General features: G+C 40.4%; 3 protein-coding genes across 5 annotated transcripts; all 3 read right to left on the bottom strand.

Moving 5' to 3' along the window:
* Nucleotides 1-30,496: 30,496 nt before the first annotated feature.
* On the bottom strand, nt 30,497-37,141 carry LOC124286301 (E3 ubiquitin-protein ligase TRIM56-like). Its single transcript, XM_046722659.1, has 4 exons — nt 36,889-37,141; nt 35,408-35,558; nt 33,771-34,139; nt 30,497-31,682 (listed from the first exon to the last, which is right to left on the bottom strand). Exons 2-4 carry the CDS (start codon nt 35,541-35,543, stop codon nt 31,126-31,128), a joined length of 1,062 nt encoding a protein of 353 aa, XP_046578615.1. The 5' UTR covers nt 35,544-35,558; nt 36,889-37,141; the 3' UTR covers nt 30,497-31,125.
* Nucleotides 37,142-40,735: 3,594 nt separating this feature from the next.
* On the bottom strand, nt 40,736-46,320 carry LOC124286302. Of its 3 annotated transcripts, none has more exons than XR_006901005.1 (4): nt 46,236-46,320; nt 45,174-45,312; nt 43,069-43,491; nt 40,736-41,629 (listed from the first exon to the last, which is right to left on the bottom strand). XR_006901005.1 is itself a non-coding variant. In XM_046722660.1 (4 exons), the coding sequence occupies exons 3-4, from the start codon at nt 43,292-43,294 to the stop codon at nt 41,073-41,075; spliced, it is 735 nt and encodes a 244-aa protein (XP_046578616.1). In that variant the 5' UTR covers nt 43,295-43,491; nt 45,174-45,312; nt 46,236-46,320; the 3' UTR covers nt 40,736-41,072. The 3 variants fall into 3 exon arrangements, 2 of the variants coding, with proteins under 2 accessions (XP_046578616.1, XP_046578617.1); XM_046722660.1 differs by having other exon boundaries at nt 43,117-43,491; XM_046722661.1 differs by lacking the exon at nt 45,174-45,312 and having other exon boundaries at nt 43,117-43,491.
* A 3,728-nt stretch (nt 46,321-50,048) lies between these two features.
* Nucleotides 50,049-58,391, bottom strand: LOC124286293 (E3 ubiquitin-protein ligase TRIM56-like). The gene is made up of 4 exons (XM_046722646.1): nt 58,337-58,391; nt 55,895-56,045; nt 52,689-53,063; nt 50,049-50,879 (listed from the first exon to the last, which is right to left on the bottom strand). Exons 2-4 carry the CDS (start codon nt 56,028-56,030, stop codon nt 50,323-50,325), a joined length of 1,068 nt encoding a protein of 355 aa, XP_046578602.1. The 5' UTR covers nt 56,031-56,045; nt 58,337-58,391; the 3' UTR covers nt 50,049-50,322.
* Between the last annotated feature and the right edge of the window lie 13,698 nt (nt 58,392-72,089).

Consider the following 72,089-nt stretch of genomic DNA (forward strand, 5'->3'; position numbering starts at 1 on the left):
ATATACTCGTTTCTGTGCCACTTAGGTTACGGGCCTCGAAATGGGTCTGTGACGATACTTAGATTTTGCTTCAATAACCGAACTATGTTAAGTGTTTTTGTTTCGTTTGGTTGTTAACAGATAGGTAGAAATTTGTTCAGACATGTATTTTTCTCCTGACAATGATATGTTTAAGTAGTGAAAAACGGAGAACTAAGGATGCTAATTAGCCCTTGTTAGGCTTGAGGTTAAAGACAGTCAGCTTAGTGGTTTTTTTCATCGTACACGACCGATAATTGTTTTTAAGGAATAACACACAAAACATTTGGGATTATTGTTTAGAAAATATGATATGATTTGTTTCGATCAGAAACGATTTACAAGCTAACGTCGAAGTGACAACACAGTGTGTCATATATGCCTTGGAAATACTACAGAATAATTGAGCAACCCATGTGGTGACTAAAGGCATGTGTTGATGCATGTCATCGTTTCCAACTTGCGTAAATCGATTGTATTCTTACCACGATCGTGAATTAATAGAAACTGTTTGTATACCATTGACGTAGAGAGATAAATTAACAGCTCTATAGATAACAGGTGACAAGCGGAAAATAACGCCGGGAGATACTGAGTCATTACCGGCAATTCAGTATCGATAAACACCGGAGATAAATATACCTATGTAGACCTGACACACACTGGTATCTGTGCATGAATAGACTATTGAAGTTTAGTGTCAGATACCTGCTGCAGTCACGGCCCAGTATGGATGATTATCTCCAGCTAAGCATGCAAAGTATAGGTTAACGAATATCATAAGAAAGCATCTAAGGGATCCCTATGCAACGTAACACATAGTGCATCAGTATAGGGCTTATGGGTGATCCATTGGTTAAAAACGTAGTATCTCCCTATAAAGAGTTACCTCCCTTAACGTGATCAGGATCCGTTCAAAGGTCACGATTCACTAGTGTAATTATCCTTTCTTCTCTTGGTATTCACCAACACGACTGACGGCATGTTACGTTAGTTGTAACTTTCCTATCAAGATACATTAAGGCTGCGTATTAACCCAACCTGGTGCTCATCATACCAGTGGGAACCACAATCTGACCACACTCTGATAATGAGATTAACTGGGGAACAATGTTCTGCGTACATATATCATAGTGTAGACTACAAGAGGACGCTTCGTGTATGGTATCCTCAAAGGGAAGAGAACCCAGAACTGCGATGTACTTGGCTACATCACAACCCTCCTGAGACTGACTGAGTGAGTATTGTTTTACGCCGCTTTCAGCAATATTCCAGCAATATCACGGCGGGGGACACCAGAAATGTGTTTCACACATTGTACCCATGTGGGGAATCGAACCTGGGTCTTCAGCGTGACGAGCGAACGCTTTAACGACTAGGCTACTCCACCGCCCCTCCTGAGACTGAGAGTCTGACAAGGTGCACATTGTCCACTTGGTCACCTGAAGAGTCAGCTTGAATGAACTACATCAAGCGCTGCTTTTAACAATTTAGCATCAGTACGACAAGGCAGTCTGTTGTGAAAAACCGAGGTGATGCAGGTCTCTGATAAACCTCGTAAAAAGTCACGGCGAAATCGGATTCAACCAAGCTATTACATATTTCTGGTGCGCGCAAGGGAGGCAACTCCGCACAGTGAATGTCTGACACGAGTGACTCTAGGAGAGTTAATCTGTAGATAATTGCAAGTAGTGTACATTGAACACTGTAGCCTACTTCATCAGCCATTGCTGCGACCTCAATCCATACATCCGTCGGCTTGACCCACAATCTCAAGTATCATGCAGAGGTGAAGTGAAATGTGTTAGCGTAACCTTTTAGGAAGCTATACTGCGATGTGTGTGTGTGCGTGCGTGCGTGCGTGCGTGCGTGTGTGTGTGTGTGTGTGTGTGTATGTATTTGTGTTTGTGTTTGCTGGAACTTGTTCGGGCTGATGTCTGTTTTTTTGTGCTAACCTACTGGGATACTAGGCTGCAGTCTTCTTGCGAAAAATGCTTGGAAGAACCGTGCCATCGAATCCCCTAAATCTCTCAATTCACTCTCTGTCTCTTGGTTTGATACGGCCGGGGATCGAACCACAGACCTTCCGCTGTCCAATGGAAACACTTTATCCTCAAGACCACGAAGAAGGCCAATCAGAAAGAGGGTCAGTAAATGAGTCCCATAACACAAAAACAAATATTTTGATAGGTTGTTTTAATATGGGCCTTGGTTCACTAAAAACGACAAAACTGAACAGAACAGAACCTTTATTACGCTCAAGCCGGGATACTTGGTTTACATGGAAGATTTTACAGTTCGCAGAATGAAATAAAACTTGTTTGTTTATATTATTTTAACACGTTGGGTTTTTAACACCAGCGTTTGTTTTCTGATAAAATTTTATGAAGAATGAGCACAGAAAAATGTAACAAAATTCACAGCCAACATCGCACATGTCGGAGAGTTTACACAGTCTTTCGTTTGGGGGAATGTCCTGCCATCTACCTAATTCAGTAGGTAAACGATGACAAGAGGTTTTAATCAAGATTAATTAAACAGCCAAAGGGAAAGAGATACAAAGTTAAATCCAAACCAGTGAAGTCCACTTCAAAGTCAGAATGCGTGGATGTCAACATCTTTATTATGAGGATTATGAAGTTTCGGAGTATGTTCCTACTGCTTCTCCAGGTGAGTGAAAACCTGGGAAGCAGATATAGAATAACAGCGCTGATTGGAGCTAGTGAAGTTTCGGAGTATGTTCTTACTGCTTCTCCAGGTGAGTGAAAACCTGGGAAACAGATATAGAATAACAACGCTGATTGGAGCTAGTGAAGTTTCGCAATATGTTCCTACTGCTTCTCCAGGTGAGTGAAAACCTATATAGAATAACAGCGCTGATTGGAGCTAGTGAAGTTTCGCAATATGTTCCTACTGCTTCTCAAGGTGAGTGAAAACCTATATAGAATAATAGCGCTGATTGGAGCTAGTGAAGTGTCGGAGTATGTTCTTACTGCTTCTCCAGGTGAGTGAAAAACTGGGAAGCAGATATAGAATAACAGCGCTGATTGGAGCTAGTGAAGTTTCGGAGTATGTTCTTACTGCTTCTCCAGGTGAGTGAAAGAAAACAGCTGGGAAGTGAAGTTTCAGATATAGGTGAAAAAACTAACAGATATAGAATAACAGCGCTGATTGGAGCTAGTGAAGTTTCGCAATATGTTCCTACTGCTTCTCCAGGTGAGTGAAAACCTATATAGAATAACAGCGCTGATTGGAGCTAGTGAAGTTTCGCAATATGTTCCTACTGCTTCTCAAGGTGAGTGAAAACCTATATAGAATAATAGCGCTGATTGGAGCTAGTGAAGTTTCGGAGTATGTTCTTACTGCTTCTCCAGGTGAGTGAAAAACTGGGAAGCAGATATAGAATAACAGCGCTGATTGGAGCTAGTGAAGTTTCGGAAGTTTCGGAGTATGTTCTTACTGCTTCTCAGGTATGTTCTTACTGCTTCTCAAGGTGAGTGAAAACCTATATAGAATAACTGATTGGAGCTAGTGAAGTTTCGCCAGGCTTCTCAAGGTGAGAAAACCTATATAGAATAACAGCGCTGATTGGAGCTAGTGAAGTTTCGCAATATGTTCTTACTGCTTCTCCAGGTGAGTGAAGCAGATATGTTCTTACTGAAGTGAAAAACTGCAGATGAATTGATTGGAGCTAGTGAAGACAAGGAAACCAACACAGATAATTAAATAGATTAAAGTCCCAAGCGCTTGGCAGGTATGTTCCCTGGTCGCGGATGGATGCTGGTTGGGGTCTCCTGATATCTATGGCTCCTAGTGGACAGGACTTTACATAGGCGGATGTTGGCGTCCCCCACCCCTCCACCCCACACCTTTTGTGATGAAAGTTTGTTAAATGACCATTGAAACTCGGGTGAAAATGAAGTGTGCACCCCTTCTTTTCTCAATAGTGTGCATCCCCCCTTTCTCAAAAAGCTGTGTCCGTGGTTATGGCCTTGGTTCTTGTTGTGTTTAGAAATGGCGGATTTCAGGTCGATTTTGTTGACAGATGTCTGGTGTTGTTTGAGTCTGGTGATGAGGGGTCTGATGGTCTCGTCGATGTATGTGTCGCCACAGGTGCAGGGGATCTGGTATACACATCCTCTGGATGGGGCCTTAAGCTGATTGTGCCTCTGCCATGGGTGTGCAGGATGGTCTTGCTGCTGGAAAAGGTGACTTTGTTCTTCAATGTTGGCTCTGTTTATTCACGAGGAAGGAATCTTGTGTCTGACAAGGCCTTGGTAGGGAATATTGATTCTTATGCGAGATGGTGCAGGTTTGGATCTTGGTTTGGAAGGCGGGATGATCTTGTTGGTGGCTTTTAGGACTAGGTGGGGAGGGCAACCGTTGAGTGTAGTGTCCTTCAGATGGTTCAGTTCGCTGCTGAGGACATCAAATCGTCTTGGCACGTCGGGTGTGGCGATGATGGATTCTTTTATCTATGGATGTGGCAAGAGTTGTTGCAGATTACTGGTCTCTGTGTGTAGGCTTGGGGTAAACAGATGTTCTTAGACTATTTTCTGTGGATTGGAGGGGCATGTTATGTGTAGCACTTCTAAATGTCATTTAAATAAGTTCAGTTTTGAATAAGCGATAGGTGATACCTCAGAAGAATTTCAATATCTGCAATATCTTATGATATTAAGGAAATAATACATGCAAAAACAAGTCTTTCTTCATGTTACAGACCCGTCAATTCGGCAAGGCTTTAATTCCTCAGGCCAGAGGATCCACATTCCAGACATGACTGCAATGTATTTGCATGAGATGAACCTATTCTCGTTCCCAACCCAAATTAAGAATCACACTGAGTAGTTTATAAACGTGGTGAGACACGTGACTTGCATATGCATGACTTGCACGCTCACGTCTGACATTTCCTACCTTTGTCCAGTCATTGGAATAAGGTGACTGCTCAATGTGATTTTGTTTTAGAATATTGGGTCGGTGGGGTAGCCTAGTGGTTAAAGCGTTCGCTCGTCACGCCGAAGACCCGGGTTCGATTCCCCACTTGGTCACAATGTGTGAAGCCCATTTCTGGTTTGCCCCGCCGTGATATTGCTGGAATATTGCTAAAAGCGGCGTAAAACTAAACTCAGTCAGTCAGTCAGTTTTAGAATATTATTCTGAAGCTAGCAAACGATGCATAACCAGCGTCAGTATACTGCAATGGCTTACGTCTCACAAATACTGATGGATGTGGAAGAACATCCTTAGGTGGGTGATTGTTTTCTCGAAGCGAACACATGTGCGGGAAACCAGGCATTTTGTTGACAGTCTGTCCAGCCAATCAAACCGCTTGTTTCGATCTCGTGTTATATTTCTCAGGAGTATATGTTGTTTTTTAAAGCCACGTCTTCATAAAATACTACATTTACGAACCTCCATCAATACTTGCATATTCAAACGTGGGTAATTAAACATGGGTCTAAATATTATATGCATCCACGCTAAAACTGTTATTACACTGCAAGCCACTACCTGCACAAGAAGAAAACGACTGCTCCCCGGCAAGCTATAAATAGACTTGACTTCCTGTATTACGGCTGCGATGGCGAGCCTACCAGGAGGTATATACAAATCTTGCATGCACACACCAATCGTTTATGTTATTCTTGAAGATACTATACAGTGTTATCGATTGGAATTTCTTTAAATCGATAATAGAAATTTGATTGTCAAACGATCGATAAAGCAATTATTCGATCGATCGGTGCACCACTAGTAACAACCTACTTAAAATGTTTCTAAATGTTTCACTATTAATGTAACGGGGGTTACGTATGGTTTTATGTTCCTATCAGCAATATTCCAGCAATAGCGCTTACACATTGTACCCATGCAGGATTTGAACCCAGGGCTTCAGCATGATGAGCAAATGCTTTAACCACAAGGCTACCCCCATCACCAGAAGGTTTCTATTGTTGAGTACAAGTCTATCTTCACCAGGAAGACTGGTTTGTTCCTAACACAGCTAGCAAACTAAACATTAACAATGGTTTCAGTTTCTTCCATTGGAAGATGAATTTCTACTAAAAGCTGCGTAACTACAATTTGAATTCTTTCAGTAACTGAAACTGTTAACAGCAGAATAAACCATTCTTGAAGTTTTGGTACATCTAACCCATCTCAGATATAAGCGAGTGAGTGACTTTAGTTTCATGCCGCTTTTAGCAATATTCCAGCAATATCACTGCGGGGGGACACCAGAAATGGGCTTCACACATTGTACAAATGTGGGGAATCGAACCCGGGTTTCGGCGTGACAAGCGAACGCTTTAATCACTAGGCTACCCGAACATCCTAGGGGCGAAATAAGAAAGCAAGACTTGTGCTTCTAAAACACAAATAGTGAGAGAAACTGCTGTTTAGACAATAGCTACAACAATATGTTTTGTCAATCGGGGGCGGTGGGGTAGCCTAATGGTTAAAGCGTTGGCTCGTCACGCCGAAAACCCGGGTTCGAATCCCCGCATGGGTACAATGTGTGAAGCCCATTTCCGGTGTCCCCTGCCGTGATGTTGCTTGAATATAGCTAAAAGCGGCGTAAAACCAAACTCAGTCAGTCAGTCAGTTTTGTCAATCGAATCTTGACCAGAAAACAATGGTTGATATAAAGAGAAACACAAATAATCGAAACCTCCCTACAATATGAGAACACGATGTATGGATGAATGTATTCAGTTGCTTGGCAAATCGTCACCTCCCACGGATCACTATCACGTTAATCGGTTGTTTACAAACACGGGAACGCTATTTTCGGAAAGAAACGTGATGACAATTTGTCGTACGAGAAGGTATATGTATCAGGATTACGACGTTTGTTCTAAGTTTTGTAATTAAGGTGTGGTACCCTGAATATCCGCCTTCTCGTCTTACCTGGATCAGACGTAAATAGACATACTATCTCCCACCTTTTCTTAAAACCACACTCGTGATGGGCGGCATGAACAGTTAAGTTCGCCCTCAATAACCTGATATTATGTTTGACGTTACAACTTAAACAACAAAAGTATTTTGATAGCTATATTTTGATATAGTATAACGTTTATCACGACTATAGACCACCCCCATGATGTCCATCACACGTTATCAGGTTACTACTTATCCTCAGTCAGGTCCACGAAACCACATGAATACATACAGGCGAAGTAAACAAATTATGGCGTTTTTAAAGCTTTAAGCGAATTACTTTGGTTCAGCGACAAAGTGAAGACCATTTCGTGGAAAATTGGATTGACACAGGAGAACAGTGACGCAAGTCTTTGACCTCGTGGAATCACGATGGCGATAAACCTGGGGCCATAATCTGGAAGCGCCGGGACTCGAATGTACAATCAACGGTTTTGGGTAGTGGGGACGCATAGGCACCCTCACCTACCACCCCATCCATGGTGCTTGATTGATAATCCGGTCAATCATTGACAGTATAATAGGGTTTCACTCTATCTGGTACCGTGATCCACACCTAAATCATCGAGGATTGAGTGGGTAAATTCAACGTCACGCTTGTGACTGCATAATGATTAACTTGACACATCAAGGTTTTTCTTTGTCAGTGGAAATTTATACCGAGCAAGTGTCATCTTGCTGTGGCTATTAATGAGCGACGGGTTGTTTTCTTGACCTGTTTAAGCTGGCACTTAACCCATATAGATTTAGCCTTGGTAAATTGTCCCAACAACTTTGCATCAACCTGACTGATGTGAAGGCCAATCTCCAAATCATCTCAAGTTCACGGTCAGTTTTAGGCCAGGAACAATTATTATGTTTCAGGTATTTTCGATCCTCATGGAATAATACGTAGTATGTCGTAGTGATTCATTCAGGCTCACTCGCAATTAACTTCGAACCCAATAATGTTCTCATACAAATCAGCAGTACTTCAAGCATCGTACTTTCTACGTTGTACGTTTTGAGGGAAAGTAGGTCAGAGTTATCCGCCCCTAGACATCAGTGAAATGAAAAACCCCGACACGGGAACCAGCAAAATTGAATATTTATCTTACCTTCATGTAAATTACTTTGATTTCATTGGTCAATGACACTTTCACAGGTTTTCGTGCCACCCCCTCCCAGGATGGTGAAAACTGGAAAAAATATTACCCGCTACCACGGTAACCGCCAAACACTCTGCCGAGAAGCTATATCGCTAACTATCTGACGCAAGCAGTGCAAGCCTTTCGATTAGCTGTTTTTTAGTTCACTATGTACACATTTATGTTACCGACTTTCACTGCTTTATTTAAACTATTTTATACATTGCGTCGTTTGCACACTCAACTTCAACATAATTAACTATTTTCATAGCAGTTTTAAGCTTTTCAGAATGTGTTTCATTGATTTTAAAATCCAGTCTAGAGGCAGACGCCATTTCGTTTACATGTCATATAGTCGGTAGCGACCTTAACCATCTTCAAAATAAAATAAGATGATATTTTGTACATTTAACATTCGGGTAAAACACTGCTACAAAGATGCGTACATCAGACCGTATTACCCTCAAGAGAAGCATACAACTTATAATGTTTTAGCCTCAGCTGAAGTTGAAGATGTCATTTATGCATGGATCAGATATTTCTTTTGGAATTTGGTTTTGTCGGTTCGATTCTGTATACAGCATGCTGATACATGATACAGGATGTGTATTATGGATTCAGTACCACACTCATGTATCCCCTTTACTGCGTCCGCGTGGGGGATGGAACCTGGGACTTCCGTGTGTCGAGCAAGCACTTTAACAACGATGCTACTTCTAAGCCCCTCACTTCACAAAATATAAAATTTCGAAGACTGAATACTGCAAATGTCCTCAATAACTAATGACTTTGGGAGGCGGAAGAATTTAATTTTCAAGTTACCTTCATTTCCTCCGTGCACGACAAGCGTAGCCGTGGCCTACTCGTTTTGCAACACCTGTTGAACGTGATTGTATTTTTTCTTTCAACTTTTGACTGAACTCCTTTGTGATGAGACGAGTACCCTGGGGGCAGTCACATGTTAATTTGCATGTTTGTATGTTTTCACTCGGGCCGACTTAAACAAAGGAGACTCGTGACGTCCATGTGAAGTGTTGTCAACCTCTAGTCATGTATGTCAGTGTTTTTAATGATCGTTAAAATGACATACCGATCGTTGACTTTGATGAGTGTCCTTGGGTAGAAAGTGTGTGTGTGTTTGTGCGTGCGTCTGCGTCTATGCGTGTCTGTGTGTGCACACTTTGTGTGTGCGTGTGTGCGTGCGTGCGTGCGTGCGTGCGTGTGTGTGTGTGTGTGTGTGTGTGTGTGTGTCATGTTCATTGTTAACGAACCAAAACTTACCTATTCTTCGTGAAACAGTGTTCAGTCGTTCTAAGTCATAATGTCAGGAACAAACACGTGCGAGTATGGAAGGCTTTATTTGATTGCGTTTCTATATCCAATAAATTAAGTCGGTTTATTGTGTGGTTGATGCATGTGTTGAGAGGGACCACGAGGACATCACAAACACAAGTTCAAGTGCCACCGTACAACTGTACACTGATTCTCAGTACATATTCCCTGGTTTTATGACTCACTCCAGATATGTATAATAATCACAACTGCCGTAGACTTGTGTGCCGTATTGTGTAAACACGCATGCTTTTCATGTTAAATACAATATTAATTCCATTTCTCGACACAAACTGTGAGTGAATGTGTATTTATTGCGGCGACTAAAAGTCCATGTGATTTAGTTGGGGGGAATGGATGTTTCATTTCAAGTGTACAGGTACTGGAACAAATCAATAAAGTGTATGGTATGTTTGGTAAACAAATGCGTGCGCGTCGATTTCTTTCCAAGGTTAACTAAATATAAGCAAGTATAAGATAAACTTTCACTTCACATCTAGTTTCTGTTCACTTCACTAATTGATGTGGATTTCTTACCAAGAGTAACGGTAAAAAAGAACTGAGTGTGCGCGCGTAGGTACGTGCGTGTCTCATGGGGTCTTATTGTTGGCACTACCGTATCTCTGCATAGGATACCCCTCATATAGAAAATACTGTAAAACATAGCCCATACTTGTAAGTAGTATCTGCTATAAGCAGAGTCTGATATACGGTTCCATCATAGGAATCACAGTGGTATTGCTATCAGGTGTTCGCGATATGGTGACCTCCGTCTGTCACAAACATTTCCATCTTTCAACCAAATTCCTTGTCACTTCAAAATAGGTCGATTCACTCAATGAGTCGATTGAAGGTTTGCAGTTGAAAAATATTAAACACAGGTATGAAATAATTTGGGACAGGTATGAAATTACTTGCGATAGGTAAGACATTATTTGAGACAGATCACGGTTACACCTTTTCCAGGCTATGATTTTCACAAAGAACCACGACAATGGGTTTGTTCCACATTCAGTATATTAAAACGTTAATTAGGGCTCCTTGCCTCTAGGCAGGAGACCTATTGTAATCGTTCGGATTATTATTATTATTATGTTTTACAGATTAAAGATAATATGCAGCAGAGAGGGTTCGGGTGATCCTGGCACAGTCAGGCTGGTAAGGTTCATCATCAGCTTATTATTATTATTATTTATTATTCCGCCGATTCTTGTACCAAACATAACTCCTAAACCAATGCTCCGAATCGCTTACAAACATCACACAGATGCGCACCGGGGTGTAGATATTCCCCTTATACATCTTTAGGCTCTAGGCCCAATAGCAAAGGGGAGATAATTCAAAAATATTTCCAAAATGTCAAAGTTTGACAGCAAATATCTCAAGAACAAATTGTTCCAACACTTCTAAATCTCTTGTACAGATGTACAATCGAATTCCCAACAATTTTGCCTGGACGGGTCAAGTCGCTAAAACGTACCGTTTGGCAGTTATTTTTGTTTTCAGGTTTTGGCCATGTTTTCAGCAGTTTTCCAGTATGGTAGATGAAGGCTTGGTGATTCCAGAACACTAATTGTTTTGACCGTAGACCCAAGAACAACTGAGATACAGCCTTTTAAAGAGAGAACTATTTCTTCTCCGGAACTTCTTAAAAAGGTACATGACCCCCCGCGACCCCGGGGGCTGTATTTGGAAGATCTGCTCGCCTGTCAATAACGTGTTCTGGTTCTGTTTTGGACGATGATTTCTAGCCCTCAGATACAATAGATAGAACTTAAGCCAAGGAGCCTCATCGTTGCCTGCAACTATATTTTGCATTGATATGTTTGTATAGATATTATGTTTGCCCATCACCTTGTTGGATTTTACAGCGAATAAAAAGACAGATTAATGACAGATCTGCGCCAAAGTGTTTAAAAATTGGCAATCATGTGATCAAATTTAGCATAAACAGGATGTCACGTGCTTGAATCACCCGAAGGACACATCAGTGACATCGTTGTGACGTCACTGCACATCTATTTTCTGTTCACAACAGCTAATTGCTATGTTGTTGTCAAGACGACCTGAGCTTCTGTCATGAGATATGCATTGTTTCAATATATGACTAACGCGTTGAAAAGAAAACTGTTTTAAAATGCAGTTGAACTTTGTCAGCTTAAAATACTTAAGAAAGAGTTAAGTTTATTAGAAATTCCAGATACGAGTCATTGTGATATTGAACCAACATGTCGGTGAAACCTCATATTCAGATCATTAAAACCGATGTAACGTATCAGATATCGATGGAGCTTGGGTAAACGAAGTTCTTTTTACACGTCTCAATTAACTCAGATAGGGCGTGTCCAATTGGCACTTGTCCTAGAGTAGGACCGATTGTGGATAAAAGTAATGCAAGAGGCATTTTTAGTAGCATTTGGTATCCAGGCTATTGTACCTATATAAAGGGTGCTGATTACGAAAAAATAGGATACCAAGCTGAAAAAAGTGTTTTTGACCCTCAAAAGTGAAAAACAAAATGGCCGCAAAAGTAGCTGATTTTGTGCTGATTGCATCATTGTTACCTTGACGGTATTGAGACTGTGAGGAAACAAATAGTATTCAAAGTTATACCAAAACACAACTTCATATTTTTCATGAACAGTTTTAATCATTTCGGATGAAAACAATACAGATAATCAATGAAACTTTAACAAACAATTCTCATCACAATATATCAGCTGAACCATACCAACGTCATAACAATAATGTTATTCACACTTGATTCTCATATACATAAGAATTCCAATTTCTCATGTTATGTTGAATAACACAACCATAAACAAGTTTCAATTCAACATTTCATAATATTCTAAAGTTCATTGAATAAGCATCTTTGTGACCAACCAATCTCTGTGAATTCGGGAAGTGATGGAATAGCTTCCCAGACTTTCCTCCAGATCATGATTTGGTTATGGACACGTTGGATGTGGTGGCATAGGGCATCACTTGTTGGTGGCATCAACTCAGGTTTAATAATAATAATAATCCACTTGTAACGGGCTGAATCCATGCACAGTACATGCTCTAAGCGCACATGTCAGAGAGGAGATGAGAGAAGTTATACAGAGGACACAAGTCTGAACAGGAAGGTTTTGGGTTGGGTCTTAAACGATGACAATGATTCAGTCTTTCATGTACTGGGGCAGAGAGTTCCAGGCTTTAGTGGCTGAATATGCTCTCTCTCCATTGTGGGATGTTTTTTACCATGGCAACATGGAGCAGGGTTATGGTTTGGGAATGTAGAGTTCTTGCTGGTGATCGGATATGTAGGGAGCAGCCTCAACCGACCGGAGACCGGAAGACAAGACAAAGGAGCTTGTAGGTGATACGCTGTTCCATAGGGAGCCAGTGAAGGCTGTGGAGAACAGGAGTGATGTGCTCTGATTTCCTAGTCAGTGTAACAATCCTTGCTGCAGTATTGTGAACTCGTTGTAGTTTGTTAAGCTGCTGTTTAGGTGCTCCAGACACACGGGGAATTGCAATATTCGAGCAGTGACACAATTAGCGACAGGACAAATGTGGCAATAGAGTTCTTTGTCAGGCACTTGCGAACATCACCAATATTCCTGAGGACAAGAAAGTGGGTTTTGGTAAGAGTATAGACATGAGAGTCAAGTGAAAGATCCGAGTTGAGAGTGACCCCAAGATTCTTGACCCCAGACGACAGAGGCACACGACTGTCTCCAAAGTGGAATTCGCCGATTCCTGCCTCAGCCCTTCAATGCTGAGAACCTACGAGAAGACATTCACTCTTTGACTCATTCAGCTTCAGCTTGTTCTGAAAGATCCAAGCTTTTATATCATCACAGTAGCCATCTACCTGTGAAACTGTGTGAGCATCTGTAGCATTAGGAGAGAAAACTTGTTCACTGTGTTCACACTTTGAACATTATGAACACCGTATACCTGGCAAACAAATTCTTCAGCGGATCTGGTCTTGTCTTGGTTCAGGTTTTCAGCGCCCAAATCCTTTAGGAGATGATGATGGTTGAGAAAAACTCCCAGGCTGATCTCTTAGTATGACCACAGAGGTAGGATGTGGAATCACAGCCCGTTAGTGCATGAAATGGCAACAGCAATGCAACAAAATATGCTGGAAGTTTCTCGTAGACTTTACCAACTGGAATGTACTTTCTTTTCTGAGCAGTTCCTGTCAACATCCAGATGTTGTCAGCTTTAACACTAAGAAATGGAAAGTGTGCCAGGAGAAGCAGGCATGTTAGCTGAACTGACTTTTGACATGACATCTGGAATATCTAAAGTTTTCATAGTTTCAATGTGTAAAAAATCACATCCGGGGCTGGTCCACGCTGCCTTCCTGCTACTTGTGTTGCATGGAAGGTGTTTTTTTCATCCAAGGTTTCATCTAGGATATCATTATTGTCTGCTGTGAAGAAAACAAATCTGTTTGGTAAGAGGTTTAGTGGTATCACAGAACCAGCGTGTGATTCATGGATGTGTCAAGCCGCATGACCTGCCTGCAACTTAAAGTATGTCCTGCTTTGTGAAACAACTGACTGGATGAAGTGTACGTACAAATGTTTAAGGAACATGTAGACACTGTCCGGTATGCAATTGACAGAACTTTGTTCATCAACCTCAACACCAGTATGAGATGGCGTATTTATCATAACGCAACTCAGAGGTCAACCATGCCATTGGTGGGTCTGTGTTACAATCATGAGCATTTTTGGAACTAAATGGTATTTAGTCTCGGCAGCAATTGGTCACATACACTAGCAAGTTTACAATTCAAGCCCTGATCAAATCGAGAAGCTTCCAGAATATCAGAGCTGGTGTTAAATGTCATCACGAAATAGAGAATGCTGGTGTTGTTTCAAGTTAACCTCTTGACAAAACATACATTTCTTCCAGTCAAAAGGATTTGCACATGAGGGTTTCACTTACATTTTGTAACTGAAAATGCAGTATATTATACATTCTATTGTTTTTATTTGCCCTTATCGAAAGTAGACACACTATTAAAAGAAAATATCAATGTAAAAGGAGGAATGCTTACAATAATTGCACCAGCAACTTGACATGTCTTAGAAAGGCTGTCACCAAAAGTAAAGGGGCCGTTCATTATTTTAAAATGCCAAATAACCACCTATTTAAAAAAACATTCAAAACAATTACAACTGTGCTCAGTAATGGTTCATAATGTGTTGCTAACTATCCGAACTATGTAACAACTAAAACGTTTTGTTAACAACTTTTTCCCAATAATTTATGACAATTTTGATAAAATAATAGTTGAACAAATTTTGGGATGAAATAATATTTTTAACAAAATTCAATTCATTTATTATTTTTAATGAAAGGCAGTTCTATATCTTGTGGTGACAACAATAATAACATTTTAATTGTACAGTGGTTATATATGTTTCATCATACGGTGACTATGGCGGCCATTTTGGTTTTCCAAATTTGAGGTCGTAAACAATCATGTTTCAGCTTGGAATCTTATTTATTCATGATCAGCATTCTTGAAATGTCATAAAAGGTCAAGTTTCCTACATTTACAAAATAGAGATACAGTCACAGGCGAACATACTGTGCACACCCACCACTAATTTTAGGCGATTTTGGCGGCCATTTTGGTTTTCAATTTTGACGGTCAAAAACACTTTTTTTCAGCTTGGTATCCAATATTTCGTGATCAACACCCTTTCAATAGGTAAAGTAGCCCGTATACCAAATCCTACTAAAAAATGCCTCAACATCTTTTATTTGAGCCTTTTTCCAGAATCGGCCCTAGTCTATCCCTGCTTTTACCTGCATGAACCGAACTTGGTGTCAAATGTTCGCCTGTCTCGAACTTTCTAGTTATAATTCATAGCCCATTTATAGAGTTATAAAATTAACTTTAGGATAAAAACTTTCCCCGATACGAGAAACCGTTGGAAAACATCAACCTGGCTTTAATTTGTATCAGGTTTATCAAGCCAACACACGATAGCAAGTAAAACATCAATGACCTGAAACCGTTGATTGACTGATTGGCTGATACCGGCTAATTCTATCCGATTCAACTGTATGTACGGAAATTGGTGTTCTGTCAGTAGCGTGACATGTACAGTGCACAATTTATCATTATATTCTTCATATTTGTATATTTTTCTGTATGTATGTATTTTGTATATATTTGCCAAAAATTTCACTTTCATTTTGCAGAGTTGTAATATTGAAACGTCACTTCATGTCATGGCTCCAGCTGATGTAACACAATTTGCAAAGGTAATTAACATAAGCCATATACCATACCAAGTGTCAACTTAAAACTCAATCCATTGTAATCAAATCCAGTAAGTTTCGTAATGACCACCGTGCAGACGTCCAAGCCACAACTGTATAAACAAACTGCAATAAATCTGACCTTATTGACGCCAAATACCATTGTGTCACGGTCATGTGACATCAGCTTTAAAAACTAATCTGACATCCAGACATCGGCTGTAAAACAAACCGTAATTAAGCTGATGAAATCATCCTGTCACGGTCACGTGACTACCCCTCCAGAAAAAACTCGTTTCGGCTTGTCCAATCAGTAACTATACTATCCACATAAAGAAACTGTGCATTGTCAAAATATTATCCCAATTGATAAGTACGATAACAATGTCAAAGGTACATATAAACTTTAATGGAGGTGTCATGAGACCATAACAAGTCGGGAGAATTTCAGTTGAAAAGTCAATAACAATGACGTCACGAGTCCACAAGCGGGACAGGGGTCAAACGACCATGTCACAAGCTCAATAACGGGTATGTCCACCATTGGCATTGAGAACAGCAGTGCATCGACGAAGCATAGAGCCTATCAAACGTGCAAGGAAGGCTTGTGGGATGTCACGCCAGATTCTCTCAAGTTCTGTTGCAAGGTCAAGGACGTTATCTGGCGGATGAGGAAGACGGCATAGACGTCGATCCATCTCGTCCCAAACATGCTCTATCGGGGAGAGATCCGGTGAATTTGCAGTAAGTCAACGTTGTGGTGTTGCAAGAAATCCATAGCAACCCTTGCCGTATGAGGGCGGGCATTGTCCTGTTGGAATGTTAACCCAGGGCCATGACGTTGCAGAAAAGGAATTGCCATAGGTCGAAGAATCGGATCCCTGTAGCCCACACCAGTTAAGTTGCCCTGAACAATCACCAAAGGAGTTCTTTGGCGTGCTGTTATTCCACCCCAAATCATCATGGAACCACCACCAAGACACAAGACACAGGCCTGTGCATAACGTTCTCCCACGCGTCTATAGGCACGTTGACGTCCATCACTATGGGAAATGTTAAACCTGGACTCATCTGTAAAAACAACATTTCTCCACCAAAACAAGGGTCTGTGGACATGATTTCGTCACCACATTCGGCGAGCTTGTCGATGACTTTGTGTCAGGATCCTGTGGTCTGATCCCTTGATGACGTAAACGTTGTCGAACTGTGTTGGGGTTGATACGGCGAAGTCCTGGGATGGTTCGGGCAGTCATCACTGCAGTCTGAAACCTGTGGCGAAGATGGGTCACCCTTATCCATATGTCCTGTCTTGGCGTTGTTACGTTGTTGGCGTCCAGAACGTGGCCGATCGATGACGTTTTTTGTGTTCTGGTAGCGTCTCACCAGTGCAGAAATGGTGTTCCGGTGGCAGTGGAAATGTGCAGCCACTTGTCGTTGAGACATTCCCCCACGGACCATCCCAATGGCCTCATGACGTTGTGCAGACGTGAGCCTTGGCATGCTATGCGTTTCAATAGCCGTTTAATTTTTTGAACGATCGCAAGGGCAGGGGTTGAGCTTTCCAAAGTGACAGTATTGTGTGGCATTCATTTGCTCTGTTTCTCTTTCACGGAATGCACGTGCAACAACGTATTGCACGTCTCAAGGACGAACCCACTGACGTCACGGAACGTGACACGTGCATGCATGTTGGATACATGTCACTAATCTCTGAGTTTAAATCCGTATGTGTCTACACAGGTTTGATAAATTTAGATTTTAAATTTTTGTATCCACAGTTTCTTTATGTGCCTAGTATATTAGTAAAAATATCTCATCTATGTCAACCAACCAGAAATCTTAATTTAAAGACCTATCTTATATGTTTCGGCCAATCGGAAAGAATTCCAACATTGATCAGTGATGTTTCGACTATAAAAAGAGGTCAGTGATGTCCTATCAACACACTTGACCTCACAATAAATGTTGAAACATCTCCTTGACTGATCATTGACTTAGGAATTCTACATTCTATTTTAAGGTAAGTTCTTTGGTACAACTCTACGAATTATGTCAGATAATGTCATTACTGAAATATGTTATTTATAAATAGGAAGTGGCAATATTATGTGTATATTTTTATTTGCATGAACATTGACATGCATAATATCTCAGTCGTTATTTGAATATGTAATTGAACCAGATGTGCTGGTCACGCCAATGAGGCTTGCATACGAGGTCAAAAATAAGATAAGGCACCTGTGTCTTCTCGTAAGGCCAGGTACCAAGGTAAAGCAAAGGAGTTTAAAGCTAACTCCAAAACTGAAAGACATGTCAGTGCTAGTTACCACTCAAACAGAACAAAATTATGTTACTATTCCCACTTCCCAATATCAAAATTCCCCAGACAGTTGATTCATTAGTCCCTGAAATCATTACTCTACAGGTCCCTTTAATCAAAAACACCATAAATGTTGATATCGTCAAAACAAAAAAAGTGCTTTAGTTGATACAGGTGCAGCTATATCATGTGTCACCAAGAAAGTTCTCCAAAAAGCAGGCATTTCCTTCGCCAAACTTAAAAATCTGCACATAGCCAAATGATAGGTGTAGGTGGTGATCATGTCCCTGTTTTAGGATGTATTAAATTACCAATCTCTTGTAGGGCACCTCATTATTGAGCATACATTTCATGTTTTCATGTTTACTATTCACTAATCCTTGGCATCGACTTCAACACAAACCACAAGGTCATCATTGATGGTAGTCGTCGTTTAGTTCAATTTTATGACAGTTAAATTCATGTGAGCTTGGTAGAAACAAACTCGGGTGTTGCCAGAAGCACCAGGTATCAGGTAATCCCTCCCAACACTGAAGGTAATATCCCTGTAACACTCTCACGTGTCATGGACAATCAAGTGCTATTATTGGAACTAGTATCCCAACTTTCCAAGATCAACCTCCTTGGTGCCAACTGCCTAATAGAAACCAAAGGTAACAAGTCAACCATGAGAATCTTCATCTGTACAGATAAACCAATTTCTATTCTTCCAAGAAAAGTGCTAGCTTTTGCATCCCACCTGAACACAGATCAGGTACATACATTGGATGACATCTCACATTCAAGTTCTGATACCACGGCATCTTCAGACGCAAGTCAAAGTCCTGATCTGTCATTTGATCTCACTGAATCGGATTAAAATTCAGAACAAAAGGTTAAACTTCAGTATTTCCTCAAGAGACATCGTTCAGTATTTGCTAAAGACTGGACCGAGCTTGGCAAGACAAATTTGCATCACCATAAAATTGATACTGGTGATGCACCTCCTGTTCGCGTCTGTTCACGTCCGCAACGAGACAGCCAAACAAGTTCAGGAAATGCTGGATGCTGGATTCATTGAACCAAGCCAATCTGACTGGAGGTCACTTGTTGTCATGGTAAGAAAGAAGGACGGTACTTTCAGATTTGCCATAGATTATAGGAAGCTCAATGCAATCACATGGTCAGAATTTTTCCGATCCCACAGTTTGATGATGTTGTCGATACAGTAGCTCATGCCAAAGGAAAATTCTTTTCAGTGCTAGATTGTGCCAGTGGCTTTTGGCAAATACCACTGGATCCTGCAACAAAACATAAGTCTGCATTCATTTGTCAAGAAGGTATTTTTGAGTGGAACAGGCTCCCTTTTTGATTAAAGAACGACCCAATGGCATTTCAAGCCACCATTGCGAAAGCCTTAGCAAAATTAAATTGGAAAATAGTGCTAATCTATGTTGATGAAATCATTGTCTTCAGCAAAACATTTGAGGAACATTTAGACCATCTCCAATCAGTCTTTCAAAAACTTCAGGAGGCAGGTCTCACTCTCATGCCAAGTAAATGTAGATTTACAGCAAAGGAAGTTGTTTATTTAGGCCACATTTTTACCAGGGAAGGTATAAAAGCAGACCCTCTCAAAATTGATGCAATTGTGTCATTTCCTCATCCCAAATCACAATAAAACGTTCGACAATTCTTGTGTCTTGCAGGTTATTATCGGAAATTTATCAAAAACCTTTCAAAAATTGCTGCACCATTAAATGAACTCTTGCAAAAAGAATCAAACTTTGAATGGACTCCTCAATGTGAACATTCATTCAATTCTCTCAAAACTGCCTTAACTACACCACCAGTTCTAGTGTATCCTTGATGATGGCCAACTTGATGATGCTTGGCATGAACATGTCATATCTTAACAGGACGATATCCACATCCATTTGAAAAGAAATGGTCAATCATTGACCAGGAAGGTCTTGCAGTCTTAGAAGGCATACAAACTTTCACGTTTATCTGGCACATCGCAAATTCAAAATCTACACAGATCATAAGGCATTAACTGACATCCAAACTTGTAAGCACAATGCTTCTGGTAGACTTTCTCGTTGGGCGTACAAACTCCAAGGATACACCTTTGATATTGCACATCGAGCAGGTAAGAAGAATGAAAATGCAGATGCCCTGTCTAGACGACCTTATCCAACATCTGCACAACTGCCAACTCATGCAGGTTGTTAGGCCTTCAACGCCAGACATCATGGAACCAAGTGAGCCATTGCAGGTGACATTCACCTATTCCAAAGACACTCCTGTCCTTGCTTCCATTGATGTATCTCAAATCACAGAAGTAAGCGATCGTCAAAGGCAATTCACAGATTTTGTAGACATCTTCAACTACAAGGAAAAGCAAGAAATTCCAGCAACCTATACAGAACCACAGATCAGAGGACTCATGGGCAGAGCGATGGAATATGAGATCAGAGATGGAACTCTCTACCACTTCTACAAGAGGATCCAATTCCAATCATCATCCGGTCATCACACAGCTCGCAGTCCCAAAGTTGACAGACCCACTCTTTTAGAAGTCAATCATGACTCAAAGGCAGGAGGATGCCATTTTGGTCGAGATGCCACGCTACAAGCAATTCAGCGCAAATACTACTGGCCAGGTATGTATGAAGATATCAACAAATACCTCCAGACATGTGAAGTATGTCAAAGATCAAAGCCTCATAAGCATCTAAGACCAGCCCCAATGGTACCAATGCCAATTGAGGATACCTTTGAAAGACTTCACGTCGGCATCCTTGGACCTCTTCCAAAGTCAGAAAAGGGAAATAAGTATGTGTTATTGGCAATATATTTAAAGTTTGTTAATGTACTCTGTGAGATGCTAAAAGTCAAGCATGTTACCACATCCTCCTACCATCCACAAACGAATGGAATTTGTCAGCAGTGTCATCGAGCAAGAACTCAGAGCCTATACCAACCAGAAGCAAGATTACTGGAATGTTCTCATACCATACATCATGATGTCACTCTGGAGCATGCCAGGCCAAAGTACTGGATTTTCACCTCACTATCTTCTCTTTGGTCGTGACATGCTCCTTCCTATTGATACCAGCCTGTTGCCAAAAGACAACCTTCCAAAGGACACTGCTCATCACCTTCAACAAATCATGGATAAGCTGAAAGCTGTCAAGGAACTCTCTCAAGACAGTACAGAGGCTACACAGCAGCAATACAAAGAAAGACATGACCAGCAAGCAGCACAACCCTCATTTCAGGTTGGAGACACAGTTCTACTGTACAACCCTAAGGTGCAGAAAGGTCACAGTCCAAAGCTGACACAAAAGTGGGTTGGTCCATGGCACATCACTAAACTAGAACCAAATCATACTTATAAACTCATGGACAGACCCTTAAGGATCACAAATCATTGGTCCATGCAAATCGACTCAAACATTTGCATCACCGTCACACCCACCCAAGACCCAGACCCAGACCCAGATCCAATCGTACAGCAACCAACTGCACCACTACCAAGGATCAACAATCCTCCACAGGTTCCAACCCAAAACCACACAGCTTTACCCTCTTCTCAACAAACAGGATCACAGCCATCCTCAAACCCTGATCCAAACAAGGATGACACCCTTTATCCTGTAGAGAAAATCATGCGGTACCGCTGGCGAAATGGCATAAAAATGTACAGAGTCAAATGGACAGACTCATCCCCAAATACATGGGAACATTGACGTCAGCTATAAAAACTAATCTGACATCCAGACAACGGCTGTAAAACAAACAGTAATTAAGCTGATGTAATCATCCTGTCACGGTCACGTGACTACCCCTCCAAAACCTCGTTTCGGCTTGTTCAATCAGTAACTATTAGTAAAAATATCTCATCTATGTCAACCAACCAGAAATCGAAATTAAAAGACCTATGATATGTTTCGGCCAATCGGAAAGAATTCCAACATTGATCAGTGATGTTTTCGACTATTAAAAGAGGTCAGTGATGTCCTATCAACACACTTGACCTCACAATAAATGTTGAAACATCTCCTTGACTGATCACTGACTTAAGGAATTCTACATTCTATTTTAAGGTAAGTTCTTTGGTGCAATTCTACGAATTATGTCAGATAATGTCATGACTGAAATATATTGTTTATGAATAGGAAGTGGCAATATATATTTGTATTTGCATAAACATTGACATGCATAATATCTCAGTCGTTATTTGAATATGTAAGTGAACCAGATGAGCTGTCATGGATTAGTTGTGCCTATATTGCACTCATGTATGGACACATTAGATGTACTTTACATCATTATTATGCTGATAGTGAACCAATGTAAATATTGGTTCAATGGAAATTATCATTTATATATGTTTTATATAACGACAGCTGAGGTGATATGTGTTAAAATGATTTGTATGACTGATTCCCGATTATGATTATTATTTGATGTTAGGTTGAAAGAAGAAATATTATAACTGTTATTCATACAAGCTCTACCGTTTGAGATGCTAATTCCCCATCAAAATGTGTATATTAGATTATTGTTTGAATATCTGTTATGTAATAACACACTTGACCTCACAATGAATGTTGAAACATCTCCCTGACTGATCATTGACTTTAAGAAATTCTACATTCTATTTTAAGGATTCAAACTTGTTATCCCATAACGAGCCGGGTAACAGTAGTCCAAGTTCAAAATACATTTGACTTTGTCAGTAGGAGAGTGAAGACACACCACTTCCGCGGAAGAACATTTCACTATACAACGAGTAAGTGCTCAGTTATCTAACCCAAAAGAAACTTGATTCCATCGGTAAGTGAAATGTACGAAACGATCTTGGAGCTGTCGTATTGCGATTCCAGGTTACAGACTAATTACGGTTGCAGTCGTGCTAGTTTTGTATTTTAGTATAAACACACAGAAATGAAAACTATAAAAACTCAATAATAATAAAAGTAACAATATCATAAATTAATCTGTTCAAGGTGGAGGCTGTTCACTCATAAAGCATGTCAAGGCTAATGATGTAAACAAGGCTTTCCACAGCTTTCGTAAACAAGTCTAGAATGTTGGACATAATCTCAGTGTCAATGTTGACCTGGTTTGTTCGGTACTGCTGGACGGTACAAAAATGAGTGTCAGCCAAACGGAGTGCCACACCAAGTCGACACAGTTTTTCATGGGAAGGCTCCCTGTACGACAGCTGCATCGGGTCCATGTGTAGTGTGTGGAGGGGAAGAACACCCCGTCCTTTGCTTGCACTGAAAAGTGAAACGGAAGGCTTATTCTTTGCTGATCCCAATCAGTCATTGTATAGTGGTCACTATATGGTTATGCATCAAAATGTAAATTAAATGTAGGTTATGTAATGAATATAACAACATTGTCGACCTGTCAGTGGATGCCCAGCTTTTGCACAAACGCAGTATCATATGGGACATGATGACGTTTCCTTTCATTACCATCTGTGCCATGCCTGTGGTTTCGGCTTCGTCGTCCATCCATAATACGCCCCAGAATAAGCAGAGGGCCTCATGACATTTTTGAAAATTCTTATACAGCCTCAGACGTACCTCAGTCTGGGTAATTTCTCTGGGCTGCTTGTAAATGGGGCAACTCCCTGAGCTGGTGATGCGAGAAAACTGCCTGACTGTGCGGGATCGTCCAAACCCTCTTTGCTGCATTCATCTATTTTAGGCTCTGATTAATGATAAGCGGCAACATTCACAATAAATATCTAGTACTTAGAGCAGATAGTTTTCCAAGTACACAACCCTCTGATTATGAATTACTTTCAAATAGTGATAATGCCGGGTATTCGCTGAAGCTTGAGCGTTTCATCTAAAATATAGACGAAAACATATGGTGCAAGTAAAACCGTTTACAGAAGCGTAAAATATGGTAATGTCCTTCCTGCATGTCTTACTATCAAGTGAATGATATTCACATTCATTTAGACGTTAACAAACACGATAGCAACATGGTGATAATAATTCATGGTACAGACTAGTGTTGGGAATTGGTAAAAATCTCATAATTGATTATTGGTTTATTACAACCGATCAATCATCGAACAAAATTGGTTAGCGTCATTAATGAAATTTATTAATGCACATATAAATATGGAAAAAACATGTAGTTCTTTTAGGGTTTTGGCAAAATTTCACATCTTTAAAGGATGACTAGTATGTCAGGAACATAAATTTCTTGGAGTCTTTAAGATAAATTCAATCATGACTTGAAACGAGCTTGTAGTGCTTACGAAATGTAACAGACAAAACCAACCTTGTGAAAAATATTGTTAATGAAAACAAGTGTTCCAGAATTGTTTGTGTTCGATTATGAGAAAACATGATCGATTGCTTGGTCGTTTAGTCACTGCGACCAATCTTCGATTATTTCAATTAATCGGACCACCACTAGTACAGACTATTCTCATCAGCTAAAGTTAATGCAACACCTGATAGCTTATCAAATACGCTCACGTGTATGGTACTGAACAATTTCTACAGCACATGCCTTAGTATTGCTGGCATATTGTTCACTTCACAGTCCAGATATTCATAGCAGTACTAGCTATTTCATTGCCACCTGAAGAGTCTACGGCGATGACGAAAATATTTTTTCATGTTGCTTATGGCTCGTGGTTCACTGAATCTGAAACACACATTGCCAACTTGCTCAAAGTAGTTCTGTATATTTAGCATGCTTGGTGACGATGTATGGAATATTTACGACTCATGGACTGTCGGTATTTCTTCAAAGTATGTGTAGAATAATTGGAGGGAGAGCTTGTTCCCCTGCTGCTTGTCAGGAAGACCCTGGAGATATTGTACGTGCGCTTAAAAAAGATGGCCCAAATCAACTTTAGATATGCGCGAAGAACCCTGCATATTCTTTGTCAGTACAAAGTGTATTAAAAATTGACTACCTTTTATACTTTTATATTATTCATATTTTTTATTTTGTTTCGTTTCTTGTTGGGTTGTGAGGTAAAGTGTTGCACGTGCTTGTGAATGGACTTGCTACTAGTTTCTTAAGCAAACATATCGTTCTTTAAACCAAGTGAATGTTGAGAAAAATACATTCGTCATGCGAACACTCGATACCAATACGTGAGGTGAGGCTCTTGGTCGACTATAGGCTAGTGAGCATAAACATCAGTGGCAAGAAAATTCGACTTTTCCCGGAGCACGAGATTCTGACTTTGCCAATGTGGCACCAATATTGAGACTCTACGATCAGGGAGATCTCGCATCACCACAACAGTCTATGGTCGCTACACAAGGGTATTTCACGATCACAGGACACTCGCTGCAATATTCCTTTAAAACGACCAATATAATTATGTTCGTAACTGTTTACGCTGTACTTAAATGGAAGCAAGAAGGACCAACGTTTTGTTCTAATTTATCCTAATTTATAGAATAGACAGGAGGATTCATGTATATCGGCGACGAAACGAGCATTAAACCGGATGTTGGCGTTCAGGTTGACCTAGTCAGAGAAGTATCAGAACGTGGTGACCTATTTGATTAGGGTTATCCTTATTTTTTGTCTCACTCTGCAAACAGGTTGTCCATTTTTCAGCACGACAATGCTAATCCCTAAATAGAATCAATTTGTTCTGATACCCAGAACGTAAATGTAAAGCCGTGGCCACAAAGGTCACGGGATCTCAATCCAGTGAGCATCTGTGACATGTTCGAGGTCCAACCAAGGCCACAGGAATATATTCGGCAGTTCTTGGAGAATAACGGTGTGGCTTTGTCTCGGAATCATTCGCAGACTTCCTGGTTCTGCCATACTTAAAATTTTGACCGGCACATCCTAATATTTCTCCCTTTACTTTCGATGAATGCTCTTTCACACACCTCACACCTCGCCCTGATCAAACCTTGTAAATGCCTTTGCATAGGTGTCATACACCTTTCATATCTGGGGGAGTATACATGATGTATAGAAAATCATGTGAATTTATCACAAAAAGAACCTTAACTAGATATCACTTTACAATGTGTAAATAATGTTATGGGAGTCATCACTCTCACACTGTCCATCACAAGTTGACCTCATCTTGTGCTGCTGATGCCATAGTGACAAAGTTTTGGCGCCGCGATGGGGACTCATATCACGGGTTTCCTGTTTATTTTATTTTATAAACTATTTTTGCATCACACGGGACACAAACCTAACAATGCTTGTAACTGTTTCGTAAAACACCGGTTTATATTTCGAAACAGATGGTGTTTTTAAAAAATTACATGATTCAACTTTCTATACTTCGCTTCAATCTTATCCTGCTATGGACATCTGTTAGAGAAAGAGTACACAATCGGGCAAAGATGAAGTCCTTCCCTCCTCCTGTAAGTCCCCATGGTCCCTAGTATGGTGATCTACCTTCAGCTGATCTATAGCCTGTTTTTATATTGTATTGTCCTCTATAGTATTTTAGATTTAATTACTAGTTTTAATTATATATATCTGTGATAGTCTAGTTGGTTTTACTGTCCTTTGTCGACAGATATTTTAAATTGATTACATTGTTTTCATCGCTATATGGCTGTAATATTGCCGATGGGATGTAAAATTTTAACACACTCACTCACTCCCTCCTCCTTGTCATCTGAGAGGCGTTGCAAGTCACGACATCAAGATCAGTTGCCCCAGTGACGTCAATGTGAATCATAGACCCCTGAAGCCTTCAAATCAACAAGGCTAACCAGTTTTATCAGATCTAGGCTCGGGGTTATCATTAAACATCACGATCAACAATTAAATTCCCGTCCCTATGGTGAGTATGCTAAAGAACAGACCAAAGTAAGTAAGTGAGTGAGTGAATATTTAGCTTCTCGGGGATAGCCTAAAGCAGCCCGGAAGGCGAACACAGTTCGGGTGATCAGGGTCGTTGACTTAATTGACTGCATCTAACTGTTCAGGATCGATGGTCGTGATTGTTTACTAATATTGTGAGGCCCTAACAACAAACAAGAATGCACCCCTCCTTTGAGGAGTGTTATAGTATGGGTGTTTTACTGATTGGTCTTAAATGTAAGTCTCTGGTCTAACACAATGCAAGAGGTATCACCTTCAAGAAAAAACAGGATGGGTATTTTGTCTGTAAGGCGATGCAGATGTGCTTCTGTCGCTGTGTCTGCAGCATAGGATAGCTTATATGTTTCCTCTTCCCGGTGGTAAATAGTCGCAGAGAACTTCGATGCAAGCTTACATATTTATCATACAACAGCTCTACAACCATTAAAAACAGTAGTGAGTCATGATATATGTTGGTAAATTCCAATTGCTAAAAGCGGCGTAAAACCATACTCACTCACTCTCTACAACCTTTAAAAACAGTAGTGAGTCATGATATATGTTGGTAAATTCCAAGTATTAAACCAAAGATGAATGTTGATGATGAACGTCCTATTTATGTCTTGAAACGGTCATGTCAAGACACATCCGACTGTCAAGACACATCCGACACATGCATAGGTTGTCACTCTTGATTGTAACACTTTCAAGGAACGTAACATCATTTTCGGGACACCATTTGTTCTTGTCACTTTTACAAAGCAGTGTTAGCAAACTATGGTGGTATTACGCAATACTAATGGAACATAGTCTACATGGAACTTTCCAATCTCACCGTTAAGATCGTTGGAAACGTCTGCATCAACTTGACTATCGGGATTAATGTGGTCTGGGTTCCGTCATAACTAGTTTCAGTTTCTTAATTATTATTATTCAGCTATTAATCTCATGCTAAAAACTAATATCGCTTACATTTGAGCCAATTGTAAGATATTTCCTAGTTATACCCGACTTGTTTTTTTGTGGCATGAAGTGTATCATTTCATTTTGTGGGCTCATTGCTTCAAAATGAGTGATACAACGAGAGTGTCATCAGTTAGCTCCCCTGGTGTCTTGAGACATCTCCTTTAGATATTTCAGGCGCTTCAGTAATGCTCGCATCATTGAAAACTGACGCACAAAAGAAAGTACACACCTGGTGCTTTTGGATTACTTTCCAAACAGCGACGTAAATGTTTTGAAAAGTTTTTACAGTGATATGTAAGTCACAGACATTCCTAATATGTTGTCAAAACACCACAGATATCGTGCCCAATTGCGAAGTTGCCAGTCAAAATCACAACACTTTTCAAATAATAGCAAAACACCAGGTGTGTACTTTCTTTTGTACGTCAGTTTATTTGTATGTCGATCTGGAAAGCATAAAACATATTTCTAAAAACAAATAGTAAGGGCTACATCCGATCCTACTTCAGGCCTGTTCTGAACGTTCGTTCCCCATTTCCTTCAACATCTATACGATCTTCATTATTTGACACATTGCCACAACTACGATAAGTAAACGTGATTTTGTAGGCTATCATTTTGTCAGATATGGTAAAACATCACTGGCGTATCGTCCTCGGCTCTCAATCCTCTTACTAGGAAAATCTTCCAGGCGGGTTACAATTTGTCTTCAGCAACCCATCGTTTCCGCCAGAGGTGACTAACGGGATCGGCTGATGCACGTCATCGTGTCCAAGTTGCGCAGATAGACGCTCATGACGTCAATCACTGGATTGACTGGTGCAGATTCTACTTTGTACACACCTCCGTCATGTAGACGAGTACAACAACAACAACAAAAGTAAATAACAAACAAAATTTGCCTCGCTCATGAGAGTTATTTGATTGGGTGACTGATTCAGCGTCCTTCAATTCAAACTGGGACGTAAACACACACGTGGTAGCGAATATATCCGGGGTAACAATAATGCAGATAGAGTGAGTGAGTGAGTTTAGTTTTACGCCGCACTCAGCAATATTCCAGCTATATGGCGACGGTCTGTAAATAATCGAGTCTGGACCAGACAATCCAGTGATCAACAGCATGAGCATCGATCTGCGCAATTGGGAACCGATGCCATGTGTCAACCAAGTCAGCGAGCCTGACCACCCGATCCCGTTAGTCGCCTCTTACGACAAGCATAGTCGCCTTTTGTGGCAAGCATGGGTTGCTGAAGACCTATTCTTCACGGGTCAATGCAGATAGAATGATAGGATGTCTTGTAACGTGGGTTCATCCTCGACCCAGTGTTGGTAAACAAGACACAGTTCCCATAACATCTGTATCTGGTAGATGAGGTCAGAAGCACCGGACATAAACATGATCATATACAACTGCTACCGGAAGTAGTATGTTTGTCTGCCACTGTAAACTGTGTATGTAGGGCAGGGTCACAAAAGTCACTGAATTTCCCACATTTCTCATGTATGGAGAGTCCTCCAGGGTTGTTATGACAACCTGACACAGTTACGGAGAAATATAGTGATAGTGGTAGTGAGACATAATTTGCAGTTAATGAGGATGTAGCATTGTGTTGTGTGGGGTATATGGCGATGGGGTGGGGTGGTGTATATGAAGCACATGCATAATCACACATGCACGCACACAGATATATCAAGACAGCAGACCCCATATATAAAGACACAGTCATATTCACACACATGCATGTCACACACATGCACGCACGCACGCACTCAATCGCATGTACATAAAATCACACAAATTGACCTCAGTATATCTAAATGCACGCAAACGAATACATAAAGACGCAGACATATATTAAGACACAGTCATGTTAACACACATGCATGTCACACACACACATGCACGCACGCCTTCACGCACGCACGCACATAAAATCACACAACTTGACAGCTCAGTGAAAATGCACGCACACCATATATAAAGACGCACACATATACAAAGACACAGTCATATTCACACACAGTCATAGTCACACATATGCATGTCACACACACATGCACGCATGCCTGCACAAAAACCCATACAAACTGACATCAGTATATCTAAATGCACGCACACAAATATATAAAGACGCAGACATATATAAAGACACATTTATATTAACACAAGCACGCAAGCACATAAAATCACACACAAATTGACATCAGCATATCTAAATGCACGCACACCAATATACAACACAAATATATATAGACGCAGACATATATAAAGACACAGTGATATTCACACACATGCATGTCACACACACACATGCACGCACGCATGCATGCATGCATGCACGCACGCACGTATGCACGCACGGACACAAAATCGCACAAATTGACATCAGTATATCTAAATGCGACAAGTGTTCCTTGCGGCTGGTGACATGCTATTGTCATGTGGCAGAGTAATAATATACTCGTATTCGAATCCAAGCACAGTGGTAGCCCTGTACATGACACCAACCCACGCGGGAATATAACAAGCTCTGAGTTAATAAAGGAGACCGTAATTGGTCAGTTACAGTTAATGTTTAAAGCCTTGGCTCATCAAGGAGATATACTGACGAACGGAGAGCATACAATCAACACGGCATATACTAACTGCCTATGCTTATCAAAGACTGATTCATGAAAGTTCTATAAGTACTTTAATTAATCATTGTCCACCATTGGTATCAAATAGATTGACGCGATCTATTTTCATACCTGTACAACAAAAGGTATATGTTACTTTCGTGAAGGTATGGTACATGTTTAAAAAACACATAAACATGCAGGTACTGCTAAACGTAAGGGCACATAATGCAAATTGGACAAAACAAATATACAAATAACAATAGTGTCACTGACTGTCGTTCATACTTGCACATGTTTATCTGTTATTCAGGCCGATCTAATATTCAGACTGACTTGGCGAGGCACAGGGATAAAGGTTTCAAGGGTAAAGTTACTATGGACAAAATAGTTCATTCCGTGTAAATGATATATACATGGTGCGTGTTGACAATATCTTCCAACAAGCATGCATGCACACCAAGGTGTTGCCGTGCATCTCAATGGGTATCTTGTGAAAGTGTATTTGTACATGTACAGCGTTATCCCATAAGATACATCTGAATGTTGGTGTGTATCTCAACCGGTACCTAGTAAAGGTGCACATATGCGAGCACAATGTCATCCAATGCGATTAACCCGCATGCTGCTTTGTTTTTCAATGGGTAAATTGTGTATCTTGTAAAGGTAAAATAAGCAAGCACAAAATTATCCAATACGATACACTCTGATGTAGCTTTTGAGCACTGAGACATAGAGAATGTTGTCATCAGTGATACAGATACCTTGTGGCTCCTCGATACCATCGTCTCTGGTGAGGACATCTCTCACAAACTTCCCATCTACAGTCAGCTGAACTACTCTGTGGCCCTCTCTATCAGAAGCATAGATGTAGCCCCCGTGAGCCCTCACTGTCAACAGTCCTATAAACTTCTTGTCGACTCTAGGTTTGAACTTAAACAGCAGATTCCCCATTTCGTTGAAACACGTTATCGCGTGATGCTTTAAATCTCCCACTATACAGTTGCCGTTGTAGGTGCACACGCTGTACGGTTCGTTTAGGTGGCTTCTGTCAAATGTCCTGAGAATATTCCCAGTCATATCAATTACATCCACTCCACAATTTCCCAGGACATGACTTCCAACCAATGTTCCTGGAGACAGGAATGCAATAGAGCTGTATCGTGTTTTTGTGTCAATAGTGCGCTGTAGATCCAGATCTGGGAATACTTTGAAAAATACTATTTTGAAATGGCACCACACACCTGAAAACAAAAATTTACAATTTGAAACGTAGTGTTCCAGTATTGGATCATGTGTAGTAATTTTCATTTTACTGCAGTTTTCATTTTACTGCAGTTTTATATATTTTTTGTATGCGGAAGAAAAGCTCTAAATGACACACGTGAAGCGTGATAGATACCACACACATGTCGCTGACAATTCCATGGATCAGAATCAGTGAGACAGGGCTGAGTTTCCCTAAGCTTTCTTATCGATTGTCGACTGAACAGCGCTTTGCTTGCTTCCTCAACAGTATCTCGTTCGTTCCACAAAGCGATCGCAGCGCTTAGATGATCGTAACCTCCATACATAAACACGGACTTAGCGCTAAGATCGCTATGTGAAACGGATCCCGACTGATCGTGTGGCAGGTATGATACCACGATGCATTTAATCTTACATTCGCAGAAACGGTATATATACCATGGTCTGTTTGCTTAATGATTGTTGTGAAGTATCTGGCCCATTATAAGTGAGGTGAGGTGAAATTGGGTTTAACGTCGTGCTCGAGAATATTTCGCTCATATGACGACTTGCATGCGTGTGTATGTGTAGGTGCGGCTGCTTGTACTAGCCCAGACTTAAGCTGGTTTTATAGTGCTAGCCCACTGAGATGCCATGCCGCAGTGAAGCATGAATACCCAACTCAGACACATTATACTGACTCCGAGCCGACCAGTCCTTGTTGTACCCATTACTGCCGAGCGCCAGGCAGGGACCAACAAGTACCATATTTTAACGTCTTTTGGTATGACGCGGTCGGGGATCGAACCCGCGACTTTTCGCTCTCCGGGCGGACGCTCTAACCACTACACCACGGAGGCGGTCCCCATTATAAGTGACTTAATACACATGGAAAAGAGTATCGCAACATCTGGCATGTTTGATGGTTTCAGTATGTTACCATAAACCGAAACGTCTCCAAACCTCATTATAAGTGAATATATACACAGGGAAAAAAAGTCTTGCAACACCCCATATCTTTCATGATATCTATATGTTAACCATCATGATAGCAATGGAACTTTACCAAACCTCAGATTAACTAATTATCTGGCCTAGATGAACAAATTGACCTTCAAGGAATAATTAGATGGTAAAATCTAAACGCACAAAAGAACGGAAAAGTGTAGCCTATTCACAGAACCAAACATGACAAACATGTGACACATTTTGGAGTGCTTATAAGTATGGTCGTACCACCTTAACATGCGCGATCATTTTCAAACTTCTGTCAAGAAATCACGACAGTATCAATAACAGAGCACAATAAAAAATATGAACATCAGCCTTTCCCCATGATTTCAAATCCACGTGACGTCGCACTTGTCACCAAGCTAGATGTGCTGCCTTGTGCTCTGGGATTAACAAAGGACGTCTACTTACAGAAAGGACGTCTATTGGACATACGACGAAGTGGAAGCCGCAGTATTACTACGCCACTTGACATGCACGGATGAAGTATTCTCCCTCGGGGTTTTCACTCGTGGTCGACCTGAACATCAGCTTGCTGAGGACAACCAACATCACTCCCAATAGCGCTAGCTCTCTTGAGATGACAGCATTCCACATTCAAGTATCTTGCCATTTTTGAGCAGTTGAGGAGACCCCATTTTTGCTAATCAACAACCAAATCAATTGATTTTCCAAACTATAGGAACAGTTTACTGAAACTTAATATTTGTTTAATGGTGGGAAGGGTTTTCGCACGAGATACCCGCCTTTAGTTCATGGTAATGTATGGTGCACCGGAAGAGTCCACTTAATCATACATACAAGCATAAATATGACATGACTGACTGACTGACTGAGTTTGGTTTTACGCCGCTTTTAGCAATATTCCAGCAACATCACGGCAGGGACACCAGAAATGGGCTTCACACATTGTACCCATGTGGGGATTCGAACCCGGGTCTTCGGCGTGACGAGCCCACGCTTTAACCACTAGGCTACCCCACAGCCCCAAATATGACACGAATTTACGACTAAAGTGGTGTTGGGGGTGGGGGTCTGAAAGTGATAGGTGTTGTGATACTTTTTTCCCACGTGTACTGATTGTTGGTACATACCAGCAGCCACCAGGTTGTCCTCGATGATAGTGAAGTTCGTTGCAAATTGTTTCATGGGGAGTGTACTCGTCCTCTCCTCGCCCGCTTCCCTGTACAAAGCGTTCACAGACTTGTTCTCTTGGTCAGACGTCAGTATAACAGTAGCCCCCTCGAGTGTCATCACCAAGACATCCATGGTTATCTTGCTACCGGATCGGCACCCTGGAGTATTTTCAATAATTTCTACTAGTTCCGATCTTCCTGGCGCAATGATTGGTTGATTGGGGGGTTTATCACGTGACTTTTTGCTAGGCGGTTTACGTTCCGTCGAGTTCGAGGTCTTCTGATGCTTTGTGTCAGTAGGTTTCTTATTGGCCTTTCCTTTAGGATCTGTAGGTGAGTAAGTAAATGATCATTCATTCCACTTAGAGTACTATAGTTATATCATGGCGTGGTAACTTACATTTGGGGAAGGCCCGGGGTATTGAAGATACGTGTGCTACAAATCACGCATCGGTCTGTTCCTGCAGCTCTTTGTAGGGTTAAAGTGTTCAATGTTTAACGTAAAAACTCAATAGTAAATAATAGTGACATTTGAAAATAATAGAGTCTGCACCAGACAATCCAGTTATTCACAATGCCAGCAATGATCCTAACAATTCATCGAGTCTGACCACGCGAATCATTAATGCGACGAGCGTAGGTTGCTGCGGACCAACTCTATCCCGTATTTCCGGTATTGTCATCGAGTCAGGACCAGACAATCCCGTTACTGTTACCATGGGCATCGATCTAAGCAAATGGGATACAATGACATGTATCAAGAATTCTGATCACCCGATCCGTTAGTGGCCTTTTATGTAAAGTATGGGTTGCTGAAGACCAGTTCTAATACGGATCTTCGCGGCTTGACGTCCATAAAGTGTCTTTGGATCAAAGACACTTTGTCATGGTTAATTGTTCGAAACTTTGTACCTGAAATCTTCTTAAAGTTTTGAACTGTGGAAATACACTGACTAGAGACTTGACTCTTTCGTCTTTTGAATAAAAAGTACAGACCACTTTCCATAATCGTTCGCAATCTCTGACAAAATCACGGTTCTGTCGGCATCATGAGCTTGTGTGTATATATAACTACGAAAATTATAATGAGGCGTGTCCGCGAAAAGGTGAGCGTATACTACCCATCATGGCGGCGTCAGGGGCAACTATACAAGTCAAATGTTAACCGAATAAGCATTGGCACAGTGTGGCAGCTCAAAATAGGGAATTGCATCGGACATCATTTTTGTCACTGAGGCGTCAAATATATATGTCCTCTACATGTCCACCACAAAATATATCAAAGTGTCATAAGACCTTGAATGTTGTAAACCTGATCAAAATATTTCTTTTTCAACTGCTGCAGGGTTGGGACCAGAGGAATGTTTAATAATCATATAGTTTCTATATTCCAGGCACGGAGACAAAACATATGGGATATGTTATGATATGATATGATATGATATGATATGGCAGGTTTGACCCTTTGTATATCTGATATATGTTATGATATGATATGATATGATATGGCAGGTTTGACCCTTTGTATAACTGATATATGTTATGATATGATATGATATGATATGACAGGTTTGACCTTTTGTAGTCAAATATACCTTTTGATTCGCATTTCCTCCTCGGGCGCGAGTATGGAGTCGGTTTTGCCGGGAACTTTTCCGTGGACTTTTCTGTGGACTTCAACGAGGACCTTGTGAGGGCCTTCAGCCTGCTAGATGTGCGCCGTCCTGACATGCTTGTTTTCTCTGCCTGTATAATGTAGGAGACAAACCAGCTGGTTATACATATGTAGCGTTGTCCCAGGACAAATGGATTCTTTGACTTCAGTGGACATAGTTGCAAACATGCGTATAGAGAGTACGAAATATGCCAGGAATATCAAAACGATCTTTCAATACGTTACTCTGCGCCAAGCAAACCAGTGTTTTATATCATGACACGCAATAACTTTAGTGATCATTTGACAAATTGTGTGTTTCATTGTTGGTGTTTTTTACAACAAAGACCGATAACTAATCGGTTTTACAGAACAAGGTTCTTTACAGATGTCTCTGTATACTGTTTGGGGCGGTGGGGTAGCCTAGTGGATAAGGCGTCCACTCGTCACGCCGAAGACCCGGGTTCGATTCCCCACATTGGCACAATGTGTGAAGCCCATTTCTGGTGTCCCCCGCCGTGATATTGCTAAAGTATTCATAAAAGCGGCGTAAAACTAAACTCACTCACTCACCCACTCACTGTATACTGTTTCTGCATTTAGCTTCTCTTCCCGTTGAACGAAGGTTTGAGAACGAGGCTACTACATGGATGGCACAGTAATGCCTGCGTCCATAATATCAACCACTGGTTTGCCTGTCCCACATTCGAGTTAATTAAACACACATATAATCCGTTGAGGGTTCTACAAATTCCCAGACCGAATTATACTTCTCGGTACCTGATAGTAACTATTTCATGTTTCATCAGTTCCAGATGGGACAAGACCTAAGAGACATTGTAAATCACTCGTTTAGCATATGGACAAATTTAGAAAATTCTTGGGCAGTGGGATAGCCAAGTGGTTCAAGCATTATTATCATGCCAAAGACTCGGGTTCGATTTCCTGGATGGGTATATTGTGTCAAGTCCTTTTGTGGTGCCCTCCGCCGTGACATTGCTAGGATAATTCTAAAACGGCGTGAAAACAATACTCACTCCTCACTTACTAGCTAAGTCGCACCTCATCTTATGATCATTATTGGGAAGGGAGGTAATCCATTAACTCTATTTTCATCTGTTTTATATGGAGAAGAGGTCTTCATAGTTTGAATATTTTTTTCATTAGGCAAATCCTCTTCTGTCTTAGCCATACTGTGTTTTCGTATACAAAGTAATAGAACAGAATTTGCCATAACACATGGGAAAGTGGTTAGGGTCGGATTGTGGTCAAGGCCGGCTGAAATAAGCGATGCGTTCGTTCAAGCATGTCGTTTGAGTTTTTACACTGGGCATTATCGGTTGTCAGAGCAATCTTGAAGCATAAATTCACTCTAACACTGGTCAATTGTGGTATGCAAATGCCAATAACTAAGGTCCTTACCCTTGAAGCCACAACGTTCGTCCACACTGTGGGAGAAACACAGTGTGAAAGTAACACACTTTCTTGTTTCGGGTCAGGGAGCTTGTGTAAGGGAGATAACTGCAGCTGGCTTAGGATATTTTCAATATGATGCACGTTTCAGATAAGTATATAAATTGTGCGAAGGAGATTGAACCACTGTTGATTAATTTTCTTGTTAGAAATGCAATTTTTCACACAACACTATTGAATTGGAAAATGGAGTTGCGAGAAATGAGATTTGTCTGCAATGTGTATTCACAGCCTGCGCTGTTCCTCCTTTCGTTTTGCCTCCTCCGTTAGAGAATATGCCCGAACTTGCCCTCAGGCGTACCTCAGTCTGGGTAATGCAGCAGGCTGCTGACTGTAAAGGATCACCCAAACCCTCCTTGCTGCATTCATCTATTATAGTCTACTTAAAGCAGATAAGTGTGGACAATTCCAACCATTTGTTGATGAATCACTAGTGATAATGCCAGGTTTTCGTGAGCGTTTCACCTGCAAAATAGCAGAGAACATATGACGCTAGTTAAACCAGTCCCAGAAGTGTGAAATTTGGTAATGTCCTACACGTCCTCATTCCAAATGAATGATGTTCACATTCATTTAGATGTTCGTAAACAAGACAGCAACATAATATTAATAATAATTCATGATGCAGAGTATACTCACCCGCTAAAGTTATGCAATCATTGATAACGTTTGTAATGTATATTCATGTATATTAGCGATGACGCTAACTTTTTATCATGTGGCTTGTGGCTTGTAGTTCAGCGAATCTGGTAAGAGGCGACTAACGGGATCGGGTGGTCAGACTCGCTGACTTGCTGGACACATGTCATCGAATCCCAATTGCGTAGATTGATGCTTATGGTGTTGCTCACTGGATTGTCTGGTCCAGACGCAATTATTTACAGACCTGGAAATTGCTGGAATATTGCTGAGTGCGGCGTAGAACTGAACTCACTCACGCAGTCACTCATTGAATCTGAAACACGCCTTGCCAAATTGCTCAAACTGGTTTTGAATATTCATAATTTATATTTATTTATAAAATATGTAAAGTATTTACCAAGGATGGAATGCCTATACATCTATGAAGAATTTGAAGAATAACTTAAGGGAGATCTTGTTACCCTGCTTCCCAGATATTGTACGTGCGCTTGAAAACGATGGGCCAAGTCATCTTTAGATATGCGCGAAGAACTCTGCACATTCCTTGTCAGTACAAAAGTGTAGCAAAACGTTTTCATTGTGAAAGAATCAATATCAAGGACCTTTTCGTATTATGAATTCCTTCAAATTGTATTTGATATGCGTGTATGGGGTAAACTGTTGCCCGTGCTTTTCATAGAATTTGCAACGTCTTTCGTAAGTAAAACCTATTTTACATATTGTTTGCACAAGCCATACAATAAAGCAAATGCATTTTGGAAAAGATACATTCGTCATGCGAACACTCGATAACAATGTATTGGTCGACTTGAGGCTAGTAAGCATCAGTGGCAAGGCAAATCGACTTTGGCCAGAGCACATCCCAACACTATAGCAGGGCTTTTGGAGAAGTGTGTGTGAGCGCGCACACAAACAAATTATCCCCCAAGTCCAAGTCTCCTCGGAGAAAATGTTTCGGGGGAGGTGAGGGGTCTGGATCTGCAGCTTAGGATATTTTCACTCCAATGGACGTTTCAGGTAAGGTTACATTATGGGATGGCGATCGAACCAATGTTGATTCAGGTACAGTTTTTCACACGACACTATTGATTTGGAAAATAGAGTTGCGAGAAACGATATTTATCTGTAATTTGCATCGTTCGTTGTCTTTTCATTGTGTGTGTAATGACACACAGGATCAAGACCGATCAGTTGCTCTCGGAAACGTAAGAGAGTCACATACTGATGGCATATATTATTGAAAAAAAAATACACTTCGCAACAAAAAAAGGTTAACAAAGTAGAGCTAGCTGATCTAATCCTGCTATTGGTATCTGTAATATGTATAATACCTAATCGGGCAAATCTGTAGTCACTCCCTCCTCAATATCATTTGAGAGGCGTCCAATGTCAATCACAGACACCTGAAGCCTCCCAATCATAAAGGTTGAACAGTTTATCAGAAGATCTAGAGTCGGGGTTAATATTAAACATCACGAATAACAAGTAAATTCCCATCCTAATGGTGACTATGCTACACTACAGGCTGAAGCAGCCTGTGCTGGTCGGAAGGCGCTTATATGGATCGGGTGGTCAGAGTCATTGACTTATTTGTATCCCACTTTGAATATTGATTGTAGTTACTAGATTACTCACACACCGCCAGTTCTTAGGTCGAATATTACTTTTTTACTGAATTGCCTTAAATGTAAGTCCCCTGGGCCCCGTTCCTCAAATCGTAGCGCTACGACAGTCGTAACTCCCATACTTTAACATAGACTTACGAAAGTACGATCGCTTTGAGGAACGGGGCCCAGGACTGAAAGTGAGTGAATGAGTGATTTAGTATTTAGCGTCATATCGGGAATGTTTCAGCCATATCGTTAAATTTAATTTATATCAATATTAAAATCAACAAATTTAAAACATAAATACCCGTCATCGAAGGACAGTAAAAGTATCACTGTTCGTAATCTAAAACTAGTACGCTACCATAACGATGTATCACTATAGACAACAGTACAATATAGAAACTGGCAATAGATCACCAGCAGCTGAAGGCTGATTATAATACTATGGACCATGGACTTACAGTATCAACCTTTCAATAGTCCCTGAACTGAAAGAGGTGAGGTGAGGTGAAATTGGGTTTAACGTCGTGCTTGAGAATATTTCGCTCATATGACAACGTGCATGCGTGTGTATGTGTAGGTCCGGCTGCTTGTACTAGCCCAGACTTAAGCTAGTTTTATAGTGCTAGCCCACTGAGATACCTTGCAGCAGTGAAGCATGAATACCCCACTCAGACACATTATACTGACTCCGAGCCGACCAGTCCTTGTTGTACCCATTAATGCCGAGCGCCAGGCAGGGACCAAAAAGTACCATTTTTAACGTCTTTTGGTATGACGCGGTCGGGGATCGAACCCGCGACCTTCCGCTCTCCGGGAGGACGCTCTAACCACTACACCACGGAGGTGGTCACGTCCTATTTGACAGCATTTATGTCTGGAAACAGTCATGCCAAGACACAATCGACAGATGCACGTGCCACACACAATGAGGCCACACAAGTGCGCAGGGTATCATTCTTGATTCTAACACCTTCACGGAACTGGACATCATTTTCGGAACAACATTTGTTATTGTCCCATCTGCAAAGGAATGAAAAACTCATCTACCTACTAACAGACCTACTGGCCATTGGGATACGGTATGAATGTATCGCAAATGATGTCAGTATTACGCGATACTAATTAAGAAACGTCTATTTGAACATTCCCATCTAGCTATAAGATCGTTGGTGCTCATAACATCTGCAACAACCTCACTTCCGCGTCATAACTAGTTTCACTTTATGTTTTATTATCATTCAACTATTATTGCCATGCTAAAATGTAATATTGCTCACGTTTTAGCAAATGTTTAAGTATTTCTAGTTATCCCTTTCATGGCGTGAAGTGCATCTTTTCATTTTGTTGGCTCATGGCGTCAAGATGAGAGATACGAGAGTGTCATCAGTTAGCTCCCCTTGTGTCTTGAGCCGCATCAGTTTTAGATATTCTTGGCGCTTCAGTAATGCTCACAGCATTGTATTTTTCCATTCATGCATAAACTGTTTTTCGCTAATCCACTTTTTTCATTATGGACTTATTGACTGTAAATAAATCACAAATTTTGCGGCCAAATAGAGATACATTTATTATCTAAAAGCGACAACACTGTAGTCCAGTGACATTATGTCTATATGGAAAAATATGTAAAATCATAGTTTTTAGACAAATAGAAAGGACTGTTTCTGAACCTGCTTAAGGCCTCTTCTGAATGTTCCTTCCAACATTCGTTGCGCATCTAACAACGTGTAGTCCTCGAGTCAGTAATATTCTAATACATTGCCTCCCTACATGTAAACCTGATTCATGCAAGCACAATGTTAAGGAACACGGTACAAACCGATCCTACTGTGTATCTCAATGGGCGTCTTGTTCATGTGAACATATGCAAGCACACTGTCATCCAATACGATACACTCTGATGTAACTGTTGTACACTGATACATAGAGGAGGTTTTCATCAGTGATACAGATACCTTGTGGCTTCACGATTCCATCGTCTCTGGTGAGGACATCTCTCACAAACTTCCCATCTACAGTCAGCTGAACTACTCTGTGGCCCTCTCTGTCAGAAGCATAGATGAAGCCCCCGTGAGCCCTCACTGTCAACAGTCCAATAAACTTCTTGTCGACTCTAGGTTTGAACTTAAACAGCATATTCCCCATGTCGTTGAAACACATTATCGCGTGATTCTTTACATCTCCCACTATACAGTTGCCGTTGTAGGTGCACACGCTGTACGGTTCACTTAGGTGGCTTCTGTCAAATGTCCTGAGAATATTCCCAGACATATCAATTACATCCACTCCACAATTTCCCAGGACATGACTTCCAACCAATGTTCCTGGAGACAGGAATGCAATAGAGCTGTATCGCATTTTTGTGTCAATAGTGCGCTGTAGATCCAGATCTGGGAATACTTTGAAAAATACTATTTTGAAATGGCACCATACACCTGAAACAAAAAAGATGCGAAACCATGATGCCCTTTATCCTGGCTTCGCAGCAACGGTATATATATGATGGTTCCTTTGCTTAATGATTGGTGTGTAGAATAAATGAGTAAATACACATTGAAAAAGTATCGAAACACCCCATATTTTTCATAGGATCTACATGGTACCATTCACAATAGCAAGGGAACCTTTCCAAAACCTCACTTTAACGTATTATATGAATTATCTGACCCTCAAAGAACAATTACAAAGCACAGTGAACTCAAATCTAGTTTTGTGCAGCGAAGCAAACATGGCAAAGATATCACATAAGTATCAATAACCGAACACAATCTCACTATCTGGTGTAACTGCAATGTATACCTGACCCTCCGTCTCGTTTATTATCAGACGTTGAGTTTGACGTTGAGGTAATGCGTTCTATTCTTGATGAAGGACCTGTTCCAATACATCTCGAGTTACTACTCAATCCCCCTTGCGTACTCTGCGGCCCACAGCGTCTCCAGTGTCTTGCATATACTCCATGCAATTAAGATCTGGACTCCTGGCGGCCAATTAAGGTAGAGTTGCTGCCACTTCTTCACATAAGAAGCTACCAACGTCACATGGGCGATGAGGCCTAGCTTTGTCGTCCATGAAGACTAGGCTTGTGTGCACCAATGAACCCCGTCAAATGGAACTTGCTGCCAGATATTCCTTTGTACATCTTCAGTGTTTCTGCGGCACCAAACAGAAAGCTTGGTCATCAGTCAGGAATGAATAAAATCGACTTTCGCCCGATCAGTGGACCTTTCGCCTTGACCTCAAATTCCCGTGACATTGTGTTTGACACCAAGCTTGAAATGCTGTCTTGTGCTTTCGGGAGAACAAAGGTGGTCATTTAGGCGATGTCTGATATTTCTGTTGTACAAACGACGATGTTCTGCACTTGACATGAACGGATGAAGTCTTGTGACTGTGGGAAGAGTCATTCTGTCCCATGGAGCTGTCATTTGTGGCCGACTTGAACGCTGACGGTTATCAGTATAATTAGTTTACTGATGTTTTCTGGCCAGTCGGCTGATAGTTGATGGAGGACGACCTAGTTGATGGAGGACGACCTACATCTCTTGCAGTAACCCTCAATGACATGCCAGCATTCCATATACCAGTAACTTTCAATCTTTGAGCAGTTGTCAGTTAAAGATGCCCATAATTGATTAGCAACAACGAAATCGATTGATGTTCCAAGTTATCGCGCTGTAAGACTGGTTTACAGAAACTTGATATTTACTTAATGACTGCTACATGTATTCCGCGTGATGTTCATCGTTGGTCGTAACTGATACATGTCTAAAATCCATGTATGATAAATTGTAAAATAATCACACAAACATACATAATTATTATACAAACATAAATGTTAAAAGGGGGTTAACACTCATAGGTGTTTAGATACCTTTTCCTGTGTGTATAGAATGCTCTCGTTAAGGTTGTTTGTACATACCAGCAGCCACCAGGTTGTCCTCGATGATAGTGAAGTTCGTCAGACATTGACTCGTGGGGAGTATACTCGTCCTCTCCTCACCCCCTTCCCTGTACAAAGCGTTCACAGATTTGTTGTCTCTGTCAGACGTCAGTATAGCAGTAGCCCCCTCGAGTGTCATCACCAAGATATCCAACATTAACTGGCTACCGGATCGGCATCCTGGAGTATTTTCAATAATTTCTACAAGTTCGGGTCTTTCTGGCACAGTGATTGGTTGAATAGGTGGTACATCACAAGATTTTTTGATGGACTGTTTACCTTTGCCTTTAGTCGAGTTCGAGGTCTTCTGATGTTTTGTGTCACTTGGTTTCTTTTTGGTCTTTCCTTCAGGATCTGTAAGTGAGTAAGTGAATGAGAATTCATTCTGCTTTTAATAATTCAGTTCAGAAAATCACGGTTCTCATTTCTATCTCATTCCTCCAGCTCTAGGTTGGGTTAAAGTTTTCAGTGTTGCTTAATGTTTAACGTAAAATACAATAGGGAATATTAGTGCCATATGGAAATAATCGAGTCTGCACCTTATTATCCAATGTTACTCGTTGCAATCAAGGGTGACTACTCGACCCATTTTTAGACTATTTTAGGTGCCTGCGCCTCACTCTACCATGAAGCCAAGATACTAAAACCATGGAACAGTACGACTTGACGAATAGAAGCGACAGAACCGTTCAATATTCATAAGAAATCTCTGCTAAAGGCAGAGTCGATTGTACAATTGTGACTATATCATTAGTATATATTTGTTTCAGCAATATTGCAGCTGTACGATGTTGTTTGTAAACAAATCGAGTCTGGACCCCAGACAATCCAGTGATTGTCACGATGACAGTGTTTATGAATCACTATGAAATAGTGATGATACCAGGTGTGATATAAAGGTGAGCGTATCCTGCCCCACCGGTGGCACCCGCCATAAACATATGCAAAGTCACCTGTTCACCTGAAATAATTCGGGAACGTGTGGTACAAGTGAAAAAGGGAATTGCATCGGATATAATTTTTGTCACTGAAGCATCAAATTTAGAAATGTCGTGCACACGTTTACCACAAAACCAATAAACTATAATCTGTTTGTTTATTATTAGTTTTTGTTTGTGTTGTTATTTGTTTAACACCGCACTCAGCAATATTCCAGTTATATGGACCAGACAATCAAATGGCTGACATCATCAGCATCAATCTAGGAAACTGGGATACGATGACATGTGTCATACAGGTCAGCCAGCCTAACAACCATTCCCTTCCGTTGCCTCTTACATTTAGCGTGGGTTGCTGAAGGCCAATTCTAATCCAGGTCTTCAAAGGTGAAAGTGTGAAAATACACTGATGAAACACGGAAGAATGTACTATGCTTTTCTTTCATTTTCATGTGGTAAATAAGAACGACAAACTCTATTGCTTTATCATAAGCGATCTCTGACAATAGCACAGTCTGATGTACGATCCTGTCTGAATCATGAACTTTATGAATTACTATCAAATTATAATGAGACGTGGTGAGCGTATACTGCCTATCCGTGGCGTCCATCCGGGTCACTAGCAATTACAAATCAAATGTTTAACCTCAACAACATTGGCACAGTATGACAGGTCAAATTAGGGAATTGCAGGGGCAGGGCAGGGCAGGGTAGGGCAAATACCTTGAATGTTGCAAACCTGATGAAAATAAAGGAAAACCAAGTTCTATGGATAGTCAACTACTTTATTGCAATGAGTGCGACGTTTCGGCGTCGGTACTAACACCGTTATCAAGCAAGTGATCCTTCATCTTTACAACTTCTAAAATGCCTCTCAAAGAACTGATCAAAATACCTTTTTTTCAAACGCTGTCGAGACCGAGATGAATGACACATATCTTGACACATGACATGACAGGTCAGGACAGGACAGGATAGGACATTACAGGACAGGACAGGACAGGACATTACAGGACAGGACAGGATGCGCTTCGATACGCTACAATACGATACGATGTATGACATGTGACGGGTTTGACCCTGTGTATTCGAATATACCTTTTGATACGCATTTCCTCTCAGGGCGCGAGTATGGAGTCGGTTTTGCCGGGGTCTTTTCTGGGGACTTCGAGGGATCGTCTAAGGGCTTTCAGCCTGCTAGATGTGCGCCGTCCTGACATGTTTGAGTTCGCTGCCTCTAAAATGTAGGAGACAAACCAGCTGGGTGAGTTAGATACATGTAGCTTTCTCCTGGGAAAAACGGATTCTTTGACTTCAGTGGATGTTGTTGCAAACATGCGTGTAGAGAGTACGAAATATGCCAGGAATATCAGGAAGATCTTTCAATACGTGAGACTGCGCTGGTCGGTACAATGACACGAAATGACTTAAGTCATCATTTGACAAAATCTGTGTTTCATTGTTGGTGTTTTTACGACAAAGAACGATTACTGATAGCTAAAAAATGACCAGTTTACAGAACAATAAAACAATGTTCTTTCCAGACGTGTCTGTATACTGTTTCTGTAATTAACTTCTTTTCCAGTGGAACGATGTTTTGTGAACGAGGCGACTAGATGGACCGGACAGTAATGCACGCGTTCATAATCTGTCACTGGGTTGCCTCTTCCACACACATATAATCAGTTCACCTGTTGAGGGATCCACAAATTCCAAGACAAATCCCCCCCTCCTCCCCTTCGGTGACATTGCCAGAGTGATTCTAAAAACGGCGTGATACAATACTCACTTCCCCACTCACTAGCAAAGTGGCATGTCGTCAAAAGTAGATCGATATTGGGGAGGGAGGTATTCCATTAACTACATTTTTATCAGTTTTTTATATAGATTTAAGTCTTAACAGTTTGAATTTATTTTTCATCCGGTTCTATCTCAACCATAATGTGTTTCGTACAGAATAGATTGACATAACACGTGAGAAAGTGGTTAGGGTCGGTTCGTGGTCAAGGTCGACTGAATTTAACGAAGTGTTCGTTCAAGCATGTCGGTTGAGTTTTCACACTGCACATCATTTGGTTGCTAGAGCAGCCCTTGAAGTGCAAATTCTCTCTAACATTAGTCAATATGTGGTATACAAATGCCAATAACTAAGGTCCTTACCCTTGAAGCCACAACGTTCGTCCACACTGTGGGAGAAACACCCTGTGAGAGTAACACACTTCCTTGTTTCAGATCAGGGTGCTTGTGTAAGGGAGATAACTGCGTCTGGCTTAGGATGTTTTAACACGTTTCAGGTAATGTTAAATCGTGCAAAGGAGATCGAACCACTATTGACTCAGGCAGAAACAGTCTTTCACACAACACTACTGAATTAGAGGTGAGGTGAGGTGAAATTGGGTTTAACGTCGTGCTTGAGAATATTTCGCTCATATGACAACGTGCATGCGTGTGTATGTGTAGGTGCGGCTGCTTGTACTAGCCCAGACTAAAGCTGGTTTTATAGTGCTAGCCCACTGAGATACCATGCCGCAGTGAAGCATGAATACCCCACTCAGACACATTATACTGACTCCGAGCCGACCAGTCCTTGTTGTACCCATTAATGCCGAGCGCCAGGCAGGGACCAACAAGTACCATATTTTAACGTTTTTGGTATGACGCGGTCGGGGATCGAACCCGCGACCTTCCGCTCTCCGGGCAGACGCTCTAACCACTACACCACGGAGGCGGTCTCTACTGAATTAGAAAAAAATAGTGTTGGAAAGGAGATTTATTTCATATATGCATTGATTTTGGTCTTTTTATTGGGTTTGTGTGTAAATATACGCAAGAAACAAAGAAAGGGGAGAAACACTAAGTTCATTAGTTACATAATCAATATCTTGTAGATGCCATTACTGTGATAAGGTATATATATATCATTTGCATTTAAAACAAAATTTAAATGAAAATTCAAGCTGAGGTTCAGCATTGGGAAAGTTGTGCTCCTTACACAAGGTACATTGATATTTGCCTTTTTTATGCCTATTTCAGGTTCAAGTTTAAACGAGATGTGGCTTTGTGGACCGGTCCTTCGCCAGATTGTCTGGTTTGTTTTTATACCGCCTTTTCCATAGTTATCAGAAATCTCAGCTTAAATGAGTGTCGATTGTATGTTTCTGACTGTATGATCAACATGTGTTCAGGAATCAGTATCAAATAGTGATGATACCAGGTGTTCGCGGTGTCTGCGCTGTGCCCCAACTCCTTAAAGACGTCAACTTGTACTCGTGATCATTTCTTAAACAACTATATTCCAGTGATGGGAATAAAATAACAAACAACATATACTGTGATATTGTTGGGTACAGGGTATCCATTGTCATGCTCCGTATTGACATTAACTAGACTACCACCATAAAATATGCACCTGGTCCAACCTCTCTGGCTGTGTAACTGCGAGCAGACTTATCTGATCATCACATCAGAACGCCTGCGGCAAGAATAATGTATTACGGTTACAACTTGTTGCTCAGGAGTGTGTTAGCAATATATCCTCCAACACCCAAACTACCAACAGTTCCACCTTCTATCAGCAAAACGCCGCACATCCATGTACCTATACACCATATATCATTCCAACACCCACACTACCAACAGTTGCATCCTTCTATCAGCAAAACGCCCTACATCCATGTACCTATACACCATATATCACTCCAACACAAAACGCCCCACATCCATGTACCTACCAACACTTCTATCAGTTGCATCCTTCTATCAGCAAAACGCCCCACATCCATGTACCTATACACCATATATCACTCCAACACCACTACAACAGTTGCATACCAATCAGTTGCATCCTTCTATTGCACTTTTCTGTCAAAGCACACCCACTACCAACATCAGCAAAACGCCCCACATCCATGTACCTATACACCATATATCACTCCAACACCCACACTACCAACAGTTGCATCCTTCTATCAGCAAAACGCCCCACATCCATGTACCTATACACCATATATCACTCCAACACCCACACTACCAACAGTTGCATCCTTCTATCAGCAAAACGCCCTACATCCATGTACCTATACACCATATATCACTCCAACACCCACACTACCAACAGTTGCATCCTTCTATCAGCAAAACGCCCCACATCCATGTACCTATATATCACCATATATCACTCCAACATACACCACACTACCAACACTACCAACAGTTCCACCAATCAGTTGCATCCTTCTATCAGCAAAACGCCCTACATCCATGTACCTATACACCATATATCACTCCAACACCTAAACTACCAACAGTTGCCATCCTTCTATCAGTAAAACGCCCTACATCCATGTACCTATATCACTATACACCATATATCACTCCAACACCCAAACTACCAACAGTTCCATCCTTCTATCAGCAAAACGCCCTACATCCATGTACCTATACACCATATATCACTCCAACACCCAAACTACCAACAGTTGCATCCTTCTATCAGCAAAACGCCCTACATCCATGTACCTATACACCATATATCACTCCAACACCCAAACTACCAACAGTTGCAACAGCTGCATTCTATCAGCAAAACGCCCCACACACCCACACTATATATCCTATAACAGTTGCATCCTTCTATCAGTTGCAAAGCAAAACGCCCCACATCCATGTACCTATACATATATCACTCCAACACCCACACTACCAACAGTTGCATCCTTCTATCAGCAAAACGCCCCACATCCATGTACCTATACCATATATCACTCCAACACCCAAACTACCAACAACATAAAAGCAAAATAGATATCGTACTAACAGTGTATCAGCAAAACATTCAACCAACAACTCGCCTCTAATAGCTGGCATTAAGCAACATTTACTCACTTACTAACTCCAACCCATATTATGTCATGATGTCAGTGACTAGACTACTGACAGGCCGCCATTTCCTAGGCTGAATATTAGTAGGTGACGCCTTAAAAACAAACAAGCGTGTATCCCTCCTTTGTGGCCTGTTCTAGTATGTTATTTTCAGCATATGGTAGCTGAGCTTATATGTTTCCTCTACCCAGTGGTAGATATGTTTTCCAAGCCTCAGGGAATCTAATTAACAAACAAGCTTAATATATATTTAACACAGAACTGATCTTAGCTGTATGGTTAATTTATACTTATATATAATGTGTATATGTAGTGAATCATGAAATATACAGGTTAGTACCAGGTATTTGACCGTTGAATGTTGATGTTGTACGTCCTATTTGAGAGCATTTATGTCTGGAAACAGTCATGCCAAGACACAATCGACAGATGCACGTGCCACACACATTGAGGCCACAAGTGCGCAGGGTATCATTCTTGATTCTAACACTTTCACGGAACTGCATTTTCGGGACAACATTTGTTATTGTCCCGTTTGCAAAGGAATGGACCACTCGTCCACCTACCAACAGACTTACTGGCCATTTAGGGGCCATCATTGATGTATCGCAAATCAGGGCGGTATTACGCAATAATAATAATTAAACACTTCTACTTAATTTTGAACTTTCCCGTCTCGTTGTGTGATTGTTGGTGCCCATTACATCTACACAGACTCACTTCCGGGTGAAATGTGTTCTGGGTTCTGAAACCAGTTTCAATTTATTTTTTATTATCATTCAGCTATTACTATCATGCCAAAAGGTTGTATCGCTTACATTTCAGCATATGTTTAGTTATTTCTAGTTATCCCTTACTTGGGGTGAAGTGTATCTTTTCATTTTGTGGGCTCAAGACTTCAGCATGAGTGATACGAGAATGTAATGAGTTAGCTCCCCTGGTGTCTTGAGACTCATCTCTTTTAGATATTCCAGGCGCTTCAGTAATGCTCACATCATTGTCTTTTCCCATTCATGCATAAGCGGTTCTTCGCTTATCCACATTCTTCTTTCTGGATTTATTGACTGTGAATAAATCACAAATTTGGCGGTATAAATAGAAATACATTTATTATCTAAAAGCGGCAATACTGTAATCCAGTGACATTATATTTTTGCAGACAAATAGAAAGGACTGCTTCTGAACCTGCTTAGGGCCTGTTCTGAATGTTCGTTCCTAAATTCGTCCGCATCTGACAACGTGTGGTCCTCGAATCAGTAACATTATAATGCATTGCCTTAACTACATGTAAACCTGAGCTATACAAGCCCAATGTTAACGAACACGGAACACACAGATGTCGCTGTGTACATATGCAAGCACAATGTCATCCAATACGATACACTCTGATGTAGCTGTTTATCACTGAGACATAGAGGAGGTTGTCGTCAGTGATACAGATACCTTGTGGCTCTTCGATACCATCCTCTCTTGTGAGGACATCTCTCACAAACTTCCCATCTGCAGTCAGCTGAACTACTCTGTGGCCCTCTCTGTCAGAAGCATAGATGTAGCCTTTGTGAGCCCTCACTGTCAACAGCCCTACGAACTTCTTTTCGGCTCCAGGTTTGAAGTTAAACAGCATATTCCCCATGTCGTTGAAACACATTATCGCGTGATTCGTCATATCTCCAACTATACAGTTGCCGTTGTAGGTGCACACACTGTACGGCCTGCTGAAGTGACTTCTGTCAAATGTCCTGAGAATATTCCCAGACATATCAATTACATCCACTCCACAATTTCCAAGGACATGACTTCCAACCAATGTTCCTGGAGACAGGAATGCAATAGAGCTGTATCGTGTTTTTGTGTCAATGGTACGCTGAAGATCCAGATCTGGGAATACTTTGAAAAATATTATTTGGTATTGATACCACACACCTGAAACCAAAACAAAATGACAGTTTGAAACGTAGTGCTGAAGCATTTGCCCATGTGTAATAATTCTCATTTTGCTGCAGTCTTACATTTTTAATGTGGTAGAAAAGCCCTAAATGACAAACGTTAAGCATTATACCACAAGCATGACAAATCATGGATGTGAGATCACAGCTGAGTTTCACTAAGCTATCTTATCGCATCGATTGTGAACAGCACCCTGCTTGCTTCCTGGGCCCCGTTCCTCAAAGCGATCGTAGCGTTAAGATGATCGTAACTCCCATACTTTAACATAGACTTACGACAGTCGTAGCGCTACGATCGCTTTGAGGAACAGGGCCCAGAACAGTATCTCGTTCGTTCCACAAAGCGATCGCAGCGCTTAGATGATCGTAACTCCCATACATAAACACGGACGAAACGCTAAGATCGCTATGTGAAACGGATCCCGACTGATGGTGTGGCAGGCGTGATACCACGATGTATTTATCTTTATTTCGCAGCGACGGTATACATACGATGGCCCCTTTGCTTTATGATTGGTGTGACGAATTCAGCTAATAAAAAGTGATTACATATTCATGGAATAAGTATCGCAACGCCCCATATTTATCATGACATCAATATGTTACCATTAACCATAGCAACGGAACTTTTCCAAACATTTTTTACTTTACTATCTAACACATTTTGGTGTGCTCATAAACATGGTCGTATGACGTTAACATGCGCGGCCATTTTCAAAATACAATCCTCAGGACAATCCTCAAGAAATCACGTAAGTATCAATAACAGGGAACAATGTCAGTATCTTATGTAACCTCCGACAACGTACTGCACTAGCATCCCTGACCCTCTGGCGCATTCTGTGACCCACACCGTCCCAAATATGCTCTATGGGACTCATATCTGGTCTCATGGTTTGCCAAAGTTGAGATACTTCTGCCTCTTGACGTGAGGAGGCACCTACGTCACGTAAGCGATGTAGCCTAGCATTGACATCCATGAAGAATGGCCTTGTTTTCAGAGGATGGTCATCGGAATGTGGTTCACCAACCCTGTCAAACTTTGTCTGATTGTCACAAGGTCAAGTTTACATTCATGTGAGGCACCTTTAATGAAACCCCGTCAAACGGCATTTGCTCCAAGATAAGCCGTTGTGCATATGAAGTATTTCTAAGGCCATCAGTTATGAATAAAAGAAAGTCGAGTAGCTCTTTCTCCAATTCGTTAAATTCACGTGACGTCGCACCTTCCACCAAGCTAGTTGTGCTGCCTGGTGCTCTAGATCTGGGACTAATAAAGGACGTCTTTATTCAGAAAGGACGAAGTGGAAGCCATTGTTTTTGATACGCAACTTGACATGAACGGACGATGTTTAGGGATTTTAAGAAAATCTGTATCCTCCCTAGGTGTTGTCACTCGTGGTCAACCTGAATGTCATTAATTTGCTCTTGTTTTCTGTCCAGTCGGCTGGTAGTCGATGGAGGACAACCAAAGTACAATAGTCCCCAATGACATGCGAGCATTCCGCATAGCAGTCTTCAGTTGAGGAGGCCCCAAATGTGCCAATCTACTACCAAATAAACAGATTTTCTAAAATTATCGAGCTGTAAACTTAATATTTCCTGAAAGACAGGCATACGTATTTCAGAAGATGTCCGCCTTTGTTCATAGCAATGTATGGTGTTGCCGAAGGGTACAAAATCATACACGCAAACATAATTATGAAATGAATATCTGGCTAAAAGGGGATTTAAGATGATAGATGATGCGATACTTTTTCCATGTGTACTAATTCTTGGTACATACCAGCAGCCACCAGGTTGTCCTCGATGATAGTGAAGTTCGTTAGAAATTGACTCGTAGGGAGTATACTCGTCCTCTCCTCACCCCCTTCCCTGTACAAAGCGTTCACAGACTTGTTCTCCTTGTCAGACGTTAGCATAACAGTAGCCCCCTCGAGTGTCATCACCAAGACATCCAACATTAACTCGCTACCGGATTGGCACCCTGGAGTATTTTCAATAATTTCTACTAGTTCGGATCTTCCTGGCACAATGATTGGCTGAATAGGTGGTACATCAGGCGACGTTTTGATGGACGGTTTACCTTTGCCTTTATTCGAGTTCGAGGTCTTCTGATGTTTTGTGTCAGCAGGCTTCGTATTGGCTTTTTTTTTAGGATCTGGATGGGAATATGTGAATGAGAAATCATTCCGGTTACATTAATTCAGTCAAGTTATGGCCTGTGAACTTTACGGATGGACCAATTTTGGAAGTGTGGGAATACACTGTCGAACTGATCGGGGCAGAATATTTCCTTTTCTTTCGTTATTTCGTGGTGAATAGAAACGACAATCAACGTTCCAGAATCGTTCGCCATGTTTGACACTGGTCGTTGAAGGATTTTGTCTGAATCATAAACGTATGTTCATGAATTACTAGTATCAAATTAAAATAAGACCTGTTCGCGAAAAGGTGAACGTATGGCAAGCCGTTTTCACATTTATTAAGAAATTGAAGATATCTGTAAACAATTGAAGACATATTTAATATGTTTTTATTATCCAAATTAGCATTACTGATACCTTAAACTGTTATTGAGATGTCAAGAACATATTTCGTGATATCTCTAAATATGTTTCAGCTATGAATAAAAAAGTTATAATCATAGTGTACATACATGAAAGTGTATTGGAAATCAACTAAAGATATCTTAAATTCAATTCAAGACATCTTCAAACAATTTACTCATATCCACAAATGCATTGCAGATATCTTACATTTAGAGTGCGTGAGTGAGTTGGGTTTAACGTAGCTTTTAGCAATATTCCTGCAATACCATGGCAAGGGACACCAGAAATGAGCTTCACACATTGTGTACATGTGGGGAATCGAACCTGGGTCTTTGGCGTGACGAGCGAACACTTTAAACATTTGGCTACTCCACGACCCCAACTCATTTAAATATACCAGTTGTAGATATCTTTAACTCACTTATTGATATCTACAATACAAGCAACAGGAAAGAACGTAAAATATCTCCATTCATGATTATCTTTAATTCATTTCCAGATATTTCCAAATCTATTTCAAGATATCTTCAATTAAGATATCGTTAATGTGCTTCATAATATCCTTAATTCATTTCACGATATCATGAATTTTATTGCAGATATCTATAATAATCTCTATTCGAGATATGTGTAATTCAATTCAAGATATCTTCAATTCATATTCAAGACATCTCTATTTGCATTCAAGATATCTTAAAAACAATTTAATACTTCAGTATTTCTTAAAGTTTACATGCAATTCAAAACACAACTTTGCAGATTCTGATTCCTTTCAGCATGGACTTACAGTAACACATGATCAAAAATACAAATTCAACTTATGAAGTTGGAAAATAACGAGATGAAACCGACCCCGCGAAATCGGAGTTCAAACGATTCACTTAATTAACCCCAGCTGGGGTGAAAAGTGGTTTAAAAAGCTGTGCTGCGCTCATAACGCATGCACACTGAATAGGTTCGCGCAGCTGTAAGCGAGATGCCCGGATTATAAGGTCGTGAGCAGGAGTAGTTTAATCTTGGTTGTGTACACAAACAACAAATAGCATATAATCTACTCGTTACATATAAGAACCTTGTTAAGGATCTAGATCTACTCAGCTGTGTGTCGACCAGTGAGGCGTTCGATATTTCAAGACGGAAAACCTTCGCTGACGGTGAGTACATTGATGTGAGCGATTTTTCTAATGTTTTGTTGATATTTCACAGGTGCGAGCTTTTTATATGTTATGACATTAGATTACCGATTTAACTGTTTATATAATTTCATTTGACACTTTCTTCTTACCGAGTCGCTTTCTCAGTTCGATACTTATAACAGCAACGTCATTATTTAGCCCCATTTCTGGTGTCCCCCGCCGTGACGTTGCTGGAATATTGCTAAAAGCGGCGTAAAACCAAACTCAGTCAGTCAGTCAGTCATTATTTAGCACTGTCAGAATTTCTAACTGTGATATAGATATGCCTCTGTCACAGACAAAACTCTGTTTTATTGACACCTATGAGTCTGTCTGCTAATGACAATATGCAATACACAACTTCAATCATTGACCACAAGCAACTGGAAATTAACACCTATCAGGATATACATCATAAACAAAACATTGATGTATAGCTCCTGCACCTGAGTTCTGTCTCTGTCACATTATGTAATTACACAGACAGGCAGGTGTGATGCTTGAACACATGACATGTTATGCTGTCTGTTGATTGCAAAATGTTATACACAAAAAATGAGCATGTATTTACAACACACACACACACACACACACACACACACACACACACACACACACACACACACACACACACACACACACACACACACACACACACACACACACACACACACACACACACACACACACACACACACACACACACAGAGCGCTGAGTGTATCGGCAAATGAACCAGCCAATGAAAGGCTTCGTTACACTTAAGTGCACGCCCACCCGCTCTGACTGGGTTCGGTATCCCGGGTGCTTCGTTTCCAGGGTAGTAAGCCCAAGTACAAAATATTACACTTTTGATTGGCGAATGTACGCTTATAATATGGTTTATTTGTTTTTTCATAATCAGCAATGTATATTATATGCCATGAATAAATGATAATTGTGTTTTAATTATGACGTATATATTTCTGGGTTGCATCTAAGCTTTAATAAATGTGAAAACGGCTTGCCATATGACCGTGCACAGCATATCGGCATCGTCCCTCGGGGGTTACGGCAACGACAAGTCAAAGGTTAAACAGTAGCACAGTATGGCACGTCAGATAGGGAATTGCATCGGACATCATTTTGGTAACTGATGCGTTAAATGTGGATATGTCCTCTATATACTACAAGTCTACCACAAAACTTTCTGATGGTTATCCTAAGACCTTGAATGTTATAAAACTTATTAAAAGTTTCATATACAGGTTTGACCCTGTGTATATACCTTTGGATGCGCATTTCCTCCTCGGGCGCGAGTATGGAGTCGGTTTTGCCGGGAACTTTTTCGTGGACTTTTCTAGGGACTTCAACGAAGACCTTGTAAGGGCCTTGAGTCTGCTAGATGTGCGCCGTCCTGACATGCCTGTTCTCTGCCTCTATAATGTAGGATGCAAACCAGTTGGTTGGGTTATACACATGGAGCGTTTTCTTAGGATAAACATACGTATTGACTGTACTTTATATACCTGGGATATCAGGTCTATTTGTCAGTGCGTGAATTCGAGTCTGCGCCAAGCAAACCAGTTTTTTTATATTATCGACTGACCTATGTACGTAGACGTATGTCCGTTCGGTCTTAGACAGACAACGTAGTATCTTGGCTAAACTTCGCTGCAGTTCTCTCCCCTTAGAGGGTGAGGTTTGGCCGGTACTGCCGCACCAGGACACCGCTCCACTGACCGCTGGTGCGTCGAGGACGAAATACATTTCTTAACAGAATGTGAATATTACTCCGATCTTCAATATGATATTTTTCAGATGTTTTCTGCGGCATTTATTCCCTGTGGAAACTTAACCTCGGAAAAACAATTTATAAACATTATGCATAAAGATAGTTTAGCCAATTCCCGCAGTTGCTAATGTGATGCACAAGAGGAGAAAGTTTCAACTTGGCATTGTAAACAGTGCGTTTCTCATCTGTATTCTCGGCCAAGATGTTAATACATTGACGATTTCTCAGTCCTCAGACACCGCCGAGTGGAATATATTTTTTATTGTCTTGGCTTTGTGATTATTTGTTTGTATGTATACCGTGTGACACGTTAATTAAATATCTTCTTGTTTTGCCTCTGATCGGCAACGACCCACACCGTTGGACACAATGATAAACAATCACTTCAGTCATTTGACAAATTCTGTGCATGATTTGTTGTGTTGTTTACGACAAAGAACGATTACTGGTAGCTTACCTTGACCTGGTATCCCCAAGCATACCAATGATTTCATCTTCCAAACGACATTTTAGCATTTAATATTCTGTTCACATATTAGAAATGCTTCTGTATTCAGAGTGGCTGGTACCCGTGAAGGTTCGGGTTAGAATATTGACCTTCAGTAACCCATGCTTGTCGTAAGAGGCGACTAACGGGATCGGGTGGTCAGGCGCGCTGACTTGGTAGACACATGTCATCGGTTCCCAATTGCGCAGATTGACGGTCATGCTGTTGGTCACTGGATTGTCCGGTCCAGACTCGATTATTTACAGACCGCCGCCATATAGCTGGAATATTGCTGAGTGCGACGTAAAACAAAACTCACTCACTGAGTGGCTGGGTATAGGGCGGAAATGACCGGTTTTACAGAACAATGTTCTTTCTACATGTGCCTGTATACCGTTTCTCTTCCAGTGGAACGAAGGTTTGTGAACGAGGCGACCAGAGATGGATCGGACAGTCATGCTCGTGTGCATAATATCAATTACTGGTTTCCCTGTTCCACATTATACAGATGTCCGTGATTTCCGAATTTTTGCAGAGTTAGTTAACAAACACTCATATAATCCGTCCATATATATCTCCGTCCATCTGTTGAGGGCTCTTTACAAATTCCCAGACCGAATTATACTACAGTCTAGTGAACTTAAAGTAACTATTTCACGTTTCATCAGTTCCAGATGGGACTGGATCTCAGAGATACTGTGAATCGCTCGCTTAGCATATGGACAAATTTAGCACATTCTGGGGAAGTGGGGTAGCCTAGTGGTTAAAGCGTTCGCTCCATATGCCAAATACTCGGGTTCGATTTCCTAAATGGGGGCGGTGAGGTAGCCTAGTGGTTAAAGCGTTGGCTCGTCACGCCGATGACCCGGGTTCGATTCCCCACATGGGTACAATGTGTGAAGCCCATTTCTGGTGTCCCCCGCCGTGATGTTGCTGGAATATTGCTAAAAGCGGCGTAAAACCAAACTCATTCAGTCAGTCAGTCCTAAATGGGTACAGAGTGTGGAGAGATTTTCTGGCGCCGTCTGCCGTGACATTGCCAGAATAGTTCTAAAAGCGGCATAAAACAGTACTCGCATCCTCTCTAACTAGCAAAGTCGAATGTCGTCAAAGCTGATCAATATTGAGAAGGGAGGTAATCCTTTAACTTTATTTTTAACTGTTTTTATGTACAGAACAAGTCTTAACAGTTTGAATTTAGTTTTCATGAGGAACATCCTCTTCCATCCTGACCATAATGCTTCTTGGTGCACAAAGTTATAAAATAAAATGACATAACGGGCGAGAAAGTGGTTGGGTTCCGTTCGCGGTCAACTTCGGCTGAATTTAGCGATGTGTTCGTTCAAGCAGTTTTCACTCTGCATCCCATTCGGTTGTCAGAGCAACCCTGAAGCACGAATTCTCTCTAACGTATGTAGTATACAAATGCCAGTAACTAAGGTCCTTACCCTTGAAGCCACAACGTTCGTCCACACTGTGGGAGTTACACACTTCCTTGTTACAGATCAGGTGCTTGTGTAAGGGAGATAACTGCAACCGGCCCAGGGCTTTTTTCAATACTATGGACGTTTAAGGTAAATGTTAAATCGTGCGAAGGAGATCGAACCACCGTTGATTCTATTACAAATGCAGTTTTGCACACAACACTTGCATTGGAATAGTATTGTTAAGGAGATTTGTCAGAAATATGCTTTTTTTGTCTCTTTTATTGTGTTTGTGTGTAAACAGTAATCGAAATATAGCTTTGGCCAAGTTACCGATTTGTCATTCAGTGTATGCAAACGAATGTCGTTTTCACTGGGCACCGATCATATCCCGACTTAATTTTTTTTCGAAATCGGGGAGAATCCTGAACTAATCTGTAATTGAACGGCAGAAGTCGTTAATTGATCTTTAGATACCGGCAATGGTCTGGAATAGATCTCTATGATCGGGGAGAGCAGGAGCAGTCTTTGAACCGGTTCAAAAACTTGTCACGATCTAAGAAACTCGGCGGTTGATCGAGAATTAATCGGAGACAGCGTGAGTTCATTGGAAGTCAGTAGTATGTTGATCGTATGCAGTGGGAGCGCATCGGGAATGTATCGTGCAAACAGCGGGCATATTCTGAGGGGAAAATCACTAAAGTGTGGTGGCACTGAGTCAGGTCATTACCCACTTGTGATACTGAGTGAGTTCATTAAACATTGGTGACACTGAGTGAGTTCCAGTGGTATCTTTGGTGGCTTTTAGAAGTTTGTGTAAATAACAACAAGCACGTGGTTTTGCAATTCCTACTTATTTATAAGTGCGACGTTTCGGTGCAGGTTCTAGCACAAGGTTCTAGCTTGATAAAGGTGGGAAAACATGCACCGAAACATCGCACTTATTAACAAGTATAAGTTGAAATCCATAAACCTGCTTGTTGCGAGTTCCAACAGTATGGGAGATGGATGCTCATGTGTAATATTTAATAGTGGACATCAGTTCAACATTCCTTTGAAGTGAAAATATAACCAAAAAATGAATGAAAATGACACACACACACACATCTTCTAAATCTTGCTCGAATAATTTTCTCCTGCCATGGGACTGCTCCGGCCTCACTATTTAAATATGTTCTGAGATATTCTCTTTGTCTTTTGGCTTCTGTAGTGTCTCTGTACTGGTCCTTCAGTAGAAGTAACTTTATGCATGTTGGCATGCTGCCTCCATTCCCCTGGGATGATATTGTGATCAACATCCTCCTGATCTAGGTCGGCATCATGCACCCCTGGATATCTTATCCTCATGATGTCATGTAAACACACTGCTGCCTCAGCCATGCCACTCACTACGTCTGGGCCCGGTTAGGAGCGCCTGCTACCTGTTTGCTAGAATTCCGAAGGCATTTTCAGCTACCCTTCTTGCCCTTGACAACCTGTAGTTGGTGATCAGCTCCTGTTCAGAGAGTCCCCTCCTCGAGTAAGGTTTCATTACATACGTTCGAAGAGCAAATGCGTCGTCAGCCAGGATGAAGCAGGGTGTGTCTTGGTCATCGTTAGGAAGTACATCAGCAGGGTGGAAACCAATTGAGTTGTCCTCAAAGCGTTCCTTGATTTCAGAATTGTTGAAGATCTAGGCATCAGACATATGCCCCAGGCCTCCTACGTCAATCCCCACGAATCTGTAATGTGCGTCGAACAGTGCAAGGAGGTCAATCGAGAAGAGTGAGTAAGTGAGTGAGTATAGTTTTACGCCGCTTTTAGCAATATTCCAACAATATCACGGTGGGGGACACCAGAAATGGGCTTCACACATTGTACCCATGTGGGGAATCGGCGTGACGAGCCAACGCTTTGAGCACTAGGCTACCCCACCGCCCCACAATCGAGAAGAATTCCTTGTAGTTATGCTATAGGGATTCTGATCTGGGAGGTTTACGTATGGCAACATGCTTTCCATCAAGGGCCCCAATGGCATGAGGCAATGTTCCAATTGAGTTCAAAGTCTAAGCTCACTCTTCGCCATTCCTCAGATGTAACAGGGCAGTTGATCACCTCATCGACTATAGTACATCAGGCAGGAACTGTGCAATTGTGTGCCTGGAGACTCTGAAATCATAGGAGAGGGCGGGGTACTTATTCCCAGATGCCAGGTGCCTGAGGGTCACTGCCAGCTTCAGTCCTCGTTCAAGGGCTTTTCTGAAGTTCGTATCCGATTTCTCCAGCATTGGACCAGGTGTGTTGAGCAGTTCATCAAATATGAGAGGATGCATCCTCGGGTAATTGAAAAATGATGAAGTATCTTCAAATCTCAACTCACGCATCGGTCTATCTCTCTTGAGCCAACCAAGGGCGCACCCAAAATTCTCTTCCTCTTCTTCTTCTTCTTCTTCTTCTTCTCAAGTTCAACATTCGTAGCATCATTTGTCTCTGGTTCAGTTGAAACTGGTGCTGGAGGATGAGCAATAGTTGGAAAGCTTGGGGGGTCCATGTTTTCAACTGCATTGTAAATGAATAAATGAAGAGCGGCTGCGATCGGGGACTTTTATACCCAAATTTCAGGAAAATTAGCCGAGTTTATCGTGACATCATCGAATATTAATCGGGAGTTGATCGGATAAAGCGGGAATAGAATGGCAACGGAACGCCATGGGCGTATGTCCAACGTCATCGCATCGGCAGTGGTCGGATGTTTATCTTCACTACAGCGGTCTAGAATGTGATGAGAACGTGATTAGAGCGTCACCTGAGCGTGTTGAATCGGGGAAAGTCGGGATATGTTCGCAGTCAGATCGGCCGTTCAGATCGTGCCTAGAGTAGCTGTGCATCGTATCATGGTCGCATAAAGCGTACGTTGATTGTACGTTCAGCGTAGATCAAGCGTAATTGCATACATCTTGGTATATATTTCCACGATTGAGTCCGCTCGAGCGTGGAAACTGAGATCGGCATAGATCTGGATGGTCGCTGATGGGTCGCCGCCCAGTGAAATGGGGGTATAATAAAGTGTTATTTCTGACTTTAAAATAGTTTTATTTGTTATTGTGTATATATTATACACGGCGGCGATTGATGAAGTCATTTGCGTGTGATATAGCTTAATGCCGGATCTTAAAGAACAAACATCATTTCGTTTTCGTTTATTGTGTGCATATTAGGTAAATATGCTAATAATATGTACTGTTTTTGCATTTACAGCTGCTATGACGCAAACATATATTAAATCCAGCTCTTATGAATGAATAATTACCGCACATATGATAACTTCACAGACCTCTTATGTATTCATCCATGCACAAAAACATATCGATATTTCAATCAGTCAAAGCTTTCTTTCCGTACAAAGGCCATCGGGCCCATATACATACAGTTTCATACATACAGTACAATTTACATATATGTATACACGCCCATCCGCATACATATATACAAATAATCGGAACATACAGGTTAATATGGATAAAGTAGATAAAGGTATGATATGATAATACAAAAGTATAATATGGTTTTTTTATATTATCATTCTTGTAATAGCTTACATCTCCGTTCATAAGAATGCATTATATATACATTTTCAAACTGTGTACGCTATTTGTCATAAGTAGTTTCTTAAAGTTATACATATTCGTTTTGAAGTTACTTGGTACATAATTACGACGTAGGTCATCATATCTTGGGCAAATGAAAGTAAAATGGTATCCGTCTTCTACACCTCCGTAACAGACAGGACATGTTCTCAGATTTGTGTTAATTTTATACCATCGTCCTTCAGTAAATTCTTGCCTTAGTAATCCAGCTCTAAATTTAACTAAATATTTACGTAATTGATAATCTGCAATTTCAAAAAGGTATTTTTCAGGGTTTAATAGGCTTTTAAATTCGCTGTACAAAACATAACGTGTGCTATTGTCAAGATCGGGTCTCCAGTTTTGTTTAAAAACATCCAATAAATGCGTTTTAAAAATTCCGATAAAACTTACACGATTTCCAACAGTTGTGACAAGCAAACAAATCCAAATCCATAAGAAAAGAGCAAATATCGAATTCTTGAGTGAGTGAGTTTAGTTTTACGCCGCACTCAGCAATATTCCAGCTATATGGCGGCGGTCTGTAAATAATCAAGTCTGGACCAGACAATCCAGTGATCAACAGCATGAGCATCGATCTGCGCAATTGGGAACCGATGACATGTGTCAACCAAGTCAGCGAGCCTGACCACCCGATCCCGTTAGTCGCCTCTTACGACAAGCATAGTCGCCTTTTGTGGCAAGCACGGGTTGCTGAAGACCTATTCTACCCCGGATCTTCACGGGTAACGAATTCTTGAAGCCCAAGTCTCATAGCCAAAGTTATCAAGATTAAGTAACATGTCACCGGTTTGCGATCTTTATGCATTGTTATTATTTTAATCCAGTAGTTAAGACAACTAACAGCTGCATTTACAAATATAGTGAAACGGCCACATTCACCATACACAATAACGTTAGGTGTCTAGGATCCAACGTTTATGTATAATTTACAAGCCAAAAGATGCATTTTCTCAATACATTCTTATTTCATATATCCCCACATTTCTGAAGTATATCATAGGATAGATTGTATTTGACTATCACATATTTTGAAAAAGATATCCAGTGATAACGAACCGATTTTTCTAAGGTTGCCATTTAATTCCATTAATGTTTTTTTGCCACGTAAGGAGAGATCGGATAATGATTTGCCCAGGCTAACATTACACGTGAATAGAAAACAGAGATACTTATAGCTATTGACTATCTTTAAGTTATTACCTGTAAAGTACCATGCATCAGTACTTTTAAGTCTACCTCCCCTCCTGAATACAACAATATTAGATTTATCAAGGTTAACATTTAAACCCCACTTATCTGAATACAATGCTAAAATATGTAATTGGCCACATTTAGAATCTGAAGCTAAAATAACATCATCAAAATTTCTATCATATCTGGAAATAACAGTTACTGGATTCAATGTTTTCTATTTTGTGCAATTTCTATAGAAAGCTCATTTGTGAATAGAGAAAAGAGTATTGGACTCAGCATACAACCTTGTCTAAGACCAAAAGTACAGTTAAAGTAGTCTGTTAAATGTGAATTACATCGCACACATGATAAGGGAAGAGTTAATATCTTTTAGCGCCAGCACCATTTTCCCACCAAAACCGTAGCTTGATAACAAACTCCATAATTTAAACCTGTCTATTGAATCAAAAGCCTTTTAAAAATCTATAACAGCAACAAACATTTTTTTCTCTTTTTACATAAGCATTTTTCAATAAGTGCGTTTAACGTGAAAATGTACATGTGATCTATAGTAGAATAACCTTCTCTAAAACCCGCTTGAGTTTCTGATATCTTGCCCATTGTGTTAGACGATTGTTTAATATACTGGTATATAAGTTGCTTAAAATACTTAACAAGTGAAATGCCCCTATAGTTATCTGGGTTGTGGATATCACCCTTCTTATGTAATGGAATAAATGTAACGGTTGCTTTATTCCAAGCATCTGGAAAACTGCCTCTCTCAAATAGTTTATTAAATAATACGAGAAGAAATAGCATAATGACCATTTCAGATGATCTCAGACATTTCAGACAGTTGTGGCTGACCTCATCCAGATGAACACTACCAATCTACCGATGAACGGTAGAAAGATTCAACAATATCACACTTAGGGTTACGCCAGAAAACAACTTTACAAATAGTACCCAAATGTGCGGAAACAAACCCAGGCGCCCCGAGCGATCGATTTGACAGATTTACTTCACAACCGATATAATAATGTACAAAGCTTTCCTAATATGCAGAACTGGATGTCATATATTTCAACAAATAACTATTTATTAATTTGACGAATGAGAAGCATACATACAATATAGGCGACATACCCTTTCCCATATTTAAAATAACTCTCAGCTTAAATGAGAGTCGATTGAACAATTCCGACTATATGATAGGAATCAGTATCAAATAGTGATGACACCAGGTGTTCACTGTGTCTGCGCTGCTTCACCTACTGCTGTGCCCCAATCTTTAAAGACGTCAATTTGCAATTTCTAAAAGAACTATATTCCAGTGATGGATATAAAAATAACAAACAACATATACTGTGATAATGTTGGGTACAGGGTATTCATTATCATGCTCCGTATTGACATTAACTGGACTACCACCATAAAATATGCACCTGATCCAACCTTTCTGGCTGAGTAACTGCGAGCAGACTTAAGAATATCATCACATCAATACGCCCTCGGCAACAATAAGGTATTTCGGTTTAACGTGTTTAAGACGTGTTGCTTAGGAATGTGCTAGCAGTTTATCCTACAACCTTTATCAGCAACGTAACCACGCTACTAACACCCAGCCTACCATTTGCTACCTTCTATCAGCAAAACGCCCCACATATATCCTTGAAAGACTTAACCTACCAACAGCATATCAGCCAAACACCCAATGTATATGTGCACAACTCCAAACCTACCAACAAGTTTTAGCAAAACACCCAACATCCCACCACCAATTATCAATTATGAGGAATCTCAAGAAGAGTGATACTTCATATAGGAGTGACATTAAATCCATCCAGAGGAAGCTGTTTCCAAATGTAACCAATCCAAACATATCTACGGAAAATGCAAGCATGATTTTGTCACCGATGCATCGTCATGCAAGTGTAAGATAATGATTAAAAAATGTTGAAGCATAATAGCAGTCACCATGGCTCGGCAAAACGCGAGAGTAAAGCACAAATCGTCGAAATGCAAACAGATGGTGTACAAAACGGTGAAGTACGTCAGATAAGAGCTATAACATACAGATAAGGAACAGATTCAGATCATCGCCAAGTATAACCACTGAGTTCAGAGCCATCAGCCTGCGGCGATGAAGTGATGAAACCAGATGCAGTCGTTTACAGCTGAGTCACACATGACTGCTTATCATAAGTATGCGCGGCACCACAATGTAGACACGGCACCACAATGTAGGCCGTCATTCCATATTCAGCAACGGGTCAAGGTTTCTTCTCGATTTTGGACATGAGTTTGTACCATGGTCATCAACGCCACCAGCATATTGCACCACGGCAGAGCACGGTCACTTTGGTTGTCGAACAGTAGTGACGTGGTCCAGCACATCTTGAAAGCAGACTTAAAGTAATAATAAGAAACTTTATGAACAACTCTAGGTTGTGTTCTCGGTCCCAAAAACCTATTTTCGAGAAAATCGATCTTGGAAGTTTAGAACAACAATATTTTCAAAACAATTCGATCACATTTTTTTAAATTGTACACATTGGAATTGTGTTATATCAAAAAGACTTGGAAAATAAACAAATGTTAAAGCTCTTGAAATAAATAAGAAATTAACGAAAAACGCTTGGAAATAAAACACTCGGCCAAATACATTTGTAATTATGTTCAGAAATGCAGGTGAATCATTATAGTACGATTATTGTTTGATTATGTCTACCGTACCAGGTTGTATTTTTGTTGTATTAACTTGTTTTAGTAATCATAGCTTACGAATAACATTACATAAATCATAATAAGAGCAATGTACCATTTGTATGTCTATCATGATGATAATAACTTCCAGATTGTTCCATCTCCACGTCACGTGATCAAACTGGATTTGCTGACTGGTCCAATAACCACTTCGAATACTCTGGAACTAACAATTTGTGATATTTTATGTAAAACCAATGGCCAATGCCTGAACACAGTAAATGTACTTACGGACATTTTAGATTCGGGTGCTGCTAATCCAAATGCTACTATCAGAACCACCATTACATACCTGGAAAATATAATGCATGTCTTCAGACTTTTCCAACACTTATACGTTGGTCATTATTGTAAGGCTGTGAAACTGAATTAATTAATTTAATCTCGCCTATATTAGAGGCACTGCGCATTCATAGACCTCACCTATGCAAGGCATTCGATCATCTTGTAACCCTTTGAGGTTCCGTTGTCTGGATATTTAAAACTTTCTAAGAATTTCTCTTGATGCTTGATTGATGATGCGGATCTGGAAATTGGGCTATTTCATGGCTGGGTTATCACCAACAACTTCCATTGGTAATTAATGTGAATAAATAAATTTTGACGGCGATTTAGTGTCATTGTTTACTGATCCATATGTGGTCCTCGAACAGTTCTAGTCTCATATAAACAACAATTGTTGGATAACGATAGGCATTTCCTAAATCATGCCAATTCGCTTATAAAAAAACTTAATGGTGAATAAATCGTGGAGTTACACAGAACTACATTACTGATGTCAAATCGACACTGCCTTTAGCAGATATGGATGTGGAAAAGGTTTTGCTTTTGTTAAACTAATGCATGTGACGAGTGTAAACAAGCGAACCTGGTGCGTGTAATGCATGTCAATACACAAACGCCAATACAAGTATTAGCCAGCCTTGTCTATCCCCAACAACAGATTCCATTAATATTGAGGTCGATGTATGTTAAACTAATGCAAGAAGTGAGTGTACACTTGCAGAATTCTATGATGGAGAACAAATGCAGCGCACTGGCATGTCAGATGTGTTCAGATTATTACTGATGCAGAACTTACGTCAACAGAAATATACGCACGAAAATATAATGTTTCAATTTCATTGAGTTTTGAATTTTCATTATGCAGGTTTTGACGAAGATATGAAACATTTGGGTATTCTTAAACTTCAATGAACTGGAAACTGTATGTGAAAGAAATGACAGTGCCTTTCAAGATTAAAAAATGTTTATTTACACGGAACATGTCACTTCAAATACACATCGGATTCACATTTAATTCTTTGTCGGTCGGGGATCAGTGAACATTACATCACTTGCTCATGACAGGCACGTTTCGTATCAGTTCACATCCTTTCTACTAAGAAGGTCATGTTATCTTTAGTTCTACGGTTTATTAGGCTGATTTGATATATTGCCATGGGCAGAGACTGGATAGAAACATATCACAGAAGAAGCAGATAGAGAAGATAGAGAGGATAGATACGTCCTAGGATTGTGTCATATGTGATATCAGAGGACAGTTGTTGAATTAAATGGATCTCATTATCCAAATTCCAAATTAAGCCTATTAAACGAACTGACCATGGCATGTTACTTATAGTATCTCACAAGCCCAAAGTTCAAGGCATTATAGCTGATGTGGACGTACTGTAAATAGAAGTTTTAATGACCATATATATGGTTCATTCATTTATTTTCCCAGATTCAGTACACCAACCGACTCTGTTTCTGGGGATAGTCAATATTGGGTATTCGTTTGTCATGACATTATATTTCAGATAATATATTCCTCATTAATGTTCATTGCACATCGTTCACGAATAATGTGTAAGGTAAAATGTTCCATACGGAAGGTTTGTCCCTAAAATAACAAACACAAAAAGAAATGATAGATAATATATTGAAATTAACTATTCGTACACATTTATACAAATCACTTCAACGGCATAACAATAGCAGTGGAAAATAGAATGGCGATACGAACTTAAAGGCAGTTTATTGCTTCATAGACAGTGATGGTAATCTTCACCTCTTTGCAATAGTGGTCAAGCTTCCAAAACAGGTTTAAGCTGAGTCTCCAGGGTGAAACTCGACCGTCACAGAACTGCTGGTGTTCTTGTAACATGAGATGTGATGTGAGATGATCGAGGCACAAGCTCGTCCCTTATATACAGTGGAAATGTTCTGGAATTTTCCGTAATATTCTGCGATAGACTGTGCAGGAAAGCTCATGCGGCTGCATTACCTTGTAGTACCTTCCATAACTCTCAGTGTAAATATAGCACAGGTCTAAATATAGCTCACCATTGTCCACTGCTGAATGTCTGAATGCTGAAACAGATAAAATGACATGAAACACTGCCAAATAGTGAATAACACGGCCACATACCAATATGATTGTGAGTGAGTGAGTGAGTGCGTTCGTGCGTGCGTGCGTGAGACAATCAGTCAGTCATTCAGTCAGTTAGACTGCCTCACGCACACTCCCACGCACTCACTCGCTCACTTGGCGTAAACAACGGAATTCTTATTCTGCATGTTTCATTAACACTAAACTGCACAGATGATGCAAGTCCGTAGAAACTGGGATGTGTACATTTTGCCCAAATGCCCCATTTGGAAAATGGAATATCTTGGCACAATTGAAACTGTTCTAATTTTTAGACATCATCGTAGAATTTAGGCAAGTCCTTTGAGGTTTGGCAATCCAGATGGTAATGAATTCGTTTCTCTCAAATAGTTCAAGCCAATTTGTGAACGTCATTGATGAGTTGTTATTAAAAATCATAGTTATTCATTGGGACAGGCTAGCTATTGGTGGTACAATTGATATACCCAGTGATATACCTCTTTGATATTTGTGGTAGCTTTGAAATTCAGTACAAAACAGGAATGGACATGTTATCTGTTTTCTAGTCACGCTGAGAGATCATTGTTTAAATTTATGGTCGGTCAATAATAATAAGGAAATTAATGTAATAAAATAATAATTCCCAATATGGAACAGATTGGATGACATGATATTTGCATTTTACAATCGACGCTGTTGGTGCATCCTGAAATTTGGATCATGAAATCCTGACGGAAAATATAATTCTATATAAATGTTCTTACGTTGTGCAGTCCCAGTAGTTCGTGAAGCTCGGACAATACCTATTTTCCAAATCGATGCTATACCTTGGCTTCGTCCTTTGCAGCGACGATGGCTGTGGCCGTAACAAACAATGGTCATTCTTTGGAAAGACCGCAAACGTCTTTACTTGGGTCAAGACGTCAATATGGCATCGCCGCGCGTAGCAACGAAATCACTGTTTCTCAACGCAACCCCATAAGAATATTTGTTCACTCATGTCAAGTCCATTCAAACCAGAGATACTTTCTCGAAGGAGTAAAGATATATCCTACCATTAATGCTAAACAACAAGTGACACTAGCTGTTCTTGCTGGTTTTGGTAGATGTGATGATCAAGTCCACAAACATGTATGTTACCAAACAATGAGTGCCCTATATTACTAATTCAGGAATATACAATCCCACCTTTAACAACAAATACAGAAAATCTCAAAAGAAAATGATCCCTAAAATACCATTTATATACTGTGACCATGCGAGAGGCGTCATTTTCCAACTATTACATCTAAGACTAATATATCAATGAATTTATTCAAAATCAAATGATTCTACTTCAACATATAACACGGATACAGGATGATGTGTTACTAAAAGAAGAATATGACACACAATATCTTCAGTTACTCGGTTGATTGAACATCTGTTGCCAGAGGTTGATACTCAAAAACTCAGCTTATCAGTCGTTTTAAGGCCGTATAAAAGGAAGATATCAAAACGATTTCTCTAGTCACTCCCTCCATACCATCTGTAACGATGTACACTTTAGTGTTTTGCCTGTTTTTGTCGTCAGCTGTTGGCCTGCCTAATTACCATGGAAACATCCAATCTGATACCGGTAAAATTACATTTCTCTGCTCTATTTCCCTAAACGAATACTATCGCTTCAAATCTACCTCTCGTGTTAAACTTTGTTTATCTTAACAAAAAATGTTAAGATAATGTTATAAAATGAGTGTTGCGAACTTTTGTGAGTGTTTGTTTCACGTACAAACATTCATTTTTGTCATTTACATCTGATATTGCTGCTGTGTATATATATATATATTTTGTTGAAACATGAAACATATTTTTCACGAAGTTTGTGGGACCATGTATTTCCTTTCCAGAAAACAGAATAACTAAAGGTTTAAGAAAAGCAAGATTTATGGATGTCAACTTCTTTATTGTGAATAACAGGATGTTTCGGAGTATATCCTTGGTCTTTCATCAGGTGAATGGTAGGAAGTATGATGAAAGAGCAAGCATTCACTCCGAAACGTCCTGTTATTCACAATAAAGAAGTTGACTTCCATAAATCTTGCTTTTTTATCCATTCCACGTCTAAATGCTCTTAAAAGATTTAACTCAAGGTTTGTTTCTATGTATGAGCTATTCATATATGATGTTTACCCGCAAAAACTAATCCTTAACTGTGTCGTTTATTTCTGGACTCGAACTTCCGTATGCCACTTTTCATCTGTACCCATTATGAAATATGCTGAATCCCATCCCTAATTAGATTTATGTGTTTTATACATGCCTGTTTAGAGATTAAATGCAGTTGATTCATATATGGTGCAACGATGAAGTGTTACGACATTTCTCCACTGAACATGACCCTTTATCTTCAGTTTCATCATTTGCAATATGTCGTTCTTGTATTGTTTGACGTTCAATCTTCATGTCTAGACCCTTATTGTACTGGATTCCAAAGCATCATGAAAATGCTTACAAATAGTTATATTGCTGTGCAGTAAACTTACCAAAGATTAACCAAAACCCTTAACCCTATCAAGGGAGGATTTTCTCTTTATTCACAGAAAGTATATGCTACAAGTACAATTAATGCCATTCAGGTTTTAGAAACTCAAAGGACTTGCATTAGTTTTTAAAATTTCAGAAACGGTCCTTCACAACTATATATTACTATACTATACTATCCCACATGCCAAAACAATATGTGAAATGCTGGACATCTACGTTTGGGGAAAAGGTATTTAGACAAAAATAGGTATTATTCAGGGCACCAAGTGTGCTCAAGTCCTTCCGGATCTGTTTCTTTATGCGTCCGAGTCAGACGTTGGCAAAATTCAAACAAGGTTATTTGACCAAGAAGTATAATTTAAGCTTTAGGTATATCGATGCTCAGTAATCAAATAATCAAATCCCCCTTCCACTGATTTACCAACCTGAACTTGAGATAAAGGAACCTATTGAGACCGCTTCATGTGTTTCATATTTTGATCTATGATGAAGATCAAGAGCGACAAATATCTCTCCACAAGAGGGATGACTTCAGCTTTCCATGAGCCATCTGTCCTGTCATCTAGACAAATATTTTAACAGATCCAGCCTTGGTGTTTACAATTCAAAACTTTTGAGGTACAATCGAGCGTGTCCTTTTTATCAAGATTGCAAAGAACGTCCTGAACGTCAATGAAGCTTTTCGATCAACATTCAAGGCCTCAATAAAGGTTGGAAAAAGTTTTAAGCTGAGGCCCATTTCCTAATTTGATGCATCAAAGACAAAAACGCTGTCCGATGTAATTGCCTACAATAAGTCTGTGAAGTTTTGGTGAACAGGCGAACAGGCATCTTTATTTGAAATACATGTAAATTCATAAACACATGCTCATGATATATATACTCGGAATTCTACAATCGAGATTTCTTTTGATGTGGAATAAAGTTATGTTGCTTTACTACATGTATTATTTAATCTATTTGCACACAACTAAGCACGATCCTGTGTGAAACATACATGTATTCTATCGCCATTATGTAAAGCTCACATGTATAATATTTTCCCCATTCCCTTGTCTCGGGCATGTTTACTGAAGAAAAACTGTTTCTATTATTCCACTTCTATCCATCATCGGATTGAATTCATTTCTAATAATCCTTCTGACCCTTTTATGTGAATATATACATTAAAACTAGCAACCACATAGGCCTCCATGACTTGTGTAAAGTGAAACTATCATGTATGGGTTTCAATTCGAGATATGTAACGATGTGACATGATAAACAATGTTCAGCCAATGTGGATATGATCACACCATACGTTGTGTTG

Source organism: Haliotis rubra, unplaced genomic scaffold (assembly GCF_003918875.1).
Source record: "Haliotis rubra isolate DU_JTF1 unplaced genomic scaffold, ASM391887v1 Scf38, whole genome shotgun sequence".
Lineage (NCBI taxonomy): Eukaryota > Metazoa > Mollusca > Gastropoda > Lepetellida > Haliotidae > Haliotis > Haliotis rubra.

What these genes read in the sequence shown, in the direction of transcription:
- LOC124286301 (XM_046722659.1), bottom strand. Translation starts at nt 35,543, where the DNA reads ATGTCAGGACGGCGCACATCTAGCAGGCTGAAGGCCCTCACAAGGTCC. An exon ending in GAGGAAATGCGAATCAAAAG is followed by an intron (nt 34,140 to 35,407) that starts GTATATTTGACT and finishes ACTCACCTACAG; the next exon opens with ATCCTAAAGGAAAGGCCAAT. An exon ending in GGACAACCTGGTGGCTGCTG is followed by an intron (nt 31,683 to 33,770) that starts GTATGTACCAAC and finishes TTTTGTTTTCAG; the next exon opens with GTGTGTGGTGCCATTTCAAA.
- LOC124286302 (XM_046722661.1), bottom strand. Translation starts at nt 43,294, where the DNA reads ATGTTGGATATCTTGGTGATGACACTCGAGGGGGCTACTGCTATACTG. An exon ending in GGACAACCTGGTGGCTGCTG is followed by an intron (nt 41,630 to 43,116) that starts GTATGTACAAAC and finishes TTTTTGTTTCAG; the next exon opens with GTGTATGGTGCCATTTCAAA.
- LOC124286293 (XM_046722646.1), bottom strand. Translation starts at nt 56,030, where the DNA reads ATGTCAGGACGGCGCACATCTAGCAGACTCAAGGCCCTTACAAGGTCT. An exon ending in GAGGAAATGCGCATCCAAAG is followed by an intron (nt 53,064 to 55,894) that starts GTATATACACAG and finishes ATTCCCATCCAG; the next exon opens with ATCCTAAAAAAAAAGCCAAT. An exon ending in GGACAACCTGGTGGCTGCTG is followed by an intron (nt 50,880 to 52,688) that starts GTATGTACCAAG and finishes TTTTGGTTTCAG; the next exon opens with GTGTGTGGTATCAATACCAA.